This window comes from Bufo bufo, chromosome 11 (genome assembly GCF_905171765.1).
Source record: "Bufo bufo chromosome 11, aBufBuf1.1, whole genome shotgun sequence".
NCBI lineage: Eukaryota > Metazoa > Chordata > Amphibia > Anura > Bufonidae > Bufo > Bufo bufo.
The window spans coordinates 50666928-50739016 of record NC_053399.1 but is presented as its reverse complement, the minus strand read 5'-3'; the positions used below and the strand labels follow the sequence as shown (position 1 = coordinate 50739016).

The window sequence follows — 72089 nt, the reverse complement described above, 5'->3', positions numbered from 1 at the left end:
ACTAACTTGAAGCGTCCCCATCACTATGGGAACGACTCTGTGTTAAAATATACTGTCAGATATGAGTTTTCACGATCTAACTAAAATCTGATGGTATATTCTAACATAGAGGCGTTCCCATGGTGATGGGGACGCTTCAAGTTAAAATATACCATCGGATTGGAGAAAACTCTGATCCTATGGTATATTAACTCCTGACTTTACATTTAAAGTCAATGGGGGACGGATCCGTTTGCAATTGCACCATATTGTGTCAACGTCAAACGGATCTGTCCCCATTGACTTGCATTGTAAGTCAGGACGGATCCGTTTGGCTCCGCACAGCCAGGCGGACACCAAAATGAATTTTTTTTCATGTCCGTGGATCCTCCAAAAATCAAGGAAGACCCACGGAAGAAAAAACGGTCACGGATCACTGAACAACGGAAATCCGTTTTGCAGACCGCAAAAAAAAACGTCTGTGTGCATGAGGCCTTAAACTAATACTTTGTTCAAGCACCTTTTAATTTTATTACAGCACTCAGTCTTTTTGGGTATGAGTCTATAAGCATGGCACATTTTGACTTGGCAAGATTTGCCCACTCTTCTTTGCAAAAACACTCCAAATCTGTCAGATTGCGAGGGCATCTCCTGTGCACAGCCCTCTTCAGATCACCCCACAGATTTTCAATTGGATTCAGGTCTGGGCTCTGGCTGGGCCATTCCAGAACTTTAATCTTCTTCTGGTGAAGCCATTCCTTTGTTGATTTGGATGTATGCTTTGGGTCGTTGCCATGCTGAAAGATGAAGTTCCTCTTCATGTTCAGCTTTCTAGCAGAAGCCTGAAGGTTTTGTGCCAATATTGACTGGTATTTGGAACTGTTCATAATTCCCTCTAGCTTAACTAAGGCCCCAGTTCCAGCTGAAGCAAAACAGCCCCAAAGCATGATGCTGCCACCACCATGCTTCACTGTGGGTATGGTGTTCTTTTGCTGATGTGCAATGTTTTTGCGCCAAACATATCTTTTGGAATTATGGCCAAAAAGTTCAACCTTGGTTTCATCAGACCATAACACCTTTTCCCAAATGCTTTTGGGAGACTTCAGATGTGTTTTTGCAAAATGTAGCCTAGCTTGGATGTTTTTCTTCGTAAGAAAAGGCTTTCGTCTTGCCACTCTACCCCATAGCCCAGACATATGAAGAATATGGGAGATTGTTGTCACATGTACCACACAGCCAATACTTGCCAGATATTCCTGCAGCTCCTTTAATGTTGCTGTAGGCCCCTTGGTAGCCTCCCAGACCAGTTTTCTTCTCGTCTTTTCATCAATTTTGGAGGGACGTCCAGTTCTTGGTAATGTCACTGTTGTGCCATATTTTCTCCACTTGATGATGACTGTCTTCACTGTGTTCCATGGTATATCTAATGCCTTGGAAATTCTTTTGTACCCTTCTCCTGACTGATACCTTTTAACAATGAGATCCCTCTGATGCTTTGGAAGCTCTCTGTGGACCGTGGCTTTTGCTGTGGGATGCGACTAACAAAATTTTAGGAAAGACCAACTAGAGCAGCTGAACTTTATTTGGGGTTAATCAGAGGCACTTTAAATGATGGCAGGTGTATGCTGGCTCCTATTTAACATGATTTTGAATGTGATTGCTTAACTCTGAACACAGCTATATCCCAAAAGCATTTGGGAAAAGGTGTTATGGTCTGATGAAACCAAGGTTGAACTTTTTGGCCATAATTCCAAAAGATATGTTTGGCGCAAAAACATTGCACATCAGCACACTTATGCAACCACATTATTTTAGTTTATTTATTTTTTCTTCCCTCCACCTAAAAGATTTTAGTTTGTTTTCCAACTGAGTGGTACAGTTTATAGGTCACATTAAAGGTATAAAAAGTTCTGAAATGATTTATCTTTGTCTCATTTTTTTAAAGCACAGAAACCTGACATTTTAACAGGGGTGTGTAGACTTTTTATATTCACTGTATATACACTGTAGGAAGGCGCAAGGGTCCGTAGTTGACGGAAGGTATGTGTCACCGAGGTTCCTGGCCTCGGTGGAGTAAGAGCCAGTTTTCATGTGTCAGCAGCAGTTGCTGTTTGACACCTAGCTATTTAGTATAGCTGTATAGCTGATCCGGGACGGCTCTTACTGGGAGTAGTCAAAGTGCTGCGTGGGTGACTAGTCTACTCCCCATGTTCCACGCCGGGTCTTGACAGCAGTGTCAGCTGGGTTTGATTTCCTCTCTCTCTGACAGAGGAGCTCTGGCAATCGCTGGATTGGGATCTGAACCGTGTGCTAGGCTGGAGGCCTGAGTTTGGGAGGTCTGCTCTGTCCTGAGCAATGCCGAACGGGTGTGAACTAACACCTAGGATAACAGGTGACTGTGTTGCTGTATGTACTGTCTAGGTGTGAACGAACACCAAAACTGCAAATGGACTGTGGTACTGTTTTGTTGCCAGAAGTGTGAATAAAACACAACTTTTTTTTGAGTTACAAACTGGTCTTTGCCTCTATACTGCGTCCCCTTGTCCTGTCTACCAGAAAGAATAAGCCACATAAGGACCGACTGTCCCCATCGGGGCGAACCAATGGAGACTAACTATGGATACTGAAACTCGTACGCCAGGAAGCTGTGTGCATCAGGTATCCCAGAGACTATAGACAATAACCACCTGTGCCAGGTAGAAGAGACACTCTGGCAGTGGCTTTGTTGGACTCAGGGAGTCTGGTGGCCCTGGTAAGAGCTACCCTGGTGCAGCCCCGACAAGTATACTGGCCGAAAAATCGGGGTCGGGTGCATACATGGAGATTTAAAAGGACTTTCCCACCGTCCTGGTGTCTCTATGCACAGGAGGCGGCAGGTGGACCCATGAGGTGGCCATTGCCACCACTTTACCTTATGAACTAATAATAGGGAGAGACTTTCCGGGCTTCCCGGCCCTGTGGCCGGCTGTGAGAGTTGTTGATGCCCCTGATTCAGGGGTAACTCCAACAGAGTGGCCTGGCTCGAGCGGGAGGCCAGAACCCTGGGAACCCGAGGCCGAAGGGCCAGCGGTAAGGGTGATCACCACTTCGGTGGAAGAGGAGGAGACAACCCCGCTGAGTGTGTTGGTAGGAGACGTTGAGAACTTGCTGTCGGGTCCTGAATTGGCAGACCTTAATGTCTCCGGTGAAAATTTCGGAACCGCACAACGCCGGGACCCGACCTTATCCAGGGCCTGGGAGAATGTTGTAATAATTGATGGTGAACCACAAAAACCTGGGGCCAAGTCAATGTTTCCCCGTTTTGTCGTTCTCCAGGAAATTCTGTATCGGGTAAACCAACTACGGGTTGAGCATGTTGAACAGCTGGTGGTGCCCAAGGCGTATCGCAAACTCATATTGGAGCTTGCCCACCAACATGTTCTTGGGGGTCACTTGGGATGGCAGGAAACGAAGGACCGGATACTACTGTGGTTTTACTGGCCCAGTGTGTTCAGAGAGGTAGAAGAGTTTTGTAAATATTGCCCAACCTGCCAGATAAATAGCCCTCAGCCACATTTCCGGAGTCCCCTGGTAACTCTCCCGATTATCAAGGTCCCGTTCGAGTGAATTGCTATGGATCTTATAGGCCCAGTACCGACTGGGAAATTCATCTACCCAAAGTGCAGGCTGTAGTGGACTCCCTTAGGAAGGCTGGACTGACCGCTAACCCAAAGAAATGCGCAATGGGGTTAGAGGAGACTAAGTACCTGGAGTACGCCATTGGACGTGGAGTTATCAAACCCCAAGTGAATAAAATAGAGGCGATTCGGAATTGGCCCCAACCTGTCACCACTAGGCAAGTAAAGTCGTTTCTGGGAATGGTGGGCTATTATATGAGGTTCGTTCCCCATTTTTCCACTTTAGCGGCTCAGTTGACAGGGCTCTTGAAGGGACGGAAGTCCGAGATGGTCCGCTGGAATGACCAGGGGGAAGAGGCTTTTTCCGCGTTGAAGTAGGTCCTATGCGGGTCACCGGTTTTGGTGATGCCCAACTTCAAGAAGGAGTTTGTGGTACAGACCGATGCCTCTGAAGTAGGCCTCGGAGCTGTAGCTGTACTCTCTCAGGAAATCAATGGAGAGGAACATCCTGTTGTTTTCCTGAGCCGCAAACTCACCCCAGCCCAGACTAGGTACAGTATAGTGGAGAGAGAGTGCCTGGCCATCAAATGGGCACTCTAGTCTCTCCGCTATTATCTGTTGGGGAGAAAGTTCCATCTGGTGACTGACTACTCCCCTCTCAAGTGGATGAGCCAGGCCAAAGAGAGGAATGCTCGGGTCACCAGATGGTTCTTGTCATTAAAGAACTTCAAGTTCAGTGGAACACAGGGCAGGTCGCTTGCAGGGAAACGCGGATGCCCTGTCCCAGGTACACTGTCTGGCAAGTGTTCACCCCCTCAGGGTTGAACAAAGGGGGGAGGAACTAACGAGTGTGAACTAACAACTAGGATAACAGGTGACTAATTGCTGTATGAACTGTCTAGGTGTGAACGAACACCAAAACAGCAAATGGACTGTCGTACTGTTTTGTTGCCAGAAGTTTTTGTTTTGAGTTACAAACTGGTCTTTGCGTCCGCTTGTCCTGTCTACCAAAGCGAATCCCCACAACACATACGCAAATATATACACACACATATATACACATGATATCTCTTGAAGGCTAAAGGACCTTTGGAATGCAATAATGGTAGACTAAAGGACCTTCGGTCACGTGACATGACATCATCAAAGGTCCTTTAGCCTACTATTACTGCATTCCAAAGGTCCTTCATTCTGGTATGTACACCTTTGCTAGTACATTTCAGGCCAGGCCCAAGGTTGCCAACCTGAATTTTTCCTTTTTCTGTACAACTTATCCCAAAATCACAGACAGCCAATGTTTTTTACTGACAAATTGTATAACCATAATGAATGATAAAGATTATAAGTAATCCATGTCTGTACGTCAATATCCTGATAAGAACTCATTACCAGCACTTACTGTGAACTGCAAAATGATGAGAATTACCACCAAAATAAAAAAAAATCATGTCTATTTTTTTTCATTGACACAGTAAAAAAGCCACCTATTTTTACAGATTGTCCAGAAATTTCTGCCTTGTTGGCAACCCTGGCCGGGCCCCCTTTAGAAAAAGTCACACGGGGGGCCCTGCCTGGCCTGAATTGTACTAGAAAACACACTGCTCCCGGGCCCCTTCTCCACTCGGACCCCGGAGCAGCTGCTTCCCCTGTAGTTACCCCACTAGTTTAGGAGTAGCTCCAGCACCAGAACTACACACCTCTGTCCATTATGGTTACTGTTGTACTGCCCAATTAAAGGGGTATTCCCATCACAGGCAATGGGGGAATATTGTTAGGATATGCCCCCATTGTCTGGGACCCGCACCTACAATGAGAACGGAGCGGGTACATTTTTCACTTTCACAAGGTGTTAAAGGAGAAAATGCACCCCAGTATATGTTCCCCATTTTCTTCCCATTTTGCGAACACACCATATGTGCTCGTAGCCTGCTGTATTTTCGCACAGCAGGCCTCTAGAGGCAAAGTGCAAAATATGTTTTAGCAGGCCTGAATTGGCAGACATGGATTTTAGCTGCCATGTTGCATTTAGAAAATTTCCTGAGGTCCCCAGAAATGAAAAACCCCAAGAGTGACCCCATTTCAGAAAGAGCACCCCCGTACGAACATTTTAAGTGGTTGAAAGGGTACTTTGTAGCAGACAGGTGTCTCACAGAAAAGAATATGTAGTGGTTGTTGGAAAGTGGAAATCGGATATAAAATGGAAATATTACAGGGAGCATAAAGAATGAAACTAATTAATATTCCATGGAAGAATGGTAGATTCAAAAGCAGTCCTGCATGTACAGGACAGGTTTTTTAGGGCAGGTTTCGCATTGGTAAATGGTGTCTTTCCTTATCCCTCTTTTGTGACATACCCTACATCCACACCCACCTTTTTTGGGCCCTTCCCCTTCCTTTCTGTCTGGGGGACTTGACCTGGAAAATGTTGCCCTGGTACAACACGGGCACCATGACTTCCTGAAGTACTGGGACCCTCCCCTGCCTGGGTTTGATAAATTAGGGCCTTGATAACCACCTCTTGGAACTGAAGGAAAGTTCCTCTCTGGCCTGAAGATTGAAATAGCACGTACGCATTGCAGATTGCCATCTGTACAATGTGTACGCCAGCTTTTTGTACCACACTTTTGTTTTTCGTGTGGCACTGTAGGGCTTCAGAAGTTGATCTGAAAGATCCACCCATCCCATGTGCCTGTTGTAGTCCAGGATGCAAACTGGTTTGGGGGTAGTGGTTGTGGTACCTCGCACAGCAGCAGGGGAGCTGGCGCTAGTGAATGGTGGTAGGACGTCCCTCTTGTCCTTGTACTTAACCACCAGCATGTTCTCATTGTGGAGAGCCTACTTTCACCCATTCTCAGTGGTTGCACTACCAGGGATCTGGGAAGGCCTCTCTGATTTTTGCGCACTGTGCTGCAAGCCACAGTATCTCTGGCAGTTAGGGACCTGAATAGGGGTATGCTGGTATAATAGTTATCCACATAGAGGTGGTAACCCTTATCCAGCAGTGGGAGAAGTAAGTCCCACACAATCTTCCCACTAACTCCTAGGATGGCGGGGCATTCTGGGGGTTCTATCCTGGAATCTTTCCCTTCGTAAATGCGGAACCTGTGGGTGTACCCGGAGCTACTCTCACAAAGTTTGTATATTTATATACCTTGCCCGTTTGCTAGGCAGGGCATGGCGGAATCTAAACCTCCCTTTGAAAAGTAACAGGGACTCATCTACACTGACATTTTTCTCTGGGTTGTACACCTCAGCAAACTTGGTGCTGAAGTGGTCAATGACAGGCCTAACCTTGAACAGTCGGTCAAATGTTGGGTCATTTTGGGGTGGGCACTGCATTGTCATTGTAGTGTAGGAATTTCCGGATTGATTTAAATTGCTTCCGGGTCATGGTCTGAGTGTAAATTGGAGTCTGGTAGAAAATGTCCGAACTCCAATATTGCCTAACGTTTTTTTTTATTACGCCCATATGCAGCACGAGTCCCCAAAACTTAATCTCTGCTGCATCTACTGGGGTCCAACCTAGGTGGTCTAGCGTATGGCGAAGTAGGGTTCTGGGAAATAAATTGTTGGGCGTACAAATTGGCTTGGGCCACCATTAAATTTACAAAATCTTCAGAGAAGAAGATTTTGAAAAAATCTAGCTCAGTGAAGTCCGCATAATCTATCAGAATTCCTGAGTTGCCCATAAACTCAGGAATTTGGGGCTGATATTCGTCAGGGGGTGAGGTCCATATGGGGTCACTCTGGGGGCTACCTCCTCTGCTACCCTGGGGCGCCTTCTAGAGGGTCCCTCATCAGCAGATGATGATGATGAGGGGGGGTAGAGGAATAGAGGAAAGTGGCATCCTCTTCTCCCTCACTGGCAGACTCAGTATCGGAGGCAAGGATGGCATATGCCTCTTCAGCTGAGGATACACGTTGGGATGGACGGGCCATTTTTATTTTATTGGGGTGTTTTGTGTGAAATGTGTAAACCTTTATTTAGTGTGTGCGGTGTGTATGTAGTGTTTTCACACGTGAAGGGGCTTGTAGAAAATGTAAAATTTAATTTAGAGGAAAAGTTGTAATAAAAAAATATTCTGCAAAAAAAGTGTTTTCTGCACAAAAACAAACTTGCAGTGCAAACTGAGCAGACACAATCAGTAATGGACACTACTGATCGGTGCTCAGTGGTTGCAAAATACACGTACGCTGATGGTGCGTTCGTGCAAAAATCTAAAATGACACTAACTTAAATTGATACATATACAGTCAGGTCCATAAATATTGGGACATCAACACAATTCTAACATTTTTGTCTCTATACACCACCACAATGGATTTGAAATGAAACGCACAAGATGTGCTTTAACTGCAGACTGTCAGCTTTAATTTGAGGGTATTTACATCCAAATCAGGTGAACGGTGTAGGAACTACAACAGTTTGCATATGTGCCTCCCACTTGTTAAGGGACCAAAAGTAATAGGACAATTGGCTTCTCAGCTGTTCCATGGCCAGGTGTGTGTTATTTCCTCATGATCCCAATTACAATGAGCAGATAAAAGGTCCAGAGTTCCTTTCAAGAGTTCCTTTCAAGTGTGCTATTTGCATTTGGAATCTGTAATCTGTAATCCAAAGAGCTTTCACTATCAGTGAAGAAAACCATCATTAGGCTGAAAAAACAAAACCCATCAGAGAGATAGAAAAAACATTAGGCATGGCCAAAACAACTGTTTGGAACATTCTTAAAAAGAAGGAACACACCAGTGAGCTTAGCAACACCGGAAGACCACGGAAAACAACTGTGGTGGATGACCAAAGAATTTTTCCCTGGTGAAGAAAACACCCTTCACAACAGTTGGCCAGATCAAGAACACTCTCCAGGGGGAAGGTGTATGTGTGTCAAAGTCAACAATCAAGAGATTACTTCACCAGAGTGAATACAGAGGGTTCACCACAAGATGTAAACCATTGGTGAGCCTCAAAAACAGGAAGGCCAGATTAGAGTTTGCCAAACGACATCTAAAAAAGCCTTCACAGTTCTGGAACAACATCCTATGGACAGATGAGACCAAGATCAACTTGTACCAGAGTGATGGGAAGAGAAGAGTATGGAGAAGGAAAGGAACTGCTCATGATCCTAAGCATACCACCTCATCAGTGAAGCATGGTGGTGGTAGTCATGGCGTGGGCATGTATGGCTGCCAATGGAACTGGTTCTCTTGTATTTATTGATGTGACTGCTGACAAAAGCAGCAGGATGAATTCTGAAGTGTTTCGGGCAATATTATCTGCTCATATTGAGCCAAATGCTTCAGAACTCATTGGACGGCGCTTCACAGAGCAGATGGACCAAAGAGTTTTTTAAGGGAAAGAAGTGGAATGTTATGCAATGGCCAAGTCAATTACCTGACCTGAATCCGATTGAGCATGCATTTCACTTGCTGAAGACAAAACTGAAGGGAAAATGCCCCAAGAACAAGCAGGAACTGAAGACAGTTGCAGTAGAGGCCTGGCAGAGCATCTCCAGGGATGAAACCCAGCGTCTGGTGATGTCTATGTGTTCCAGACTTCAGGCTGTAATTGACTGCAAAGGATTTGCAGCCAAGTATTAAAAAGTGAAAGTTTGATTTATGATCATTATTCTGTCCCATTACTTTCGGTCCCGTAACAAGTGAGAGGCACATATGCAAACTGATGTAATTCCTACACCGTTCACCTGATTTGGATGTAAATACCCTCAAATTAAAGCTGACAGTCTGCAGGTAAAGCACATCTTGTTCGTTTGGAGCCATAAATGTTAGAATTGTGTCGCTCTCCCAATATTTATGGACCTGACTGTATATATATATATATATCTAACTACCACTAACTGCAGTTATTTTTTCACACACAAAAAAATGTGGAACCCCCCCCCCCCCCCCCCCCCCTCAAATGTACAGATGCTACTGATCAGTGCTCTGCAGCACGCACACACACAGATCGTGCGTGCAAAAACTGTAGTATTTACTACAGTGAACACTGGCTAAAAATGTAACTTATACCTATATATATATATATATATATATATATATACACTGCTCAAAAAAATAAAGGGAACACAAAAATAACACATCCTAGATCTGAATTAATTAAATATTCTTCTGAAATACTTTGTTCTTTACATAGTTGAATGTGCTGACAACAAAATCACACAAAAATAAAAAAATGGAAATCAAATTTTTCAACCCATGGAGGTCTGGATTTGGAGTCACCCTCAAAATTAAAGTGGAAAAACACACTACAGGCTGATCCAACTTTGATGTAATGTCCTTAAAACAAGTCAAAATGAGCCTCAGTAGTGTGTGGCCTCCACGTGCCTGTATGACCTCCCTACAACGCCTGTGCATGCTCCTGATGAGGTGGCGGACGGTCTCCTGAGGGATCTCTTCCCAGACCTGGACTAAAGCATCTGCCAACTCCTGGACAGTCTGTGGTGCAACGTGACGTTGGTGGATAGAGCGAGACATGATGTCCCAGATGTGCTCAATTGGATTGAGGTCTGGGGAATGGGCGGGCCAGTCCATAGCATCAATGCCTTCGTCTTGCAGGAACTGCTGACACACTCCAGCCACATGAGGTCTAGCATTGTCTTGCATTAGGAGGAACCCAGGGCCAACCGCACCAGCATATGGTCTCACAAGGGGTCTGAGGATCTCATCTCGGCACCTAATGGCAGTCAGGCTACCTCTGGCGAGCACATGGAGGGCTGTGCGGCCCTCCAAAGAAATGCCAACCCACACCATTACCGACCCAATGCCAAACCGGTCATGCTGGAGGATGTTGCAGGCAGCAGAACGTTCTCCACGGCGTCTCAAGACTCTGTCACGTCTGTCACATGTGCTCAGTGTGAACCTGCTTTCATCTGTGAAGAGCACAGGGCGCCAGTGGAGAATTTGCCAATCTTGGTGTTCTCTGGCAAATGCCAAACGTCCTGCACGGTGTTGGGCTGTAAGCACAACCCCCACCTGTGGACGTCGGGCCCTCATATCACCCTCATGGAGTCTGTTTCTGACCGTTTGAGCAGACACATGCACATTTGTGGCCTGCTGGAGGTCATTTTGCAGGGCTCTGGCAGTGCTCCTCCTGTTCCTCCTTGCACAAAGGCAGAGGTAGCGGTCCTGCTGCTGGGTTGTTGCCCTCCTACGGCCTCCTCCACGTCTCCTGATGTACTGGCCTGTCTCCTGGTAGTGCCTCCATGCTCTGGACACTACGCTGACAGACACAGCAAACCTTTTTGCCACAGCTCGCATTGATGTGCCATCCTGGATAAGCTGCACTACCTGAGCCACTTGTGTGGGTTGTAGACTCCGTCTCATGCTACCACTAGAGTGAAAGCACCACCAGCATTCAAAAGTGACCAAAACATCAGCCAGGAAGCATAGGAACTGAGAAGTGGTCTGTGGTCACCACCTGCAGAACCACTCCTTTATTGGGGGTGTCTTGCTAATTGCCTATAATTTCCACCTGTTGTCTATCCCAGTGTTTTTCAACCACTGTGCCGCGGCACACTAGTGTGCCGTGAGATATTGTCTGGTGTGCCGTGGGGAAAAATTCCAATTTGGTCTATTTGTGAGCTGAAGCCGCATGTTACGGACTATATAGCTCCGGTGTCACTGTCCTGTTACAGTCTGACAGGAGGAGACATTGCAGTAGATCACCGATGCGCAGAAGAGCACCGATGGATCTGATTATCGCGTCGCAGCGCAGAGGAGCGCTGAGTGATGGATCTGGAGGAGACATGAGCAGAAGAGTGCTGATTGATGGATCTGATGCGCAGAAGAGCGCCGATGGATCTGATTATCGCATCGCAGCGCAGAGGAGCGCTGAGTGATGGATCTGGAGGAGACATGAGCAGAAGAGCGCTGATTGATGGATCTGGATGGAGAAGAGCGCCTTAGGTGTGACGGACAGCGGCTATCTGGAGGAGACAAGCACAGTAAGTACTGAGTGACAGTGAGACAGGAGCAGATACAGTGATGGACAAGTTTTTGAAAAGGAAAGAACTGGACCCTGAACAAAATTCGGAGCCAGATGAGAGCCCAAGTATGAGTGGGGATCAAAAGAAAGCAAAGATGGTTAGCTCAAGCAAATTCTCTGGCACAAGGCAATATAGCAAAAGCTATATTTCATTTGGATTTACTTTCACCGGAGATGCAAAGAAACCAACTCCACTGTGCGTGGTGTGTGGTGAAAAGCTATCTAACAGTGCTATGGTCCCAAGTAAACTTAAACGCCATCTCCAAACGAAACACCCTTCGCTTCAAAACAAGAATGCGGACTATTTTGTTCGCCTGCGTGAAAACACGGAGAAACAGGCAACTTTCATGAGAAAAACCACAAAGGTAAATGAAAGAGCTCTTAAAGCTAGCTATCACGTTGCTGAACTTATAGCTAAGTCAAAAAAGTGGTGGTGTGCCTCGTGATTTTTTTCATGAAAAAAGTGTGCCTTTGCACAAAAAAGGTTGGAAAACACTGGTCTATCCCATTTGCACAACAGCATGTGAAATTGATTGTCACTCAGTGTTGCTTCCTAAGTGGACAGTTTGATTTCACAGAAGTGTGATTGACTTGGAGTTACATTGTGTTGTTTAAGTGTTCCCTTTATTTTTTTGAGCAGTGTATGTATAGAACTTCTCTGCATGCAGTCACCAGCTAGAATGGCTGCATGCAGGGAAGTTCAGCCCTTTCCTGAGCAGCTATAGCACTGCCATTGGCTGGAGCGTTGTTCCAGCCAATCGCAGCGCTGGCAGAGGTCCCAAAACACTGGTGTCCCCTGCTGCACCTCGGATGTGACCAGTGCTGACCAGTTCAGCACCGGCCACCGTCCCTTGACCTCCTCCCGCCCCGCAGCTCCTGACAACTTCCTGCGCTGCGATGTGCCGGTGTAACATTACATTACCCTAATTCGGGAGATTTCCCTACCTCCTAACTTCCAGTCGCACCGCTAATGACGTGAGGAGGCGTTCCTGAGTTTTGACGATCTGTGCGTGCGCAAACAGACAGTTTAGGGAAAATCTCACAGCGGAGTTCAGCTGCACACCGGGACACTGCGCATGCGCCGGAGAGCCTCAGTAGGGAAATATTACGGCCCAGTGCGCAAGCGCGGCTAACTCCAGAAGATCCATCCGATCTCTGCGCCTGCGCAGTGTGGGGGTAGGGAGATCTCATGGCCATATTTTCTGATAAATAAATATATACCGTATATTTATAAATCCATAATTATGGACCTCATGAAGTACATGTACGTCATGGGTCTTTAAGTCCCGTCCAGATATGACGTACATGCATGTCATGGGTCCTTAAGGGGTTAAATTCTCATCCGGTCTCAGCATTTTTGACCAAAAAAAGCTGTTAAACACCTGAGAAAATGCTGCAAAGCTGTATGTGACAATGACCAGCAACACAAGCTGGATTTTCCTCTTTCACTGCTGATTTCAAAAAGTTTTGTAAAAAAAAAAATATATGTTTTAATATATGCAAATGAGCCTCTAGGAGCAGCGGGGGCGTTACTGTTACACCTAGAGGCTCAGCTCTCTCTGCAACTGCCGAGTCCTCTGCACTTTGATTGACAGGGCCAGGTAGAGAAAAACGTCATCACGTCTGGTCCTGTCAGTTGGGCACAGAGCCCTTAGGGTCCATTCACACGTCCGCAATTTGCGATACGGAATTGCAGACCCATTCATTTCTATGGGGCCGCACAATGTGCGGCCCGGCTCTGGAAATGCGGACCTGCGCTTCCGTTCCCGAAAAAAATAGAACATGTCCTATTCTATTAGTGCCGGCGATGTGCGGTCTGCAAAATGCGGAACGCACATTGCCGGTGTCCGTGTTTTGCGGATCCACGGATCTGCAAAACACAGTACGGACGTGTGAATGGAGCCTTACGTTGGTGTGCTGCAATATTTCCGGAGAGTTACCAGAGTTTGCCTTTCTGCTATCACCCTGGAGATGTTCCGTGTTGGGGGTGTTCTCACTAGAAGGGCTAATGCACGTGACCGTATGTATTTTGCGGTCTGTAAAAAATGGATCTGCAAAAAAATATATACGGATGACGTCCGTGTGCATTCCGTATTTTGCGGAGCGGAACGTAACAGCTGACCCCTAATAGAACAGTCCTATCCTTGGCCGTAATGCGGACAATAATAGGACAAGTTCTATTCTTATGTGGAACGGACATACGGAAATGGGATAAACACGGAGAAACTTCCGTTTGTTTGCGGAGCCATTGAAATGAATGGTTCTGCATACGGTCCGCAAAAAAAACCGGAAAGAAAATATGTTCGTTTGCATCAGCCCTAAAAGGAAACGTTCCAGATCCCTAGGCAAGGGGCGGGAACTTTAGGCATGGCCCACTGGGATTTCCTGGAACATTTACTGCTGTGTTCACACACGCGCTCGCTCTGGGGAGAAAAAGTCTTTCCGGGACAGATATTGCGGATGTTTGCGTCCGCACATACAGCCCCTCCGGGTAAACTCCAGAAAATGTCTGGATACCACTGTGTGAATGGGGCTTACAATTCTCTAGGTTCTGCCATTCCTCTGTTATGTGCTTGCAGTAAAGGTACAGAGGGGTGTTACCAGTTGGGGGTGTTCCCCTGCACAGTCTGACAGCAGCAGCACTGATTGGCCAGAGTCGGACACACCATCTACCGGTAACGCCCAGCAGTACCCTTACTGCAGACTGCAAACTTCTAGCAGGAATGGCAGCACAGAGTCAAGAAACGCTGCTCCATGGGGGGTGCAAGTACTAAAACACACGTCAGGAGGGGTGACAGCTCCCCTTTAAATTGTGTCAAAATCTGCCATGGAGTCTGTGGCATAAAGCCCGGGCTGACCCTTGGGGTATGTTCACCATGGATTCTGGTGCAATTTCATGTTCGCCGTTTTAAAAAACTGCGGAGTGGAAAAGCAGGGATCTCAAGTCTCCCGGAGGTTCAGGGAGTCTCCCGCTATTAGATAGCGGCTCCCTGACACCCGCATGTGAGACAATATATCCCGGAAAGGTTTACTCGCAGTAAACCTTTCCGGCAACCTGTAGCAGTGTCCCCTTCTCGGCGCGTGCGCACAGTGCAAGAAGAAGCCGATGCCAGCAGTCCGCAACGGCGCATCAGGCTGAGCCTGTGCGCACGCGCGGGATCTCAAAGCGGGAGGAGGGGGAGAGAGGCGGCGCTGGGCACGAACGGCGATGCGTGCGGCCGGGCACCATGCATCCACAGACCTCCCCTGCTTGGGCACCTTAATTCAGTGATTGACAGGTTAGTAAAACCAGTTTTTCCGCAGAATAAAGCCACAAATAGCTTTTATAAGGCCACCTTAGAAATCCGAATGCCGCCCTGGACATGAGCAGATGTTCAGCTCACAGGGCTTCTAGGTGGTGACAGAATCCCTTTAATCATATACAGGGTAATGAGCCCCGTCCTCCACACCATAGAGCACAGTGTGCAGATACTGCAGATGTCTGGAAAATGTCATAAAAAGTTCGTGAAAGAAAAAAAAAAATAAGAAAACCTCCCTGAAATGAGTTTTTGCAGGTTTCGATGTCTGGAAAAGGGAAGTGAACTGTCCCCTCTTGGGCTATGTTCACATATGGTGCCCAGAAACCGCCTCCCACCGTTTTCATGGGGTTGATGCGGCACCGCGCCAGGAATACCGATGTGGATACCGCAAGGGTCTGAAGCAGGCCTGCAGGAAAACCCACTGCAGAAACCGCAACCAGGACAAGATCCTCAGTGTGAACCTACCCCTAGGAGAGGTCCGGGGCTAGCCCTTGGATTTCTGGGGTCTGCACACAGCATATCAGAGTGTGAAGGTGCGGAGATGTCCGCCTGTCGGGGGGAATATCGCAGCGCGGTGCTCGGCTGTCGGGACACGTGCACACAGTGCAGGAATGGCGTGTACAGCGCCGAGTGTACAGTGGGAGCAGCCCCCGTCTTCCCACCCCCTGTAGAAGGAGGGGAATGGCGGAGGGGAGTGCCCGAGCGGCGCGGGGAGGCGGAGGGCCCGCTCTGGATGCGCACTCTCACGGATGCTTGCTGCAGGATTGGCCCGGCGGCTCCGGAGCGCTTCCCGCTGTGTGCTCGGGTGGACGGGGCTTTTCTCGGCTGATTCTTCCATCTGGATCTGGAATCCAGCGCGGGTCACCATGCGGCTCTCCCGGGAGACTGCCCCGGCCGTGCCCAGGCAGCTTGTGATCGGTGCCCGGTGAGAGGAGGACAATGAGCGGCGAGCAGGAGCCAGAGTGAGTGTGCCACCTGTGCGGTGCCATGTACAGGACTGTGTGCCACCTGTGTGGTGCCATGTACAGGACTGTGTGCCACCTGTGTGGTGCCATGTACAGGACTGTGTGCCACCTGTGTGGTGCCATGTACAGGACTGTGTGCCACCTGTGTGGTGCCATGTACAGAACTGTGTGCCACCTGTGTGGTGCTATGTACAGGACTGTGTGCCACCTGTGTGGTGCTATGTACAGGACTGTGTGCCACCTGTGTGGTGCCATGTACAGGACTGTGTGCCACCTGTGTAGTGCCATGTACAGGACTGTGTGCCACCTGTGTAGTGCTATGTGCAGGAGAGTGTGCCACCTGTGTAGTGCTATGTGCAGGAGAGAGTGCCACCCTGTGTAGTGCTTTGTGCAGGAGCAAGAGTTACTGTGCCACCTGTGCAGTGCCATGTACAGGCCTGTGTGCCACCTGTGCAGTGCCATGTACAGGCCTGTGTGCCACATGTGCAGTGCCATGTACAGGCCTGTGTGCCACCTGTGCAGTGCCATGTACAGGCCTGTGTGCCACCATGTAGTGCTATGCACAGTACTTTGTGCCACCTGTGTAGTGCCATGTACAGAACTGTGTTACCACCTGTGTAGTACTTATGTGCAGGAGAGTGTGCCACCTGTGTAGTGCTATGTGCAGGAGCAAGAATGAGTGTGCCATCTGTGTAGAGCTATGTACATGACTGTGCGCCACCCTGTGTAGTGCTATGTGCAGGAGTGTGTGCCACCCTGTGTAGTGCTATGTGCAGGAGTGTGTGCCACCCTGTGTAGTGCTATGTACATGACTGTGTGCCACCCTGTGTAGTGCTATGTGCAGGAGTGTGTACCACCCTGTGTAGTGCTATGTGCAGGAGTGTGTGCCACCTGTATAATGCTTTGTGCAGGAGTGTGTGCCACCTGTATAATGCTTTGTGCAGGAGAGAGTGGGCCCTGTATACTTGTGTGTGCCCTCTGTCTAGTGCTATGGGCAGGAGTTTGTGCCACCCTGTGTAGTGCTATGTACAGGAGTTTTTGCCCATAGCATGTGTCATTACATGTCCCCATACACTTTTCTGCCCTGTGACGAGTGGATCATGTGTCATTATATTTCCCCATACACTATACTGCCCTGTGATATGTGCGTCATGTGCCATTACATATCCCCATACATTATACTGCCCTGTGGTGTGCCATTACATATCCCTATACATTATACTGCCCTGTGGTGTGCCATTACATATCCCCATACATTATACTGCCCTGTTGTGTGTCATTACATGTCCCCATACACTCACTATACTGCCCTGTTGTGTGCCATTACACTATACTGCCCTGTTGTGTGTCATTACATGTCCCCATACACTCACTATACTGCCCTGTTGTGTGCCATTACACTATACTGCCCTGTTGTGTGCCATTACACTATACTGCCCTGTGGTGTGTCATTACATGTCCCCATACACTCACTATACTGCCCTGTTGTGTGCCATTACACTATACTGCCCTGTTGTGTGCCATTACACTATACTGCCCTGTTGTGTGCCATTACATGTCCCCATACATTATACTGCCCTGTTGTGTGCCATTACATGTCCCCATACACTCACTATACTGCCCTGTTGTGTGCCATTACACTATACTGCCCTGTGGTGTGTCATTACATGTCCCCATACACTATACTGCCCTGTGGTGTGTCATTACATGTCCCCATACATTATACTGCCCTGTTGTGTGCCATTACATGTCCCCATACACTATACTGCCCTGTGGTGTGCCATTACACTATACTGCCCTGTGGTGTATGCATTATGTGTCATTGCATGCCCCACACAGGACCAAGGGTATCCTTATAAAGCCTCATTCATCCATATGTGTACAGTGGATTGGATATAGAGAATTTTGGTGGCATTTGGGCAGTATCCTACCTGATGTGACATCACATGACTTGTGGTGCCCATAGGCACAACGATTCGACTGCAAAGTTTGCAAACCTTCCGATATCAGAACATAATAAACGTCTAAACATGGCTTCCTTCCGATTTCACCTTTACTTTGCCCTAAATGGGAAGTGCAATGAAAACGCCCAGGAACAGGGGCAGACTGGCCATAGACTCTACAGGGTAATTTCCCAGGGGGCTGCCGGAGCCCTCCTTACATTTTCGGCCAGGTACATAACAATCTGATGCTCTCAGCAGTAATGAATGCTAGGAGCATCAGGTGCTTGGCTGGTGGCCACAGGTGCCCTCATGAATTCAAGTCTTCAGGATGGTGATAGAGTTGAACACTGCAGCATGGGAGGCAGTATATTGTGCTGCACTGTGGTATGTGGTTCTGCTGGGGCAGTATATTGTGCTGCACTGTGGTATGTGGTTCTGCTGGGGCAGTATATTGTGCTGCACTGTGGTATGCGGTTCTGCTGGGGCAGTATATTGTGCTGCACTGTGGTATGCGGTTCTGCTGGGGCAGTATATTGTGCTGCACTGTGGTATGCGGTTCTGCTGGGGCAGTATATTGTGCTGCACTGTGGTATGCGGTTCTGCTGGGGCAGTATATTGTGCTAAACTGTGGTATGCGGTTCTGCTGGGGCAGTATATTGTGCTGCACTGTGGTATGTGGTTCTGCCGGGGCAGTATATTGTGCTGCACTGTGGTATGCGGTTCTGCTGGGGCAGTATATTGTGCTGCACTGTGGTATGTGGTTCTGCTGGGGCAGTATATTGTGCTGCACTGTGGTATGCGGTTCTGCTGGGGCAGTATATTGTGCTGCACTGTGGTATGCGGTTCTGCTGGGGCAGTATATTGTGCTGCACTGTGGTATGTGGTTCTGCCGGGGCAGTATATTGTGCTGCACTGTGGTATGTGGTTCTGCTGGGGCAGTATATTGTGCTGCACTGTGGTATGTGGTTCTGCTGGGGCAGTATATTGTGCTGCACTGTGGTATGTGGTTCTGCTGGGGCAGTATATTGTGCTGCACTGTGGTATGCGGTTCTGCTGGGGCAGTATATTGTGCTGCACTGTGGTATGCGGTTCTGCTGGGGCAGTATATTGTGCTGCACTGTGGTATGCGGTTCTGCTGGGGCAGTATATTGTGCTGCACTGTGGTATGCGGTTCTGCTGGGGCAGTATATTGTGCTAAACTGTGGTATGCGGTTCTGCTGGGGCAGTATATTGTGCTGCACTGTGGTATGTGGTTCTGCCGGGGCAGTATATTGTGCTGCACTGTGGTATGTGGTTCTGCTGGGGCAGTATATTGTGCTGCACTGTGGTATGCGGTTCTGCTGGGGCAGTATATTGTGCTGCACTGTGGTATGCGGTTCTGCTGGGGCAGTATATTGTGCTGCACTGTGGTATGCGGTTCTGCTGGGGCAGTATATTGTGCTGCACTGTGGTATGCGGTTCTGCTGGGGCAGTATATTGTGCTGCACTGTGGTATGCGGTTCTGCTGGGGCAGTATATTGTGCTGCACTGTGGTATGTGGTTCTGCTGGGGCAGTATATTGTGCTGCACTGTGGTATGTGGTTCTGCTGGGGCAGTATATTGTGCTGCACTGTGGTATGCGGTTCTGCTGGGGCAGTATATTGTGCTGCACTGTGGTATGCGGTTCTGCTGGGGCAGTATATTGTGCTGCACTGTGGTATGCGGTTCTGCTGGGGCAGTATATTGTGCTGCACTGTGGTATGTGGTTCTGCTGGGGCAGTATATTGTGCTGCACTGTGGTATGTGGTTCTGCTGGGGCAGTATATTGTGCTGCACTGTGGTATGTGGTTCTGCTGGGGCAGTATATTGTGCTGCACTGTGGTATGCGGTTCTGCTGGGGCAGTATATTGTGCTGCACTGTGGTATGCGGTTCTGCTGGGGCAGTATATTGTGCTGCACTGTGGTATGCGGTTCTGCTGGGGCAGTATATTGTGCTGCACTGTGGTATGCGGTTCTGCTGGGGCAGTATATTGTGCTAAACTGTGGTATGCGGTTCTGCTGGGGCAGTATATTGTGCTGCACTGTGGTATGCGGTTCTGCTGGGGCAGTATATTGTGCTGCACTGTGGTATGCGGTTCTGCTGGGGCAGTATATTGTGCTGCACTGTGGTATGCGGTTCTGCTGGGGCAGTATATTGTGCTGCACTGTGGTATGCGGTTCTGCTGGGGCAGTATATTGTGCTGCACTGTGGTATGTGGTTCTGCTGGGGCAGTATATTGTGCTGCACTGTGGTATGCGGTTCTGCTGGGGCAGTATATTGTGCTGCACTGTGGTATGCGGTTCTGCTGGGGCAGTATATTGTGCTAAACTGTGGTATGCGGTTCTGCTGGGGCAGTATATTGTGCTGCACTGTGGTATGCGGTTCTGCTGGGGCAGTATATTGTGCTGCACTGTGGTATGCGGTTCTGCTGGGGCAGTATATTGTGCTGCACTGTGGTATGCGGTTCTGCTGGGGCAGTATATTGTGCTGCACTGTGGTATGCGGTTCTGCTGGGGCAGTATATTGTGCTGCACTGTGGTATGTGGTTCTGCTGGGGCAGTATATTGTGCTGCACTGTGGTATGTGGTTCTGCTGGGGCAGTATTTTGTGCTGCACTGTAATGTTTGGTTCTGCTGGGGCAGTATATTGTGCTGCACTGTAGTGTTTGGTCCTGCTGGGGTGTGTGTGTGTGTGTGTATATATATAATTTGAGTGCTTCCTTTTTATTTCCATATATTGCAGATATATCGTTTTACCTTCCTTGTTTTCTGTGTGTATATATAGATTTTACAAGTGTAACCCTATGACTGTCCTCCATCTACTGGACTCTCATTACTTACTAATGTCTGTCTATCTGCCAGAGATTATTTCGGTACATGCAGGATATTCATAAGATTATACTTTCTTTTGTATTTTCCTGCACATTTCTACTTCTATGGTATGTTATAGATATGCACTATGTGTGACCCAGCAGGTGATGATGAATGTGCCTCTGAGGTCTTCATTCATGTACATGGCTGCATACATGTTCTCTGTGGCGTGTTGCTGGGTGACTCATCCAGTCCTTTCTCATGCGGAGTAGTGATTGGTCCCGCTGCTAATGCCAGGGGCCCATCTGCCTCCTGTCTCTTTCATATTCTGTGCTGTTCTCATACATATGATGCGCTGACCTGTAGCCCGCGGTGACGCCTCCATGTACATGTGCTACTTGTGAGGAGACGGCTTCTATTATATAATGACAGGAGTAACGTGTAATAATACTTCAGGTGTGTTGCACGGATCCGTATGTACGTGCTCCTCCAGCTCCGTGTGGCATTGTGGGGACAGATTTACAACGCAGAGCGTCGGTCGTGACTTTCCAGTTTTAGGCATAATGCGTACGTTGGAGGCTTCCTTCATGTGCCCTGGTCCATGGCGGCTTCCTATATGTGGCGTGTGTATTTCCTCTCCCCCTGTGGTGACACCTCTCTCCACCGTCTCTGTGTATTCAGTTCCTTCAGCCGCCATGTTGTGCTACTGTTTTGTGAATTGCCCTCATTTGCATAGCAGGATCTCATTCATAAAATGCTTGGTGACAGTGTCACCTTTACTCGCTCTGCCTGGGCGAAGGGGCGCCGCGACAGACAATTAAGAAGCAAGATGAGGCCTATTTAAAAAGTGAAAAAACAGGGAAGCGTGCAAACGTGTGTGGGGGAGGCGAGGGGGAAGTGTGAGCCCTGAATAGATGTGGGAAGCACTGCTGTGCTGGACTACTTCAGCACACGTACACTCTCTGCTCTGCCGTGTGCGGTGTAGTCGGTGACTACTTGCCACATTGGTAATCTCCATCGCTAGAAGGACTGGAAGAAAATAACTTCATATATTTATTTTTTTTATCAATCACTCCTTCCCTCTCCTTGTTCCTTTCTTTTTTTTTTTACTTTTCTCCCCCACCGCCTCCTCCTTCCTCTTGTCTTCTCCTCCTTCCTGGCCTCTCCCTCCGCACTCCCCTCCCTGTCTTGTTGACACAGCTATGTGGGAAATAATATCCGAGCAGAGGGAGGCTGTGGCATCACGTGATGTCCTCCTCCTCCTCATCCTCCATTCATAAAATACCTGTGTCCATTCACACTGCGGTAGCCGTGTCACATAGGTTGTGCCATGATGAGACACCTGCAGGAGGGTAGTCTTGCGTGTACGTGTTCCTGGGTGTGTTTCCCGTATTTACGTTCACTTGTATTAGGTGGCGGAGGAGGCCATGACAAATATATGGGCTTGTTCTCTATTTTCCAGGACAGATGCATGTAAACACAGGCCGTGTACTCAGGCTGGGTGTACAGCCATCGTCTCATTATTTTATTTTTTTATTGTATATGATGGTGTGTGAAATGTTTTGTGGTAGATTTTTGTGTGTGATACATGTCCGTTATAAGGGAGCATTCCCATGACCGTATCCGTTTTGCAGTCCGCAAATTGCACGTCCCTCCCTTTCTTAGAAATGTCTATTCTTGGCCGCAAAGTGGACAAAAATAGGACATGTTCTATTTTTTTTATTTTGTGGAGGCGCAGCGCAACTGACGTACGGATGCAGACTTTTGCGGCCACATTGAAATGTGCATCGGATGCAGACCAAAAATACAATTGTGTGAATGGGGCCTAAAATTGATGGGCGTGTAAGAACCATGACAAGAGAAACCATGTCAGATTATTTCCGGTCATAAGTATTGGCAATTGAATACCGTCCCTACCAGGCATTTTACATGTTGCTATATATGACCAAGGCGGTAAGATTGCACAAAAATCTCATGTAAGCCACATCGCAAAGGTCTTATTCATGTTTGTTCAGGAGCCATTTTCTTCTCTATATAGAATACCTACTCTTTTGGGCCGCTTCTAGCCTGGATACAAGATGAGATACAGTTGAGCATGGAGACATATAGGTTCTGTATGGTATCCTGCGGCACATTGCCCCTCAGATGTTTCAGCTGGGCCTGTATATTATAAATGGTCACTTGGCGATAAATCTGGCAACCGGGCACGCCAGGGGAATTGATGTAATCTGGCAGTGACATTCCTGGGAAACCCTTGCTGTGTGTGGTCAGTTGGAAGCCCTGCCATGAGAGGCAACACATGTGGCCGAACGATGTCCTGCACGTATAGCTGAGCTGTTAGTGTCCCTCATATCACTACTAGGGGTGACCGACTGTTGTATGTGATGGCTCCCCTGATCCTCACACCAGAAGTTGGTCAGTGTGTCCCTCCTTAGCAAAGGTAGGATTGAAGAGCTCACCACGAGGCCTCCATACTCCATGCAGACAGTCGTCAGATCCCAAACAGAATTTGGACTCATCGCTAAAGGTGATATGGTTCCAGTCCATAGCAGTCCAGGTTTCTTGTTCACAACACCACTGCAAATGGAGGTGACGGTGGAAGGCTGTCAATGGCAGGACACGTAATGGGCGCCGTGACACCAAATTTCCTTGTGCTAAACGCCTAGAAATGGTCTGGGCAGTGATGAGTCTGTAATGGAGTGCTTGTTTTTGTTGGCAGATCAGTCAATCCTCTCTACTGGTGGTCTGTCTGGACCGTCCAGAGCCTGTTCGTTGTGACCTGACCACTGTTCCTAATAGTTAGATAGTAACAGCCTACAGATGGTGGGCCATTCGTCGAAACGAGCATCGTTCTTCTCTCAGTCAATTGATTGATCCGCTCTCAAGCTGGGCAAATGTCTGAGTTCATCACAAAGGCATATCTAGCAGTCAACAGTACCCAAAAGTAGTAGGATTTTTTGGCAGCAGGGGAAGTACTTTTTCGCCTTCTTGTGGCAAGACCCAGTGTCTAATCAGACCACGCCTGTAATCATGTACATATCTGCCTGAGACATAACTGCATGCCGAGTTTTGCAGCAATCTGATATAAAACAGATAAGTTTCTGAGGTATACATCTAACAGGCACATGGTTATATTGACCAGACCTACGCCAAAATAGTAGAAATTGCATATATATCCATACTCTAATATACCATGTGACTGTGACAAAATGTCTTACATGAAGCTGTTGCCGTTGTAATGTTATTATTATGGGTGATGGATTCACTTTTTCCCTCCTTCAAAGGGCTTCTGTCAACCCACTAAACAGTTTTTTTTTTTTTTTCGTTACTTATAATCCCTATACTGCGATTTATGCATACCCACTGTAAATAATCATTTTGGTTCAGCAGATTATGTTAAAAACGTACTTTTAAAATATCCAAATTACCTTGCTACCAGCAAGTAGTGCGGCTACTTGCTGGTAGCAGCCGCATCCTCCTATCCTAAAGACGCCCCCTCCGCATGTTGATTGACAGGGCCAGCGGACGGGATCTTTCTCTGCTGGCCCTGTTTGCATTCAAAATCTGGCGCCTGCGCCGTACCTGTCTTCAGTCGGCGCAGGCGCACTGAGAGGCGGACACTCGCTCGGCCGCTCCATCCTCAATGCGCCCGCGCCTATGACGTCACATCTACACCCGGCGCAGGCGCATTGAGGATGGAGCGGCCGAGCGAGCGTCCGCCTCTCAGTGCGCCTGCGCCGACTGAAGACAGGTACGGCACAGGCGCCAGATTTTGAATGCAAACAAGGCCAGCAGAGAAAGATCCCGTCCGCTGGCCCTGTCAATCAACATGCGCAGGGGGCGTCTTTAGGAAAGGAGGATGCGGCTGCTACCAGCAAGTAGCCGCCCTACTTGCTGGTAGACAGGTAATTTGCATATTATAAAAGTACGTTTTTAACATAATCTGCTGAACCAAAATGATTAATTACAGTATGTATGCATAAATCGCAGTATAGGGATTATAAGTAACCCAAAAAAAAACAAAACTGTTTAGTGGGGTGACAGAAGCCCTTTAATTGATACCCACCCACTAAACCTATATGTTTAATTTACTAAACTCTGGAGCGGGTGGCCTCAGGCTGCTTGGAGTCTTAGGCTGGGTTCACACTTGAGCGTTTTACAGCGAGTTTGAACGCGCTGTAAAACGCTCAACACATGAAAACCAATGCTTCCCTATGGCCCTGGTTCTCACTTGAGCGTTTTACAGCGCGTTTGAACGCGCTGAAAAACGCCCTACGCTCAAACAAGTTCTTGAGCTTCTTTGGGGCGTTTTGACGCGCGTTTGTGGCCATAGGACACTGCAGTCAATCACACAAACGCGCGTTTACTATTGCAAAAAACGCGCATAAAAACGCGCGACAAAAACGCGCGTTAAACGCGCATATCAAATACGCTCAGGTCTGAACCCAGCCTTAAGGTGGCCGTAGACTTTAGTCTAAAGTGGATCCAAAGAAGTTGGCCGAGTTTAATATTTTTGCCCAATAGTCGGACAAAAGATATTTCTTTGGAAGCGCTATACACATTTTAGTCCATATTGGCCGTTACAGTTGTTCATACTGACCATACATGTTCAAGGAAAATGGACCATGGATGAAAGATCTTTCCGGGAACGTTCTTTCAAATAAGGATCTTTCGTCTAGTTGTCTGGCAGAAATCTGCCAATTTCTTTTCAGACAATTCTAGTCATCGGTCGGGTAAAATAATCGCTCATAGTTTAATTTCTCTTGATGAATAATTATTTTGCTTGAGATCATCCATCCAACTTTAGACTAATGTTTATGGCCACCCTTTACAGCAGCTGAAGAATCACAGGTTGCAATGTAGAGAGAACCCCAGCACTCTCTTAAATCTTTTTCAAATCGCCGTACACAATTTTGTGTGTTTCCTGCCTATAAGGAAGCGTTGAACGGGATTATGTGAGTGTTGGGGTTCTCTCTATATTCTTAGGTGTGCAAATTCCTTTCCACATGGACTACGGCTTGGACTGCTGACCACATTGTGGACTGTGAAGTCACAGGTTGCAGACAACTGCTCTAGAGCTCTGTAGGTTTTCAAGTTATAATTTTGCTAGTTCCGGAACACGTTGAAAATGACCAATTAATAATTTACCAGCATTTTCGCCATTATTTAACCTCGTTGTATGTTATGGCCAAGGGGGTTGAAAGATAAAACCATGTTTTATGTAAGGGGGATCAAAGGTTCTGAAGAAAAAATTACTTTTCAATGTAAAGCTTTATCCTTCTCCCCTCTGTTAACCCAACCTTCAAAGAAGAGTCTACTCTTGTTGTTTTTAGGTGATTCTGGACAGTTGACAATTCCGGAAAATGTTAGGTTTGTGCAAGGAAGCTGGTCGTCCTCTGATATTTAATCATATTTCATCAAGTTGGTTAGGTTGGTTGTCTTTTCCAGCCTGTATCTTTGGACACATCTGGAGACTTTGGCTGTGAGATGTCTGGGCCGTTTATGCCATCTGGCAAACCACATGTGTTCTCTGGTTTCCTGGGCCAAACATTCAGTACTTTTGTTTGACTTGTTTTACTACTACTCCACACAAATGCGTGATTACACCATTTATGAGCTTTAAAGAGCAGTGAACTTCTAGCCATGATGGAGATACTGGTTGGAGGCACTGGTTTTCCTGCCACTATCGGATCCTTGTAACCAGTAACTTAATCTTGCGTCTTAGGCATATATATATATATTTTTTTTTTTGCTTGAACACATGGGAAATGGAGCTTGAAGAATTCCAGGAACTGAGGAGAGGGGCTGTCAAAATCCTAACCTTTAAAATTACAAAGTGGCTTTTGAATTTGTTTGACTGACTCCTAACTTGATCATAATTGTTTCCACCCCGTTGCAAAAATGGCCGCCTCTAATCACGAATGACCCCGTAATGAGTAAAGGTGAGGCAGCTGTCTTAAGCAGTGCGATCTGGAGGCTAAGCAAAATATTTTGTCATTTACTTAAAGACCATTTCCCAACAAAAAGTCCTATACATGGATATAGTCAGAACCCATGTACAGCGCTAGGGGTTGCAAGTATTAGGAGAGGTGACTGGTCTTCTTCAAGCTAGCCATTCTGGTTAGATGTTTGTCGGTCAAACCCACTGACCGTCTTAAGTGTATGGGGAGATATCAGGGTAGATAAGGACCGGATGTTGGATTTTAACTGTCCGATCCTTTTGTTCTCTGGTAGATAAGCTGGCAGAGTAGTCTGGCAACATCTTCCTCCCATTTTCCTACTGAGAACATAGGGATGCTTTGCCAATTCGAGCATGCATGTGTTTGGTGAGATCAAGAGTGTCTGACAGCTCCTCTGCCCTCAGCTGGTGGGTTACCATTGTGAGCACTCGAAAATAGTACCCTTTATAGCATGTGATTGTAAGGGCCGCATTCACTCTGGGAGGATTTGCTGTGTTTATGACTCACTCCAGCCATATGTGCAGTGTTGGCGCGTGGGAATGTATGAATTACATTAGTGTTTTTTTTTTCCTTTTTACATGACAAAATGCTTTATTGTGGGTGTTTTTCTGAGGCCCACACTAGTTTTCTTTAGTATGTCTCTCTTCTTGATTTGCCCACAAAAATGCACCCTAAACCCAGCCGTGCACCCATAATATTATTCTGTGGAGGAAAGGGACTTAGGAGCTGGCGCCTGTGGCAGTGGCTTATCTCGAATATAACCAAAAGATTGGGTATGTTAAAATACAACATGTCCAACCTTTCCCTTGCCATCAGGTACAGTCGAGAGGCCCACATGCCCACCATATGGCGTGTACACAGACACGCAAAGGCTGCTGGGACATGTAGTGAGAAGGGCATGGGTGCTGCATGCTTGAGGGCAACCATACCACCTATCTTCCAGGAAAGAGCGGATTCTAAATAATAAATGAAATTGTTGATACCAGATATTGACTATAATGAGAAACCATGGAGGAGTTTTATCAAAACTGGCTTAGTTGCCCATAGCAACCAATGAGATTTCACCTTTCATTTTCCAAAGGAGCTCTGAAAAATGAAAGGTCGAATCTGATTGGTTGTCATGAGAAACTAAGTCAGTTCTCCTGTACGCCAGTTTTTCTATGTCGCAGTGCCCATGCCATGTGGATGTATAATATGGCAGTGTGGTTGAACTCTAGATGATAGCAGTCATGTTTGTTACCCCCGCCCATTGCTTATAGTGCTTTAATAAAAGTAACTCCGCTTCTGTCTCACTCTTGTTTGCGGCCAGACTGGTGTTTCAAGGCCCTGGGGAAATGGAGTATGCGTTTCAGCATTGTTTTGCAGGAAATGTGTTTTTCTCCATATTTGGTGATTATTTTCAGCTTTGGTTTGAATGTCTTGCATATCATGGTTTGTAGAAGACATTGACGTGATCCCTCAGAGAAACCATCTGAAGAGAATCTCCTTTCACCTCCTCACAATTCCGGCTGCCATTTTGGCGGCCGAGCGTGTAAACACACAGGTGTTCTTACCCCCTGATTGTGTAAATTTCTGATGACAATAAATGGCCGCCATGACAGTCAGTGGTCACCCAGCTTTCCCATCATGACCAATCGGCCTACTTATGAAAACTATATATGTCTGCCAGTATGGACCACTATGGGAGCTGGAGACTGTATGGGACGTAGGGGCGTTACTTCCCATTTAAATCTATCTACCAGTTAAAGGGATGTTGCTGAAAAAGCACTCCCACCTCTTCCTTTCTGGGTGTACACCGTAAAAAGTTGACATAAGACGACAACTCAAAGTGGGAGATTTATCAAAACTGGTGTAAAGGAAAACTGGCTTAGTTGCCCATAGCAACCAGATTCCACCTTTCATTTTTCAGAGCTCCTTTGGAAAATGAAAGGTGGAATCTGGTTGCTATAGGCAACTAAGCCAGTTTTCCTTTTGCACCAGTTTTTATAAATCCCCCTCCCCTAAGTCTTCTATTTACTGGAGATGATTTGGTTCAGTGGAAAAGCCCTTTAAAGCCATTCTGAGAATGTCAGCCTAGGCCGAAGTCTGGAGAGATTTCATTTCCTGTTTTCTTTCCCGTGGGTTTGCTGGTTGCACGACTTCCACCCTTGGGAAGTGCTGAGGGCTGGCTGAATGATGGCGGAGAGAGGAGGCAGCGAGCGCTGTGACTCAGTCGTCTCAGCCTGTGAGACATCCAGTTCCTGAAGACATAGCAGCTGCTGTGAGCGCGGCCTGGCTGCACGTGTGGGTGGATGTTCTCCCCATCTCATTACCGCTTCATATGTTACTGCTTGTGGGTCAGTCTTGATTCATCTAGATTTGCTCAGTTAACCCTACTGTTTCCAGATTGCTGGTCCTATGGCGGGCCTCGCAGCACAATGACAAGACAGTATAGCTGGTAAATACTATAAATGCTGTATGATTTGCTTTGATCCCGCACACAGCCGAGCTGTCCTGGTTTCCATTACCATGCAGACACTCATATCGTAATATCTCCATATGGATGGGGGAAACAACAGAATGGCATGTGATCAATTCATCCAGTTGGATCCTTGTCCCCCAGACCCAACAGAGGTTTGATCGTTAGAGGGGGGTCCCCTAACAGAAGTCTCCGGCCATTGTAAAAACACACGGATACGTTGACATATTTTATTTGTCGCTCTCTTTTTGCCCTGGACAAATCCTAGGAAGCCATTGTCCTTCATTCTCTTTTCAGCGTTGGTTTTCAGAGGAGTCCTCTGATATTGGTAGAAATGTTCATTTTAGCAGCTGGAGTATTCTGGTTAAGGGTACGTCTACACAGCAATTTTTGGGCACGGCATGTGTTGCGCCCGAGTATTGCAGTGTGGCAGGACTGCTATAGGAATGAATGGGGTTGCAGCATGACTCGCATGCCTGCTGAATTGTATTTACCATTCAAGTGATGCGGTCGCAGCAAACGTGCGAGTCACACGACATATGTCGCACCTAAAATTCGGTGTAGATGTACCCTTACGGTGCGACACTGGCACACAACATATATCGCACCTAAAATCCCATGCAGATGTACCCTTATGGAGCCTAAAACGTGCGAGTCATGCTGCGACCCCTTTCATTCCTATGGCTATACTGCTAATCTTTCGGTGCGACACTGACTGGCAACATGTCACGCCAAAAATCGCCATCCAGCTGTACCCTTAGGGTGCGACACTGGAAAAATGTCACGCCCAAAATCTCCATGTAGATGTACCCTTAGGGTGCGACACTGACGCACAACATAAATCGCACCTATAATCCCATGTAGATGTACATTTAGGGTGCGACACTGACGGAAAACATATATCGCACCTATAATCCCATGTAGATGTACCTTTAGGGTGCGACACTGACGCACAGCATATATCGCACCTATAATCCCATGTAGATGTACATTTAGGGTGCGACACTGACGGAAAACATATATCGCACCTATAATCCCATGTAGATGTACCTTTAGGGTGCGACACTGACGGAAAACATATCGCACCTATAAACCCTTGTAGATGTACCTTTAGGGTGCGTCACTGACGCACAACATATATCTCACCTATAAACCCTTGTAGATGTACCTTTAGGGTACGACACTAGCAGACAACATTTGTCGCACCTAAAATCCTGTGTAGATGTACCCTTACAGGGAGCCCAAAACGTGCGAGTCATGCTGCGACACTGACACGCAACATATGTCATGCCGAAAATCGTGATGTAGATGTATCCTTAGGGTGCCTTCACACATTGCGGAATGTTCTACAACAAAATCAGGATTTTTCAAAGTTGCGGATTTTGCGTGTGAATAATGTTGCTAATTTCCATTGAAATGAACGGATTATATTCAACTAAAGGAAATCCACAGCAAAACTTTACTTAACATTCTACAGCGGAACAGACTGGAGGTATTGACACTTTTCGACCCCCATAGGCCAACATGGGGGATGCCTTTATGGTGCGGATTTTGTTGCAGAAAATTCCGTAACATGTGAAGGCACCTTTTAGATGTAGGGAAATAGTTTTGCCCCACCACCTTTAGAGTACAGACTACTGATTCTGGCACCCTGTCGTCTGCAATCGGTGTAGTAAAACAGCCGGTTATTACAGACTAGTGAAACTTTGAAGCATGTCTGAATATTGAACCTCGTGGAAGAGATTTCGATCAGCCAGAAGTGATCAGTTGTGGCGATGGCAGGTCAGCCGTGGATTTTTCACATGCAGAACCCTAGGCATCGGTTCTGTTTCCTGCAGACATGGGCCCTCTATGTGCCACTGGTGCTTCAGTATAGCAATATACAGTATTTTATTACCTCCTAGAGACTATGCTTGTAGGCTCAAGGATCTTTGTAATGCAGCATCCTTTTATAAATGTCACATTGCTGTGAGTGCCGTTCTACATGCTTCTTCCAAGCCATGATCTGCCCATGTGCACGAAGCCTTCTTACAATCCATACATTGTGCCTGAGGAATGCAATCCCAGCAAACTACATATGGCACAGCTGCCATACAGGTCATAGTATGATGTGATCCGTGCTGTGTTTTGGTAACAGTGCCACATGTCAAGCATCTACACACACCCAGGTGTGCCACCTGCATGGACCGTCCATTATTACTATTGGGCTTTTATCGTTGTGTCCCTCATGTAGGATATCTCCAGGATATCTGATGGCTGGTGGCAGAGATTATTTTCCAGGCCGCTCTTTCGCCTGGATTTGCAGTGTATTGTTGGGAGCTCACTGATACAGTCAGAAGGATTTGCTGACATGGGTCTCCAGGATTTCATGATCTGGTTAGTCTTGCTGCCCCCACGCAGTTCAGCTCACAGTCTGCTTCCTAACTTGGCAGGGCGTTTGCAAATGTTATCTGCTTGATAAATTTCTGCAGGAAAGGATGAATGATTAACCATTGGACAGAGGGAGCGGCCTGGACAGGAAATGACTGATAAGCAGTTCATTGAGGGCTGCGCAGATTAACTCCCTCATTGCTATGAATACCGTTCATTTTTACACTGCTTTGATTCTTCCGTCTAAATATGTGAATATGTGGTCATGAAAAAAGTATTAATAAAAACTCCTGGCCTCCTCTGAAAATATAGAATTTGTGGATAGAACCTACTTTACAACAAGGAAGCAGCCAAAATCTGCCCCCCCTCTGGCAGCCACCGCCAAAACGGTCAGGGGCAAGTACCGATGCTTATCGGGGGCCCTTGATATTTACTTATGTGAAGCAGGAACAATGTCTGTGAAGGCCCCTCAACAATTTGTGTGTGTGGGTGGGGGCCTCTTTCACTACCTGAGGGCCGAACTGCGTCAGTCCTGTGCAAATATGTGACCTAATTAAATACCACAAAACAGTACCATGCAGTGTCCACATAACTGGTCCAGCTAGTGCTGCTGCCATGATCTGCACTCCAGGTGACCTAGAGGACATTTAGAGCCGCCCATGTGTCCAGGCCGGTTGATTAAACCCCCTTTTGCCCATGTAGTTATTCAGCTCTGCCAACCATGGCCCAAATAGCCCATAAATCGGGAAAAATATTAATTTTATAACCTTGTAAGAGGTTGTAAGGACATCCATCCTCCCAGTTCAGTGTTGATCCAGAGAAAGGTGATAACTTCATGGCACCAAAGCCAATGTTCCTCATCTTAAGAAAAAATATTCCTTCACGACTCCAAATCAGAATAATTCCTCGGATCATTTGCCCATTTACAGTAATCTAGTAACCATAACCTCATACACTCAACCATTGCATCCAGGCCCTTTTTGAACCCATTTAGGGCACGAACACACCGTCAGGTTTCCTGATGCAGTTTTGGAGGAGTGGGGAAAAAAAAAAGAGTAGAAGTTGTATCCATCCTTTTATACCTTCTCTCCGTCTACGATCCACTCCTGATTTTGGTTTCCAAAACTGCTTGCAGAAACCTGACTGTGTGGCCCTACCCTTAATGATGTCACCATCACATCCTAGGCACCCATGCACAATAAAGTAATTTCTGCCTAAAATCCACTGTTTACCGCGGGGCCGAACAACAATGTAATGTATTCTGACTCCCCCCCCCCCCCCCCCCCACAGATAATTTGGGTTCAGAAATGGTGTAGGTGCTATGTATTATGCCTAATACTTTTCTTCTGCTTGATGTTGAGTCCAGTGTTTTTCTTCTCTGTCCCCATTAACAACACGTTGCCAAGCATGTAGTTTGACGGAAGAGAGAGGTTTATTGGCGCTTTCCTGAGGACAGGCCATCAATATCAAAATTCTTTGAAACTGACTGCCTATCCTGCGAATAGGTCATCGATATCTGATCGGTGGAGGTCCAACTCCCTGCACCCCCTTCTGTACGAAGAGGTCAAAGTACGCCAGCGAGCACTTAGGCCTCTTCCTAGGCCATGTGACATTACATTGAAAGTGGTTTAGATTTTCTGAATTGCGTTATAAATGTGCTTTAGTACCACTTTTCAGAAATGTTCTTGGTTACTGAAGGTGGCTCATACCACTTTGAGCAAAACTTGATGAGTCCCAAGAGCCAAGTACCTAATAAAAAAGTGTCTTGATTATTTTGTGGCAGTGTACCTATCCTCTCCCTGGACCGGTCTTCTTAAGTAAATACTTCACCGATAATTTGCAGTTATGGCAATCTCCCATGTATCTGTCTTATTATTGTGTAATAATGTGTATTGCTATCTGACTGTGTAGAGTTCTCTCCCCCAAGAGGGGGGGGGGGGGGCGGCAATGTGTTAAATGATTACAGTAGGTGATGCATGTAGGTTGTATGTTGTTTATGATAATTAGTTGGCTTTTTATACCACACTTGATTATATTAATTACATTCTAGGCATTTTCTACTCATGCTTGACTGCACATGGTGCAATAGTATTGCTCATCCCCAAACATAAAAGCTTGGGTTGGCCATTCTCCAGCTGTTTGAATAGGGACAGCAGCCAGACCTAGTTTGCTGTGTCCGGGGCCAGCTAGATTGTTTGGTTGATGACTCCGCAAACTGATAGAGGTCACCAGATTTCCTCTGTCATGCTGGTTTCTAAATATCTGATTAATATCAGGCATGAAGGGTATTTTAAAGGCACAGTCGCCTAGTATCTGCAGTATCCGCATATAACATAGATGATACAATGGTTGGGACTGGGTGACTTACATATTTTGTTGAGCTCGTTTTTATCCCACACAATGAGTCCCTTTGGCACCGAATACACTACACATTCCACTGTCAAAATACTGTGTTTGAATGGCCCCTTAAAATGGGCGTCTCTTGAAGGCAAACTATTTAAATGATCCAGCTACACGTCGCGCAACACAAGGGGGTATGGCTACATGGGGACTTGTCATAATGTATTTCAATGGTGTTGCATTGCAACAGTTGCACCCTGGATGGATTTTTTTGCAACTGTCGCAGGATTTAGCATGTTGCATTGCGACACCATTGTAATGCATTACATGAAATGACGTGCACCACATGTCGCCGGACCCTAATAGGTCATGGAGACATCTGGTTCCTCTCTGCTCTTATTGACATGGGCCACCCAACCAAGTGTTTAAAAGGGTTGTCCGGTGGGTTTAATAAAAAGTAAATAAAAGCATTACTCATCCTTATCAATGCCCCACCACTGCCATTTTGCAGCTTACCTATCCATGCTGCCCTCTTCTTCATAATTCCGGCTCGACACTCAGGAAATGCCTGGAGGTTTCTACTTAGCCAATTGCTGGCTGCAGAGGTGCACTGCCTCAGCTAGTGATTGGATGTGTAGGCATTTCCTGTGCGTCGAGCCCGGACCAGGAAGTGGAGGGCAGAAGGGATCGGTAAACGCAAAACGGCAGTGGCAGGTTATCGGTGAGGAGGAGTATGGCTTTATATATACACACTACTCACAAAAAGTTAGGGGTATTTGGCTTCTGGGTGAAACTTCAGGATAAACCTAAAATGCACACTAATCTTTACAGGTGAACTTAATGTGACCTTCTCTAAACTTTTAAATACACATGTCCAACTCTTCAATGTTTCAGTACTATTTGCACAACTTGCTGTTCTCTAACAAGGAGCTTTACGGCAAAATACACAACAGGTGTTTGATCCATGAATCGCCCAATAAACTTCCTGGTTCAATTAGAATTGGTATTTAAACAGTCCTCCTCATCATGCTGTTCAAATTTTGACATCATGAGACCAAGACGACACCTAACAATTGATCAGCAGTACCTCGCCAAGCAGGATGTTCTCAGACGGAAGTGGCCACTGAGCTTAGAGTGTCATCAGCAGGTTGTAACAGAGATAAAGAGAGACTGGAAGAGTCACAGAAAGGCATAGAAGTGGACGTCCTTTAGCCACATCCCACATTGGTGACCGCTTCATTGTGAACAATGCCCTGCGGAACTTAATGATGAATGCCATACAACTCCAGGCGCATTTAAGGGAGGTGAGATGCACCCAAGTCTCACATCAGACCATTTAAAACCATTTACATCAGCATGGTCTGCGTCGTTGTCTTGCATGGGCCAGGGAGCATCTACGCTGGACGAGGGACCAGTGGGCCTCAGTGCTGTTCACTGATGAAAGTTAATTCAGGCTGAGCAGAAATGATGTCCGCCAGCGATGTTGGAGAGCGCTATGCATCAGCCACTGTTTGCTTTTGGTGGTGGTGTTAGTGTGGGCAGGTGTGTCTAATCAATACAGGACTGCCCTACACTTTGTGAATGGTACAGTGACTAGCCCATACTACTTGTATGACATTATTAATCCAGTCATTGTGCATGAACAACACAGGCCTTACTTTATCTTCATGGACGACAATGCACCAGCTCATTGAGGTCGCATCATTTAGGAACGGCTGCTGGAGACTGGGGTACCTCAAATGGAGTGAGTGGCCTGCACTTTCTCCAGACCGGAGCCCCTTTGGAAACCTGTGGGATCAGCTGAGTCAACGTATAGAGGCTTGTAACTATGTACCCCAGAACCTCAAAGACCTGGGGGCCGCCCTTCAAGAAGACTGGGATGCCATGTCTCCGCAGACAATAAGTCGACTTGTGAACAGCATGAGACGTCGTCGTCAAGCTGTAATTGATGCTCAAGGCCACATGACAAGTTATTGAGACATTGACATTTTTATGGTATACCCAGCACTGGTGTTGGTTTTAGATTCAATAAATAGTTTGAGATGAGGAAATCACCATTGCTGCTTCTACTTAAATGCCCTACTTTCATGATGTAATATAACTGTAGCGTGAACTTTTTACTTTTTACATAAATTTCACCCAGAAGCCAGATATCCTTAACTTTTTGTGAGTAGTGTATGTGTGTGTGTGTGTGTGTGTGTGTGTATGTGTGTGTCTATATATATATATATGTGTGTGTGTGTGTGTGTGTATATATATATAAAAATAAAGGGAACACTTAAACAACACAATGTAACTCCAAGTCAATCACACTTCTGTGAAATCAAACTGTCCACTTAGGAAGCAACACTGAGTGACAATCAATTTCACATGCTGTTGTGAAAATGGGATAGACAACAGGTGGAAATTATAGGCAATTAGCAAGACACCCCCAATAAAGAAGTGGTTCTGCAGGTGGTGATCACAGACCACTTCTCAGTTCCTATGCTTCCTGGCTGATGTTTTGGTCACTTTTGAATGCTGGCGGTGCTTTCACTCTAGTGGTAGCATGAGACAGCGTCTACTACCCACACAAGTGGCTCAGGTAGTGCAGCTTATCCAGGATGGCACATTCGAGCTGTGGCAAGAAGGTTTGCTGTGTCTGTCAGCGTAGTGTCCAGAGCATGGAGGCGCTACCAGGAGACAGGCCAGTACATCAGGAGACGTGGAGGAGGCTGTAGGAGGGCAACAACCCAGCAGCAGGACCGCTACCTCCGCCTTTGTGCAAGGAGGAACAGGAGGAGCACTGCCAGAGCCCTGCAAAATGACCTCCAGCAGGCCACAAATGTGCATGTGTCTGCTCAAACGGTCAGAAACAGACTCCATGAGGGTGATATGAGGGCCCGACGTCCACAGGTGGGGGTTGTGCTTACAGCCCAACACCGTGCAGGACGTTTGGCATTTGCCAGAGAACACCAAGATTGCCAAATTCGCCACTGGTGCCCTGTGCTCTTCACAGATGAAAGCAGGTTCACACTGAGCACATGTGACAGACGTGACAGAGTCTGGAGATGCCGTGGAGAACGTTCTGCTGCCTGCAACATCCTCCAGCATGACCGGTTTGGCATTGGGTCAGTAATGGTGTGTTGTGGCATTTCTTTGGAGGGCCGCACAGCCCTCCATGTGCTCGCCAGAGGTAGCCTGACTGCCATTAGGTACCGAGATGAGATCCTCAGACCGCTTGTGAGACCATATGCTGGTGCGGTTGGCCCTGGGTTCCTCCTAATGCAAGACAATGCTAGACCTGATGTGGCTGGAGTGTGTCAGCAGTTCCTGTAAGACGAAGGCATTGATGCTATGGACTAGCCCGCCCATTCCCCAGACCTGAATCCAATTGAGCACATCTGGGACATTATGTCTCGCTCTATCCACCAACGTCACATTGCACCACAGACTGTCCAGGAGTTGGCAGATGCTTTAGTCCAGGTCTGGGAGGAGATCCCTCAGGAGACCGTCCGCCACCTCATCAGGAGCATGCACAGGCGTTGTAGGGAGGTCATACAGGCACGTGGAGGCCACACACACTACTGAGCCTCATTTTGACTTGTTTTAAGGACATTACATCAAAGTTGGATCAGCCTGTAGTGTGTTTTTCCACTTTAATTTTGAGTGTGACTCCAAATCCAGACCTCCATGGGTTAAAAAATTTGATTTCCATTTTTAAATTTTTGTGTGATTTTTGTTGTCAGCACATTCAACTATGTAAAGAACAAAGTATTTCAGAAGAATATTATTTAATTAATTCAGATCTAGGATGTGTTATTTTGTGTTCCCTTTATTTTTTTGAGCAGTGTATATACAGTCCTGGTGGGCAACCCCTGCTGGCATGAAATTCTGTATCAGAGATGTATGGCCAGATGCCAATTGAGATTGTACGTTGAGTGTTTTTTTTTTTTCTGTTTTCTTTTTTTCTTTTACGTGTGTTTGTTTGATATAGTATTCTTCACTATACATGTAATGGATACAATTGATTCTAAACCGCAGCCAGTAGAAGTATGCTGTGATGTATTAAGAAAAAAAAACAACGCAGCAAACCCGAAGAAACTTGTGGTATTTTGTGATTTTCGTAGGCAAAATGTGAATGACCTAATAAATGGCATATGTGTTACATCATGTGTGAACTCTGCTAGCAGTTCAATCATGTAGCCATGACTTTATCCTTTATTTCCTGAGTGATGGTGTAATTTGACCTTGGGGTGGGGGGTTGTTTCCACTCTTTCCAGGAGATCTGGTATTACCAAAGTATTGAATGCAAACAGAAGTTCAGGAGCGGATGTGACTCGGGTGACACAGTGTGTATTAGAAGCGATTACAGGACTATTTTGGATAAAGAAAGTTGCTGTTTGTTCTTCCCGGATGTGTCTCCCGCATGTTACACATCGCTTAGTCTTCATACCTAACATATTTTTGACGTGTTATGGCTTCCCAGCAGATTTGCTTTCTCGTTACTCTGTGTTCGGCCTCCTCTTTCTTCTTCCTCTGCTCTCATCCTCGCATTTTTTTTTTTTTTTTTCACCGTCCGGTTTGCACCCTCCACCCCCACCCCAGCTTTTACGCTCCTTTGCCATGAAAGAACTCCCTGGTGTTGATAGCTGGTGTTCGGCGGGAGCTGGTTATGAAGAAATAGGTTAGCCATTTGCCTGAGGGGTTTGAAAACAGACGGAAGAAAGTAAATGGGAGAAAAAACTTCCTGTTTGTTTTATGTAATAGAAGTAAGGCATGCAGCTTTAAAGGCCGCCTTAACCCCTTCGCTGCTCGGAGTCCTGGCATAGATGTTTTACTCTTCCTTCTTAAACATTTTTATCTTGTTTTCATCCTGATGGATCGGTGAATTTTTTTTAAAATCATTTTTGCTGTTCATCTATAGCCCATGGGATATCTAAAAGCCAACTTTGAAAGTTCAGAGGTGGTAATGACCCTGTAAGGCTGGTCGCACACTGTGAACCAGGCCTTATATGTCCCTGTATATCTACCATGCCGTTGCCAGATGCTGTCTTTAGCTTCCTTCCCCCAGGAGGAGATATCTGTGACTACTTTAGCTGGGGGAGATGAAGCAGGATGCAGACCACATTAGCTCCATGCAATCATCGTTGGGTGCACACAGCACCCTGCAGGCCAAACGTCTATTTTATTTACATGGGCGACCCTGTTATCTCCACTAAGTCCTGCCTTATCTCTACTATTATGACTTGTATCCTGCATTACTGCAGTTTGAGGGTTGGTACCATTTACATACCAGATATTAGGGGCTGTTCACGTCACGTTTCAGTTAGCGTGTACGTCAGGAAAAGCCCCAGGCAATACATTAAAGGGGTTATCCCATGATTAATGTTAAAAAATTCAAATCCAATATCGTATAGCAGATGAAAACGTCTTTCTTAGAACCAGCCCTGTACCTCAAATGGATCCAAAGATCTGCCCTATCATTGCTCCAATTGCTCTGCTAGATTTAGTTCAAGCTGGCAGCTTAGGGAGCATGCACTTTCTGAAGCGGTGTGTCCTGTCTGCTGCAGCTGGTGGCCGTTGAAGGATGGAACTGAGCATGTATGTCCATCTCGGTGAGCAGGACAGAGAAATTAGAAAAAGGGCAAACAGCAGGTGGCGCTATAAAGATAGATTTCAGCGAATAACTCAGTGGCTATACTAAAATTTTTACAAAACTATTCAGAGCCAGGTGCTGGTTTGAAAAAATGTAGAATATTTTTTGTTGGAGAACCCCTTTAAACAGACAAGAGCACGGGAATTTGATGGACACAGTATGTTTCATTCAGATTTAGACTTGTTTTCTAGGCGGAAAGCCTTGTGTTTTCAGAGCCCCGTTGAGTTTGTTGGGAATTTTTCCCACCGGGGATTTGTCCACATTGCAGGAAGAAGTTGACAGGACGCTTCTTGAATATCCGCATGGGAAACCACACACTGCCCATTGAATGGGGCTTATCTGTGGCAGAAATCCAGGGCCATCCTCCGATTTCTGCTACGGATTCCACTGCAAATGAGAGCTAAACCGAGAATGGGACCGCAGTATTTTAGATGAAATACTACCCTACGTAACCATTAGGGTGCATTTAAAAATAGTTTTTTGTTTTGTTTTTTTGGATAAAGATGGTGGAGTTCTTGATGCGGTTTTTGAGCCAAAGCCAGAAGTGGATCCAAGAAGAAGGAGAAAGATATGTTCTTGCCTTTATATTTCTCCTTCTGGCGTTGGCTCAAATGTTTGCATGACAAACTATCTAAAAAAACTGTGGTCTTAAAAAAAATGAAAATAAACTGTGTGACACCACCATAAGGTATACCGTAATGATTGTGTCATGATTGTGTGGAGATTTCCTGGAAGCAGTAGGTCTCCAGATGATTATGGTCCTAGTGGTGGGACTGGGCTACAATAAAGCACCATATATGAAAACCTAAGAAAATTCTGTTTCTATATGATGAAGAAAGAAATGTAGCTGTACTGGAGCAAGAATGTTTAGTTTATAGTAAAGTGTCCTCTAGAAAGATATATGTCCTAGCATTATAGACTCCAGCAAGTATGGCCAGAAATTAGGATAAGACCTCATGCACACCAGCGTATTTATTTTGTGGTCCATAAAATACAGATGCCAACCATGCGCATGCCACATTTTCTAAATAGAACTGCCTATTCTTGTGCACAAAACGGGCAAGAATAGGGCATGTTGTATAATTTGTGGGACAACCGCACAGATGGGGACTGCGTGTTTTTAGAAATGAATGGGTCACAAACCCAAACAACGGTTATGGGCATCAGGCCTGAGAGACATGATTTGAGATTAATGTCATCAGTCGGGACTGTCTAGAGGCCTGCACTGGTGATGATTGTATACAGGGGGAAGTCCTGCCGTAGTCTGGGCAGAAAATTACATGGTGGCTTTAAGGTGGCCACTACCTGGGTTCATGTAATGGATCTAGGTATTTTGAACTTATCTAGAGGTGTACATACGGTATGTAAGGCCCCATGCACTCAGCTATGCCGCATACAGAGTCGATGCGGCTCTGTACAGCATGTTACGTAGGTTTTCGTCACTTGCTTAAAGTTGCTTTGTAACATGGCATCTGATGGAACAATTTTTTTTGTTGCTCCCCCAATTGAATGGAGTAGCGGTCAAGCCTGCATATCTGCTATTCTCTTCCGCTCTATGGGACTGCTCGAGATAGCCCAGTACAAGCTTTCAGCTATCTCCGCAGCCTCATGGAGCAGCAGCACATATGCGTGACCACCGCTTCTTTTAGGGTGAGGCCCCCCTGTTCTCGTGATGGGTGTACCTCCGCAAACTAGACACTTATCCCCTATCTTGAGGACAGGGGATAAGTTGTCTTAATGGGACAAACCCTTTAAGCATTTTTTTATGCATAAAAGTGCTTAAAGTGTCCTATTTTATTTTAATTTTACTTGTATTGTCACCAGAAATGAGACCGGATCTTCTCATTTGGAAATATTTCCCTCAGCTTCCTCTTCTAGATTCCGTTCCTGTTCTTGATGGAAAAAAAATAAAATAAAATCATGGAAGGGAGAATTGTACTCCTAAGGCCACTTTCACACTGTCAGTATTTGTAAGCCAAGACCAGGAGTGGCTCCAAAACACAGAAGAGGCACACATCTTTCCATGAAACGTTTTCTCTGTAGGTTCCATTCCTGGTCTTGGGTTATAAATACTGATGACCAAATACCGACCATGCCAAAGTCCTAACTGAGAACGGTGAACAATTTGGCTCCTAAATTTTTCATTTGAAAAGCTAATCGTCTGGATTCCTGTAGTTGGTAATGTCCGCTTTGTAGTAATGTTCATGCTCAGTTGTACTCGTCTCGGCTAAGCAGATGTTATGGAGAGGTATCGGTGGCCCTTTAAGCGTGGTTATGTAACCGTTTCCTAGCTCCAGGCTGTGAGTGAGTGAGACGAGGATGCACAGAGCTTGCCATTCAGCCGTCCTGTGAGAAAACTGCACGCAGCATAATTGAAGGAAATAGACTGTCAAACACTGGCACCGCTCAAAATATTGAAGCAAAGCTATGGTCATTAACACGACTTAGGATGTGAGACATCCCTGCTGCCGTATGCCAACAGACAGCTGCCACAATATACTCTACGTATTGAACGTGTGTTCCTGAGGGTCACATACTAAAATGTATGTTCTGGGCATCCAGTCTGTGTTGCAGGTGTTCCTATTTCATTTTTGTTTTTCCTTGGTACATTAATTCTGGATTCTTCTTAACCCGGATATACCTTGGTGAATGAATGAAAAAGAGATCTTAACCGGAGATTCTCACAGTATCCTCAGACAGGGTCCAGGAGCTTGGACCACCACCGATGTTTTGAACAATTGGCTTTCTGTCCTTGTTTTCTCAAGTTTGAAGTAGTTTAACTAAGGGTACTTTCACACTTGCGTTGTGAGGATCCGGCAGGCAGTTGCGTTGCCGGAACTGCCTGCCGGATCCGGAAATCCTTATGCAAACGGATATCATTTGTAGATGGATTGGGATGCGGATCCGTCTGAAAAATGCATTGAAATTCCAGATCCGTCTCTCCGGTATCATCCAGAAAAACGAATCTGGTATTATTATTATTTTTTTGCATTGTTAAAGGTATGCCCATGCACAGACCTGGAAACCGGATCCGGTTTTCTGGAACACTTGGTACCGGATCCGGCATTAATACATTTCAATGGAAATTAATGCCGAATCCGGCAAGTGTTCCGGAATTTAGGCCGAAGAAAATTATGCTACCTGCATTGCTCACTATAATAACTGAATTAAAGGGGTTGTCCTGGGTTAGAAAAAGAGGGTAATCTTTTCTTCCAGAGACAGTGGCACTCTTGTCCTTTTGGGGGTTTCTGCACAATTCACTTCAATAGGGATGAGGTACAGCCATGAATAGGTGTGGTGCGTGTGTGTGTGTGTGTGTGTATATATATATATATATATATATATATATATATATATATATATATATATATATATATATATAAAATTATTATTATTTTTTTAATCCAAGGCAACCCCCTTCTCCGGCCAAATACCGTAAGAGGGACTGAACTGAAGACATCCTGATGTATACTGAACGGAATTCTTTCCATTCAGAATGCATTAGGATAAAACTGAAGCGTTTTTTCCCAGTATTGAGCCCCTGTAACGGAACTCAATACCGGAAAAGAATAAGGCTAGTGTGAAAGTATCCTTAATCTTGGATGCAGCATGATCTTCTGAGGAGTCAACAACTATGATTACCATTTTCTTTAACAGTACTAGACCGAATCTGGGATTTGTGTCCTTTAATGTCTTTTTACCCATGTGGGCCTAATTTACCGTACCACATTATACCATAAGATCATGGCCATGGAACCACACTACTGGACAGGTTTAGCGGGTGCTCTTTTGAAGAATATCCACTTTGCTTTTGTCTTCCTCTAAAAATTCCACTAGCCATTTGTGACTTCAAGAACCATCTTGGTCATCTTACAATGAAATACTATGTGTGTGCTTGGTCCAGTATATCTTGAGTCTGATCTTCAACTACCCCCAATAAGTTCTGTTTTGAGGGTCTCTTTAGGGTTGTGCAGATGATTTGATTAGTGTGACTCCATCAGTTGTTGCCACTGCTGTTTATTTCCCATGTAAAAGGCCCTTAAGTTTCTCGATAACCTTTTATTATCAGAAGATATGACAACACAAAGAGAATTTAGTAGAATTATTTTTGGCTCCTTATTTGGTTTCTTGCAATCCTGTACTATGGAAGTTGCACAAGTCTTGATTGGTGTCACGGAGGATGTGAAGTGCACCCATAAAGTGGTTTATTGGACATATAAATGGTATTCTTGGTAGCAGCATATCTGTTGTTTTTTTTTTTAGGTGTCAAATGAGTGCATGTATTTCCCGGAAATATTCAGAGTGACTAGAATTTTGAATTGATTTTGTAGCTTAGAAGTAGAATAAAATATTTCTTACTTGTCTGGAAAGTCGTCGGTGGAAGGTTACAACATTATTGTCTTATTGAGGCAATGGGGATTACTTTTCATGGATGACTGTGCAGCATATACTGAGATGCATGGGAGATGCTGGGTATAGAGCCCCCGACAGACTGCAGATCATCAATTATCTCAATATCTATGTGATGTTCAGGTTTTTATTACGTATTTTTATATGCAGTAACTAAGTTCTTGGATGGGTTCGTAATATGTTACAAATATCAGAGTGTCAAACCTGGTCTATATGGCCTTGTCCGCCCCAGTGCCTGACCGATCTGTGTATTATATAGATTTGCCATCCTCTGGCCGCAGGGAAAATTTCCAGCTTCCTGTGTTCAAATCTGCAGAAGGATGCCATATTTAGCTAACCTCTTTACTATTAATGCTTGGTCAGTAATCTTAAAGGGGTTGTCCAGCATTATACTCGGGATAAGCCATCAATATCATATTGGAAGGGGGTCCAATAGCTCGCATTCACTGCAATTAATTTATTCAGGGTAGCTCCAGCACCAGAACTACACAACTGTGTTCATTGTGTAGTGGACCGAGCTATTTACTGCAGCACTGTTCCCATTCCCTTCAGTGGGAGCAGTACTGCAGTAACCACCTCCATATGCTACACATAATGGGCAGAGGTGCACTCACTGCTCCGGAGCTGCAGGATATCTGATTGGAGTTGGTGTAGGACCCCCACCGTTCATATATTGAATGTCTCTCCCAAGGATAGGCTATCAGTAGTAAAAATCCTGGTCATCCCCTTTAATGCTATTTACAGACTGCTTTGAGGTTCGGTGCACACAGACGTTTTAGAATGTGATGGTACATGGCCATGTGCATGATGTTCATCCGTTTCTCTTATTGCTCGTTTATACCAGTCACCAGCTCTTATGCGTGTTTGATTGCGTGTTCTCTATCTCTTTCAGTGACAGTTATGCACGGGTGCGAGCTGTGGTGATGACCCGGGATGACTCGAGTGGCGGGTGGTTACCGCTTGCAGGAGGGGGACTCAGCTGTGTCACCGTGTATAAAACGTCCCACCCCGAGGAGAACAGGAGTGCGGACTTTCTTGTCCATGGAGAGAGACTCCGAGACAAAACGGTGAGAGAAGACGTACAATGTGCCACACCATGTGACACTTTCTCATGTTACTTATGCTACCTGCATTGCTCACTATAATAACTGAATTAAAGGGGTTGTCCTGGGTTAGAAAAAAAGGGTAATCTATTCTTCCAGAGACAGTGGCACTCTTCTCTTTTTGGGGGTGTCTGCACCCTTCACATCAGTAGGGATGAGGTACAGCCATGGATAGATGTGGTGCTGTTTCTGGGGGAAAAAAAATTGAACTTATTTATTTTTATTTTTTATTCAAGGCAACCCCTTTAATATAGGTGAAGTCCTTCTAATGAACGGCGTTTTAAGTGGACCACAGATAAAATTTATTTTAATTCTTTATGCATTTGAGATACAGAACATTGCCTGAGGAGCAAAAGAAAGCCCTCGCCCTGACTTTTTGCCTCTTTCTACCTGGCTGGGTGATTTGGGCGATGCAGTCTACTGGCATCCAGAATAAGGCGCCCGCAGGGTTTTAGACTGCACCTTCTCTCTATGGCTGTTGTGGGGCATTGTTAAAGGGGTTTTCTGAGATATATATATATATTTTTTTTTACTGATGACCTATCCTCGGCTGATCAGTGGGGGGTCTGACACCCAGGATCCCCTCGGTCAGCTGTTTGAGAAGGCACCGTTGTATAGCAGCTCAGCCCCAGTCAAGTGACTGATGAATGTGTCATCACATGGTCTAGGCAAAGCTGCGAGAAGGCTGGGGTGCTCCTGTTGATCGGACCCCCACCGATCAGATACTGATGACCTATCCTTGTAATATAAAAATAAAAAAAGAAGATATTATCCGAAAAACCCCTTTATGGGGTTTGAGAAGAAACTGCTCTGCTAACCAAGTGGTTCATGTCACAAGAGTGGAAGCCGTCCTGTGACAACCTAGAGGTGCAACTAGTCATTACGTTACAGGGACGGTTGTCAGTGCACGGGATAGCTTCTGGTGTCATGCCTTTCACTTTAGCTCCAGGAAGCGCGTGCTTGTGGTCCTTGGTCACCGTGCCTGTTGCTGAGCGCTTGTCTCCATGGCAACGGAGCACTGTCTCCGGCAGAGGATAATAAGTCTGTAGACTGCCAGTGGAGGGAAGCTACCGGATCCTGCATGTCTGATCCAGGGTGCTGCTGGCAAATCTAGGCGCGCGGCCAAAGGGCTCTGATGGTCACTTTTAGGATGTGGGGCCTGGTGTGCAGGGATGAAACTCACATCCAAGACAATGCCCCAACCTACCAACTCTTAACCCTCTTGCATCTACAAATTCCTTATATTCGGGGGGCAAAGGGTCATTGGAAAAGGGAAATTTGCCAGAGATCACCCAGATTTACAAATAATTACGTATACTGTATGTATGGGGAATCTTGGACTATTATCTGCGGCAATACAGTCAGTTCACACGACTCTTACGATTCTGCCCCAAGATAGGGCATACTGCTTCTTTTTTCCACGTAAAAAAAATATAAATATTGGAAATGAATGAGAGGCTGTTTTGAGGAGATTTTGGAGCTGATTTTGAGGCAGAAACGCTCCAAAATCAGCGCCAAAAAACTCCATGTAAACTGGCGCTAAGGAGTCCAGATCACTTTTTTTTTTCTTTTTTTTTTTTTCTTACTGCTCCCCATTCTTCTGCTTTCAGCAGTCAAAGCTGAGAGCAGTCCGGACTACTGTGCTGTGCTTACATGACGGACAGGGACTCCTGTGCGCATGCGCAGCAGTCCTGACAATGTATTTCAGCGCAGGAACAGGGAAATAAAAAGTAGAAATCTGGACTCCTTATGTGGAGTACTGCCCATGTATTACTGCAGATGCTGGTGACAGATTCCCCTTAAAGGGCTTGGCCACTATATATTACTGGCTACACGTGCTGGGGACAGCTCATACATGCAGCTACAGTACCAATGATTTAATATTTCTAATTCATCTTTATTAGCCCAATATGGCTCTTGCTCTTGTGTCGTATTCACAGTAACTGAAATCTCTGAGCAGTACCAAAGGGGGATTTCAGCGCTCCGTAATCAGGGCTGCTCCGTGATCATTGCTGATATTAGATCAGTTTAATAGGATTTCTCCTTCATTGCTGTAAATAGGGTTCTGCTTTATTTGAATAATTGTGATTGCAAAGTGCAGAATTTCGAATTGACGTTTCCACCAAGAAGGTGTTTAGTTCCCATGCACCTTCCACCAAGAAGGTGCACTTAAAAAAAAAAAAAAAAAGAGGTACGGTACTCAAGTGCTGGGCCCGAACCATTCTATCAAGAGATGATGGGTATGTGCAGGATGCCATCGCTTTGCGATCACGGAGGGTCAGACCCCTGGGATATCACATTCCTGAGAATGAATGTGTTGGGGTCCCTTTACATAAGGCAGGCTCAGCCCTAAGTGAGCGCGGCTGACGCTATACAAGTCGATCAGCAGACATATTTACAGGGCCCAATGCAAACTGAATGGTTGACGTACGATTGTTACAAAAAAAATTCAGTTTGGTTAGGGCTGCAGCTATCGACTATTTTTGTAATCGAGTATTCTATCGATTAATCCAATGATTAATCGAGTACTCTAATAACAAAATTCTAATTAAAAGAACGTTTTTCTGTATAAAAACTCATCCGCTGCCCCCTCAGTGCCACCAGCTGCCCCCTCAGTGCCACCATCTTCCCCTCCTAGCCATGTCCCCAGCACCAGTACTTACCTTTTCGGTAGGGGCGCCACTCCACAGCTATTCCATCTTCTTCTTTGTGCGCTGATGTCACACAGCGTTGGGTTGTGTCAGGATACAGTGCAGCGCGGTACGGGCTGGCGGGTGACCACGGAGCGGTGAGTAATAGCAAGTGCTTCACTCCCGCTTCGTGGTCACATGGCAGAAACGAATCCTCGATGCAAAAAGTTTTCATCAAGGATTTTTTTGTGTAGAATTACTCGATTCAATTGAGTAATCGTTTCAGCCCTAGTTTGCATAGTGGCACGTTTTCCGGTTTACACGAGGAGATGGGCTGCTGTAAAAGATCCGATCGGCTGTTCATTGATCAAGAACGAACATAGCTTTCAGCCCATCACCTTAATGCTGCGTCCACATCACTCTCTTTCCTTCAGAGCAGCGCTCCCGATCACGCGTTAAGCTGGAAACTGCAGCACTGCTGCCCTAAACCCACGCTGTGGCTTTTTCATTTTCAAGGTATGTTCGCATGGCATAAATCTGCCACCTAAAAACAGCGGCAGATCGGCCTCTGTAAGCAGCATGTTTTTGGTGGCGGAAGCTTCCTTGCTATTTTAGCCCTTCCCCATTTTCGTCAATGGGGAATGCAGCTAAAGGCTGCTTTATAGAAGTAAAATGCCACTTCTGAAGTGGACTGCAAATCAGCGGTAGAAAAAGAAGCCGCCATATGTACGTGGTGGCCTTCCACCTTTAAAGTAAATGGGGAGCGGCTGTTGGCATTTTGCTCGCGGATTACGCCGCAGAAAAAGGAATTTTCCGCCAGGGTCATCTACAGTTGTTGATATTTTCCAGTTCACTTGGGAATAAAATCGGCACTCTGTGTGAGGTATTGGCTCGGCTCTTATGTACAGATACAAGGAGATCTGGAGCTGATGGGCCGTTTTATGACATCTTTTCAGGCGGTTGCAGGAATTCTAGGAGACGCCTGTTCCTCACAGTTCTGCTCTCTGCAGATTCACAGTGGACATATTGATTATCAGCATAGTCTGCGGGAGAGCAGCCGTTTATGGCCGGAGAGACGGCTTTTACCAGCTGGGTCCCGCTGTGGATTTCCCATCAGTAAATGCACTCATCTGGTTAATCCAAGAAGCAGGTTTCACTTACTTTGGCCTCTTCTAGAAGTCTCTCCCCAACCCCCCACACTCCCCAGACTCCCTCCGAGTACACGAGGCTGAATAAATCCCTGAAATCTTCAGTCCCATCGGATGAAGTCATGCTCCTAGATTTGGTAGTAATTATTGATTTGGCACTTGTGATGTGACAGATGATCAGAAGTTGATAAATGATCACGATACAGCAAAGCACATTAAAGGTCTTGGGTAGTCCTATCCTTGAGGTCACCCTAAATATCTGTCATCTGAAAGATTGTTCGGTCGATAACTTTTTCTCCCATTTCCCCACACACATGCATGCTTGGTTCCGCAGAGCGTGTATGTGTTTTCAATGGGAAGAGACTTAAAGGACATCTGTCAGCAGTTTTGTACCTATGAAACTGGCTGACCTGTTACATGTGCGCTTGGCAGCTGAAGACATCTGTGTTGTTCCCATGTTCATATGTGTGGCTGCATTGCTGAGAAAAATGAGGATTTAATATATGCAAAAGAGCCCATGTAACAGGTCAGCCAGTGTCATAGGTACAGATCTGCTGTCAGACACCTCTGGTGGTGGCTTATGTCCTGCCAGAACAAACGGATCAGGCGTGCAAATTGAATTTGCCCGATCCTTCCTTCCCTGTTGCAGGAGAGTCTGAAGGTCCACATTAGATTATCTTATGTGTATAGGATCCTTTTAAAGAGATTCTCCCATCTGGTACATTTATGGCAGGATATTCCATAAATGTCTAACAGATGCAGGTGGCACCTTTTAAGACTTCTATCTTCATAAAGAGGCCCTGTCAAGCTTGGCCAGAGAATAGCGAGGTCACCGCACGTGCATGCCTCTCTCCAGTCACTTCATTAGCACTTCCAAATATAGCCAACATGTATGGCCACCTCTCCATTCTTACCTGGGTATGACGGGGCCCATTTATGGAGACCGGAACAGGTCTCAAAGGTGGGACCTGCACCTCGTGGAATTTTATGGCATTTTTAGTGAATATGCACTAAATTTCACAGATGGAAATATCCATTTAAGTTGACTTATCAGTTGTATCTTGACTTATATTTTTCTGAAAAAGTTGTGTCAACCAAGATGGCTTCTCATTTTGCTGTTCTGGGTTATTTATCACAGTGTAACCCCAGCCTTAGGTTGGTCATACGCATAAAAGTTGGCTGAACCCCAATATTTTGCTGGGATCGCGTGAAGATCCTATGTTTGTTGGCCTTATGACATGACCATACCTTTTGAGGAAATGGGGATAGGGCATGTTGGATCTCCAAATTCTCTGTTTCTCTGGGTGCTGGGTCTGGGGTGCCTTATTGCCCTCTACCCATTAAAATAAACATGCACTCTTGGCTGAAACAAGCATGCATGTTTGTGGTGGAGTCAGGAGAAATGGCTCACAGCTAGAGCGTGTGTATGGCCAGTTTTAATTACTGCCATACCTGCTTCAGCTAGCATGGCCAACCATTATTCATACAGTTCCAGCATCACTTCTGGGGGTCTCCTGACTCTCCCCTAATGACAGAAGGATCAAGCTGTTGGGAGATGCCATACCTTCTCCACTTTGATTGACAGGGTCAGGCAGTGATGACGTATTCACTGTCTGGCCCTGTCCATTAAAGTGCAGATAGAGCAGAACTGTTAGGTGTAACAGCAACGCCCCCGTTGCTCCTAGAGGCTCATTTGCATATATTAAAACTTCATTTTTCCCTATGCGGGCACATATGAACATGGGGGGGGGTCATTTATTAAGACTAGATTTGTAAACGTCTATAGCTAGATTTGTAAACGCCTATTTATGAAGAGGTGCTTAAAACAGGTGTAGAATACGATGAATGAGACGGATCTGTCGGCCCTTCCCTGCCCATGCCATGCCCACTCTCTTAGACCTGGCTTGAGCTGGGGAAAGTCGCAGATTGAGGCGCAAATAACCTTTTCGCCTGCAATCTGTGCCAGAAATAGGCCTAATGTAGGCCTATGGCCTATTTCTAGATAGTAAATGCCCCCCCCATGGGACCTACACAGATGTCTTCAGTTGCCAAGTGCGCATGTAACAGGCCAGCCAGTTTCATAGGTACTAATCTGCTGACAGATGCCCTTTGCACTATATAAATAGTGGTTTACAGTAAAGTTGGTCATTGGACTTTACCATGAGTTCTGAACTAGTATCTCAGTTGGACGTCATATGGAAATTTAGATAATTTCAGCCGTTGACTGTGAGGGGGGTGACAGCACAAGTATTATATGGGATGCAGAGCTGATAAACTGATGCAGGGGATGGAGGATCTGAGCGGTAATGTGAGAGACAGCCTCCTGATTGTATTCTCCGGCAGTACAGAGAGGAATGTGACCTCCAGAGGCAGCAGGGGTATCGATTCTTGAGAGCAGCAAAGAGGCCTCCTCCTGGGAGCAGCTGCAGCCCCGTGTATGCAGGAGGCCAGCGAGAGTCAGGTCAGGCCTCCTGTAGCTTCCACACATCCTGCATTATTACTGTCACCTTCCGGCTCTGGGCTCCAGCCAGTCTACAGGAAGCCTAGCAAGGCCTCCATCTGATCTCTAGATCACCCAGGAATAAATCCACATGGCATCCTGCTGCCGATGCAGCTCCAAGCGAACAAATACACCCAGACTACCTATTAGTGTGAATTATAGGTCTGTCTGGTGGAATCATTTGGTTGCGGTATGTTACTGTCTGATTCTCTCTTTAGATCAGTCTTTTCCCATACATCCTGGAGTTAACGACCCCCCTCCCCCCAAACATGAATATAGTTATAGGAACAAAAGAAAAGGCATGACGCTATGGGGCTTCCATACATTTCACCGCAAGATCATCACTGGATGCTGTCATTCCAAATAATCATCAGAATAAGTTTCCATGTGTTCCCCTGACTTTAGACATCTCCTGAAATTATTATTTTACTCATTTATATAGCACTGACATATTCCGCAGCGCTGTACAGACATTTTCATCCCTCGCTGTACCCGATGGAGCTCACAATCTAAGGTCCCTATCAGTATGTCTTTGGAGTGTGGGAGGAAACTGAAGAACCCGGAGGAGAACATACAAACTCCATGCAGATGTTGTCCTTGGTCGGATTCGGATCTAGGACCCCAGCGCTGCAAGGCACCAGTGCTAACCACTGAGCCACTGCCTAAATTGGGCATGCATGTATATTTCTGTTGCTTTGTCCCTGGCATGTTGAAATCTATTATTCTACTGCGTATAGCCGAAATCTGTATATACAGTCAGGTCCATAAATATTGGGACATCGACACAATTCTAACATTTTTGGCTCTATACACCACCACAATGGATTTGAAATGAAACGAACAAGATGTGCTTTACCTGCAGACTGTCAGCTTTAATTTGAGGGTATTTACATCCAAATCAGGTGAACGGTGTAGGAATTACAACATTTTTGCATATGTGCCTGGGAAAAACTTTCACTTTTTAATACTTGGTTGCAAATCCTTTGCAGTCAATTATAGCCTGAAGTCTGGAACGCATAGACATCCCCAGACGCTGGGTTTCATCCCTGGTGATGCTCTGCCAGGCCTCTACTGCAACTGTCTTCAGTTCCTGCTGGTTCTTGGGGCATTGTCCCTTCAGTTTTGTCTTCAGCAAGTGAAATGCATGCTCAATCAGATTCAGGTCAGGTGATTGACTTGGCCATTGCATAACATTCCACTTCTTTCCCTTAAAAAACTCTTTGGTTGGTTTTGCAGTATGCTTTGGGTCATTGTCCATCTGCACTGTAAAGCGCCGTCCAATGAGTTCTGAAGCATTTGGCTGAATATGAGCAGATAATATTGCCCGAAACACTTCAGAATTCATCCTGCTGCTTTTGTCAGCAGTCACATCATCAATAAATTCAAGAGAACCAGTTCCATTGGCAGCCATACATGCCCACGCCATGACACTACCACCACCATGCTTCACTGATGAGGTGGTATGCTTAGGATCAGCAGGTCCTTTCCTTCTCCATACTCTTCTCTTCCCATCACTCTGGTACAAGTTGATCTTGGTCTCATCTGTCCATAGGATGTTGTTCCAGAACTGTGAAGGCTTTTTTAGATGACGTTTGGCAAACTCTAATCTGGCCTTCCTGTTTTTGAGGCTCACCAATGGTTTACATCTTGTGGTGAACCCTCTGTATTTACTCTGGTGAAGTCATCTCTGGATTGTTGACTTTGACACACATACACCTACCTCCTGGAGAGTGTTCTTGATCTGTCCAACTGTTGTAAAGGTTGTTTTCTTCACCAGGAAAAGAATTCTTCGGTCATCCACCACAGTTGTTTTCCGTGGTCTTCCGGGTCTTTTGGTGTTGCTGAGCTCACCGGTGCGTTCCTTCTTTTTAAGAATGTTCCAAACAGTTGTTTTGGCCACTCCTAATGTTTTTGCTATCTCTCTGATGGGTTTGTTGTGGTTTTTTTTTAGCCTAATGATGGCTTGCTTCACTCATAGTGACAGCTCTTTGGATCTCATCTTGAGAGTTGACAGCAACAGATTCCAAATGCAAATAACACACTTGAAATTAACTCTGGACCTTTTATCTGCTCGTTGTAATTGGGATAATGAGGGAATAACACACACCTGGCCATGGATCAGCTGAGAAGCCAATTGTCCCATTACTTTTGGTCCCTTAACAAGTGGGAGGCACATATGCAAACTGTTGTAATTCCTACACCGTTCACCTGATTTGGATGTAAATACCCTCAAATTAAAGCTGACAGTCTGCAGTTAAAGCACATCTTGTTCGTTTCATTTCTAATCCATTGTGGTGGTGTATAGAGCCAAAAATGTTACAATTGTGTCGATGTCCCAATATTTATGGACCTGACTGTAGGAGTGTGAATGAAACTTTAGACTTCCCAGTGTGCACTGACACAGACTGTGGCCTATCTTCTATTGTATAGATGCAGGAGACATGGTGAGCAGGCAGTTACAAATGTATGTCATTCATAGAGAGGACCTCCTCCAACTGCTGCCTCTGAGGTCAGGACATGTTCTCTGTTCTATGATCCCGTAGAAACTCTTCTCAATGGAAGGGAAACAAGTGGATTGGCCAAAAGATTCAACGTGGCCGGTTTAACTTACCCCTAAAAATGGGCACTTGAGAGGTCCTCTCATCCCTCACACGTGTCAGATCTTCAGCAAATCTCATCCTTTTACAGATTGTAATCAGATACTAATTTTCCATGTAGAATTGCATTGAAATGTAACATTAAAGGAAATTTTTCACGCCCCCCAATTTCAGCGGGATCGGCTCACCATCTAATGTGGGCATCACAGGAAAGAGAGATCAAGCATGTTGGTGTTCAACATGCCTGATCGTGTCGTTCACCTTCGGCACTCCAGGTGTGGTGAAACTATGACTCCCAGCATGCACACTTGCTTGGCTTTTCTCAGAACTCCCATAGAAGTGAATGGAGCATGCTGAGAGTTGTAGTTTCACAACAGCTGAGTGGCAGAGGTTGCTAACCCCTGTCATAGAACATACGCCATCACCATATTGGGCAGTGGTTTTCTGACACATGCCCTCTCGGCTGAGCCAAGTGTGTATGTGGGGCTGGCAGTTCTCTAAAGTGTATGACAAGCTTAGGGTTGGAAAAACCCCGGTGCTGAGTTTGTGTTAGTCTCAAGTCGTCGGCTGCATGACTTTTGGCCGTTTTGTTCAAGATTGGGACAGCCGGTAAGTGGAATGTTGTGTTATGGTTTATAGGACTTTTTAGCTTCTTTTGTTGTCTATAATTACTTGTCTCCTTTCTCTAGGTGGTCCTGGAGTGTGTTCTGAAGAGGGAACTGGTCTATAATAAAGTCACCCCTACTTTCCACCACTGGAGGATTGGAGACAAGAAGTTTGGCCTCACATTCCAGAGTCCAGCAGATGCAAGAGCCTTTGATAGGGGAATACGCCGTGCCATTGAAGACCTCACTCAAGGTATCCCCGTGTTACTGACAATCCTGTTGGCTTTGCTTTTTCTTACTATACAGATGGGCAGCGGATACATCCTTATTCTCAAAGACGGGGCGTCCAACTGCAGTAGTCGGTAAATACCTTAAAGGTGTCGTCTCACTTCAGCAAATGGCATTTATCACGTAGAGGAAGTTAATACAAGGCACTTACTAATGTATTGTGATTGTCCATACTGCAGCCTCTGCTGGCTGGATTCATTTTCCATCACATTATACACAGATTTTTTTTCAGGTATCGCGTCCACCGCTTTAGCGCCAATATGAGGTGGTCGGGCCGGAGTTGCTGCGCATGCGTGTCTGTGCACGGTCCCAGCCTCCAGACAGGCCAGTGCTTTTTTCCTATAGTGTGGAAGCACGGCCACCACTGCTGGATTACAGGGTGGCCATAACCTCTGGAAACGAGTGGTGTATAATGTGATGGAAGAATGAATGAAGCCAGCAAAGGAGGCAATATGGACAGTCACAATACATTAGTAAGTGCCTTGTTTTAACTTTCTCTACATGATAAATGCAACTTACTGAAGTGAGAGAATTCGTTTAAAGAGGACCTGCCACCACAAATGTAGATGAAGTACATTGACATATAGTCCAGGGCCCCAAAATTTCTATCCTTGGAAAAACAGAATCTTTTGCTGCTTTGCCAAAGTGGCGGCTACCAGGTTGAATGATTGTCGTCCCCTTGATGCTGTCTAATCACTGTGACTCAACTCCGACACTGTCCGTGATGGACTGAAGGCTCCCGGTAGACCCCCCCCCCCCCCCCCTCGGCAAAGCAGTAATGGACTGAGGGATAACATAGAACTATTAGGACTCCAGCTTGGGAACGGGGGGTGCTAGGAAGAAAACAAAAATCGGTGCACTCAGCAGGCCGCCAGCATTTGGAAAATGCACTTAATAATAGACATTTATTAAAGTAGTGGCAGGTCCTTTTTAAAAGCCGCTCATGATAATGAACAAGCCCTAACAATCCTCTACATTATATTGCTGGAGCTTAGGAGTCCTCTCTGTGCATTACAATGCAGGTATTGTGTTGTACACAGGGGAATGCAAGTGAGTAGTATTACCAGCTGATTAGGTCTGGAGCCACCTTTACTGTTCAGTGTGCTAAAAGGGGCCTCTGTTACGTCTCTAAAGGTGCAGACTTTAAAAGGGCTACCCTTAGATTGTACGCTCCACCTGCTGATAAAGTGCAATACCACGCACAGCCTATGGACAAGAGTGGCGCAATTTTTGTAAAGACCTTTTGGTTTTCTAAACCCAGTTATGATGCCACTCACACAGCTTTTCCCCGCTTAAATCATGCTCCAATCACTGAATATTATATACAGTTTAAACATATGATGGAATATCAGAATTCCTGGAATTTCAGATGCCATATTAGAGGAATTTCGTTGTACGTGCCATTGTAGTTTAAAAGCTATGGACACCTTTAGAGACATATTTTTAATGGATTCATTTTGGGCTAGAACTCTTTGTCATGGGTTTTTATTAATAATTATACTTTGTTCGGTCTCTGCAGCTTTTGAGTTTCACAATACATAGCAAACTGCAGAACACTGTTCACAGTGAAGTCCCTCAGACTTTGATTGGATCATAAATTTGCTTAGAAGATTGTTTTGGAGGGAGAGGCTGTCCACTGAGTCATTAGACAAGCCAGTCTGGTGGTTTTATCACAGAACAGCATTCTGCAGCTGCTTTGTATTGTGAAACGCAAAAGCCGCTAAAGCCAAACTAAGTTTTTAATAAAAACCTATTGCAAAATGTTTTTTTTTACCGTAAAATACATCTGAGGCTACTTTCACACCTGCGTTCAGGTGTCCGCTCGTGAGCTCCGTTTGAAGGGGCTCACAAGCGGCCCCGAACGCATCCGTCTGGCCCTAATGCATTCTCAGTGGAGGCGGATCCGCTGAGAATGCATCCGCCTGCCAGCGTTCAGCCTCCGCTCCGCTCAGTGAGCGGACACCTGAACGCTGCTTGCAGCGTTCGGGTGTCCGCCTGGCCGTGCGGAGGCGAGCAGATCCGTCCAGACTTATAATGGAAGTCAATGGGGACGGATCCGCTTGAAGATGACACAATATGGCTCAATCTTCAAACGGATCCGTCCCCATTGACTTTCAATGTAAAGTCTGGACGGATCCGTTCAGGCTACTTTCACACTTAGAAATTTTTCTAAGTTATAATGCAGACGGATCCGTTCTGAACGGATGCAAACGTCTGCATTATAGGAGCGGATCCGTCTGATGAAACATCAGACGGACCCGCTCCGAACGCTAGTGTGAAAGTAGCCTAAATCAATTGAAAGATGGCTGAAAGTGTGCCCATAGCCTTTAATTTCCAGGGCCAGAGATGCATTCGTCTGTTATATATATTTTTTTTCAAGATTATACTTTAAGACTATATATTTCCAGTGCTTAACTACGTAAGTCTTTTTTTTTATTTTTTTGGTGTGTGCAGGTTTTCCCACATCTCATGGGGAATCAGATGTTGGATCAGAGGAAGGATCTCAGGTATGTAATGATTCTAATTATTGCTGCCAGAAATAAAGGTGGGGGAGGGGTTCTGGCGATAATCTCTGGAAGATAAATGGACAATTATCATCAGTGTTTGAAGTTTAGCTTTAGCCTTGTCTGGAGTCTGTATGAGTGATTGGACTTCATTTATTGCAATTATCTAATTGCTCGGTGAACTTTCCAAAATCCGAACTTTTCTTGCTGTTTGGAGGCAAATGGACACTTGACGTATGTCTTACATGGAAAAACAAAACAAAAAACAAAACCTCAAAACTTTTGCGTTTCATCGGAACAATACTGCAGTATGAATGACTGACACGGCAAGTCTTTTCAAAGAGATTCCAGGCTAATATTTGGTGCCGGGGATTTAATTAGTGTCTTGTGATGGAGTCGCTAATGTTTCTGGCGTGACAAATACCAAATGAATGTAGAAGAAGCCAGTCTGAGTTTTAAAAAAAAAAAATAATAATAATTTGTCGGAGTTCCTGGCTATAAGAAGCAGATTAGAGTGTGTAAAATACCAACCAGATCTAAAAATAATTTCTGTGTTTCTGAATTTTGTATTTGTTTTTCCCTTGTTTGCAACTTTGTTTTCTATCGTCTTATTTACATCTTCCTTCCAGCTCTGTCCTCACTTTCTTCTCTTCCTTCCCGAATTGTTTTCCCTTCCTTTGTTTTTTTTCCCCTTCAAGTTCATGGATTCCTGTGTCCCCGGGCCAGTGTTCTGCGAGCAGAGATTAAGTTTTAAAGTCTCGGCAATATACTGTAATCTCCCAATCTCCCACTTCCTGCTGGCCTGGGTGCAGCCATAGTAAATATAGCCTCCTGGCTGCCTGCAGGATGCTGAAGGGTGACGGGAGAAAAGTTCTGTGCGCTGGGAGTGGGCGGAGGGGGGGAGGGAATGCTTCCATGTCCTTCCCTTCCCCCACTCCAGCTTCCTTGCTCATCTGGCTGCCATTTCTGCAGCTGGAGACACTTTTATAGCTCCTCCACAGACTTGTCAGCCCCTGCACAGAACTGCGGCTTCAGAGGGGGGAAGCTGGGGAGAAATCGCACAGATCTCATAGCAACCACAGTACCATAATTGTTCTACCAGCAGCTGGGAGAAAGCAGATTTCCGAAGTGCATTAAAAGCTGGCAGTGAGCAAGGTGCAGGCTCTTTCCCCCCAACTAGTATTCCGTACTTGGTTTACAGGTCCTATGGAAGTGTGAAAGAAGTCTGCAGGATCCGGACATCTGCACTTTACCATAGATGAAATATCGATGTCCTATTCTCAGCATCAGATCGGGTGGGGGCCGTCTCCCGACATCCCCACCAATCAGCTATTTGAAAGGGTCCCAGCACTCGGTGCGGCCGTACATTCATAGTATTGCAGCCCAGGCCCATTCACTTGAATGGGAGTGAGCCATACGTAGGCCATGTGATGGATGAACGTGACATCGCCGGCCTAGGAAGAGGCCAGAGCCCTATGGCCTCTTCAAACAGCTGATTTGTGGGGGTGCTGGGAGTCGGACCCCCACTGATTTGATATTGCTGACCTGTCCTGAGGGTAGGTCATGAGTATTTTACTCCCAGAAAACCCCTTTAACTAGCACCAACATAATTCACAATGCTGGACACAAAAATACCAACTTGTACCCCAGGAGCGCAGAGATAGACATATAGAAGTCCAGTTTCATAGGAATCCAGTAAATGTATCTGTATGTTTTTTGAAGTGTGGTAGAAAATACAAAATCCATGCAGATGTTACTTCTGGTTGGATTCAGACCTAAGACCCCCGGCCTGATGGACAGGCCAGACCCCATGCTTGTATATTCTGTCGTGACAGTACATGTGCTAGGAAACGTCAGACATCCCTCCTCAATACAGCAAGGAAACCAATGGATCCAAATCCATATTGTACAGTGGAGTTTTATAAAGCAATAGGCTGTTCAATTACAAAGCAGTGATACTAACATAGGGAAATGCAGGGAAGACCAACATGGACTGTCTTCCTTGTTTCACTGAAGCTCACTGATGTGTCACTGCCAAAGAAGATATTCATCTCATAGGTTCCCATGACAAGCTATGGCTCCGTTATCCTATATACCAGGGATCAGCAACCTCTGGCACTCCAGGTGTTGTGAAACGACATCTCCCATCATACACACTTGCTTGGCTGTTCTCTGAACTCCGACAGAAGTGAAAGGAGCATGCTGGGAGTTGTTGTTTCACTGCGGATCCCTGATATATACTGTATGTATGACATGGAACTGAATACTTCAGTTACCTTCTACATTACTGCAGCTAAAATCCCACCAGCACACCTCAATCTAGATGTTAAGCACCTTTATGATATGTTTATGACCATATATTTTGGGGGATCACGGCTACAAGACTCCCCTGGGTTGATTAACATGAGGCATATCCTTCTAAAGGGAGATTGTACATTGAACCCTATCTACACCTTCTGTGTTGAGTACCACATGAAGTATGGTTGTCAGCCAGCTGTAGTGACACCAGAGATGCCTGAATGGTCCAGAAATGGTTTTTATCCATTGGCATCTGTGTAAATGACTTACAAATAGGACCCAGGTCTAGGAAGGTACTGGTTCTCTTTGTGCAGGGTGCAAGTTCTCTTTGAGGAGATCCAGCTGCTCTCGGGAATCTTACCTGCAATGATCCCTGGGAAGTAGTATGCAAATTGTCTCTCTGGTGCTACCTGTAGGTGTCTACATTGACATACAAGATTGCTACCTACCAATTGCAATAGAGGGACAGTTTTCTTCCTAATGGAGGAGAGCTAATTTGTATACAAATAGGTGTCTTGAACCAAAGTGTATGGGGGCCTCTCAACCTTTAGATGGTATGGGCTTCCAGGTCGATCGATTGTGCGGCCTATGCAATATTGCTCACTGTCATACTGTACATATAAAGTAAATAAGAACACCCAACCTGATTAGACCGGGCGTTTGCTAGGGAAAGACAATATGAAGAAAATGAGAGTTAAAAGAGAAGAAGAGAAAAGAGGGGGTGGATTCAAGGGAGGCGAGGGAAAAGAGCAACTGGGGGGATAGAGAGACACTGCCTCTCTGAAGTCAGCAGTAACCTGTATTCAAGAGAACCTTAGAAAAGGATCCAATAGCGCCATGATTTGTGAAACCTGACGTGTGTACCCCTAATTGATGCTTGATCCTTTTGTTGTCCGGGGAGATAGGAGTCTGACAAAGGCTTATTCCCCTCTCTCGATTTGACAACACATGCGCACTTAATGGAGCGGCATGTGTCAGGGGTTCACAGGAGAGAATGCTGTTGGCCAAATGAGAGTACTTTGTCGACACCTGTCTAATATGTATGGCTAGCCTTAGGCACAGTAGGTTTCTGAGTTGTGAGACCAGTAGAAGTAAGATTTGTTAACATCCATAGTATTTTCACTGGTAGCCCCCATCTGTGAGGGCCATAGTTATGGTTTGTGGAAGCATGGTGTTATCTGGCTATAAATCCTGCACAGAGCCTTAAAGTCCCCATCTGCATTAGACTATTGTGATCTAAGCCCTGCGGGAGCATCTGATACTCCAGTGTGTATGGGGAGATAGTGGATGTTTAGAGAGAGAAGGATCCGGTGTGTTGAATTTCAAGGCTTGAGCCGTTTGTTCTTTTGATATGGAGCCACCAGACATGTCTGGCAGCGGCTTTCTGCTCCCTTCCCATTGAAAACACATGCTCAGCCGGGCAGGTATGTGCATGGTTGACTTGAGAGATAGCGTTCAGCCGAATGAGCTATTGAAGTTGTATGGGCACTTTTAGGCCTTATTCAGACTTGGACAATTTTTAATACAGCAGTAGATCTGTATGCCAGCATAGGACATGGACCTGGTTACCGCTGGGAGACGGTTCATTTTCCTTGAGACATGGACCAGAATAGATAAAGCTAAAGAGAAATTCATAACGTAGACCTAGAGTGATACCCAACAGAGACGGAGTTAGAACAGGTTGCTCACCTACTGATGTTGTCAGTGCTCACAACAACCAAAATGCATATATGCTTGTTGGCATGGAATAGGAGGCTAGCTGGCTGGACCTGGTCTTCCACGCCAGGATGGTGTTGTTAAAGGTCCAAGGATGGAGAATATGTCGGGTACAGGATGATAAAAAAAAAAAAGACCTTTGTCCAGTGCCTCCTCCAAAAAAATTGGATTTAAAATCACAATGGTGAAAGTAAAATAAAAACAACCAGTAGGGTCCAAATAACACGTTTCGGGGCTTTGCCCCTTCCTCAGATTCTGGACTAAGGAAGTCCAGTACCTGAGGAAGGAGCTCATCCTTGAAACACATTATTTGTATCCTACCGGTTATTTTTATGTTCTTTTACTTTCACCATTGTGATTTTAAATCCAGTATTTTTAGAGCAGGGTTCAGCAACCTTTGGCACTCCAGCTGTTGTGAAACTACAACTCCCAGCATGCTCCTTTCACTTCTGTGGTAGTTCAGAGAACAACCAAGCAAGTGTGCATGATGGGAGATGTAGTTTCATAACACCTGGAGTGCCGGAGGTTGCTGATCCCTGTTTTAGAGAAACCACTGGACAGAGGTCTTTTTCTCATTCATCCTGCGCCATGGACCAGAATAGGACATGCTCTGTAGATATGGACAGCTCAAGGATGTAAAGCCTTCAGTTAGATTGCTGCTCCTAGATCCCCTCTGCCGTCTCCTTCTTGCTCAAAATGGGTGCTTAGCATAGAGAGAACAAATTGGCAACGCTGACAAAGATGAGTCAGAAACTCATCTGTGTAGATGTAGAGAAACACCAGGATTAGATTTCTGAGTTATTTGTGAAATGTGAGACCTTCTTGTAAGTCTGTTATCTCTCATTTTTGTATGTCTTTGTAACACTGTCTAGTCAATTCAAGAAAACCTTGTTTAATTGCCACCACACACGCTATAAATCTGCTGTGTTATTAAAGGGGTTGTCTGACAAAGATGACCCCTTTCTTTTTAATAAACAGGCTTGGTTATCAGCTGATCATTACAGGTCTAGCTTCTGACTTGGGCCTTCAGTTGTGATCATTGGGTGGAGTTTCCATAAGCCATACATTTAGCAAAATGGCGGGCCAAGATGACCAGCTCTTTGCTCTAGTTCATAGAGACCACCTCCAACCCCCCATGATGTCACCATGCCTTAATAGATCGTATGGAAAGGGGATGCGATAGGGTGATACAATCCCTTTAAGTAGCAATGATATTAAAAAGGCTAAACCGTCATCTTAGCACGCTTCTTGCCATGTTATATTACATCTTGTCCAAGTCCGTAGCGTAATGGAAACAGTTGAGCACTTTTCTGTCTCATTCTTTCTCCTGTGTTTTTCTCTTTTTTTCTTGTCTTTTGCTGTGTCGCCATGGAGTGTTTCCATGGTAACGTCGCCTTGTTTATAAAGTGGGTCTTCATTGGCATGCTGCTGCCCACTCATTTGCAGCTCCATACTTTGCCTGTGACTACATAGAACTGTGTCTGTTCATCTCGTTTCTCGCAGTGTTCAGCTCTTTGGTGGGACCGGATGCAGTAACGTTCAGCGCCTCAGCATCTGCCCCTCAATTCTGCAGCAAATGGTCCGTTTTTCAGACATCATATCTCGGAGCATTGGAGCAAGCAGTCTCTGAGCTTATCAATCACAGTAAAACTGAGGATATTAAAGAGACAGTTGCCTATTTTTTTTTTTTTTTTATATATACAGATGGAAATTTTGTTAAAGGGGTCTTCCTACAGTTTTTTTTTTTTTTTTTACTGATGACATACACTCGATTGGTCATCATTATCTGACACCCGGGACACCCACCGATCAGTTGTTTGAGAAGTCACTTGTGCCCGCAGTAGTGCCGCGGCCTTCTCTCAGCTCACCAAGCACAGCGCCATCCATTTGATATTGTCTCTTCTTGGTATCGCACCTCAGTTTCATCCACTTCAATGGGGCTGAACTGTGCCTAGCGCCACTGCCTTCTCACATCTCTCCCTAGGCCATGTGATGTCACGGTCATCCATCACATGGCCTAGGCGCAGCTCAGCCCTATTTGAAATGAATGAGACTGAGGTGCGATACCAAGAAGAGCCAATATCAAATGGATGGCGCTGTGCATGGTGAACTGAGAGAAGGTCGTGGCACTACTGAGACCGCCAGTGCCTTCTATAAACAGCTGATCGGCGGGAGTCCCGGGTGATGGACCCCCACCGATCAGATACTGATGACCTATCCAGAGGATAGGTCATCAGTATAAAGATCTTGGAAAAATAAAAATAAAATAAAAGCCACCATTAGCAGGTCCTCTCTGGTTCTTCGTGATCCAACACCCAAGTCTTTACATTATGTTTGTAATAGGCAATATAACATATAAATGATCTCTCTGCTATATTGTCTTCAGATAACAGGCTGCTGTTTATGGCAGTCTGTATTCTGTCATTAAACTATAGGATTCAAAACGCAGCAGCTGCATTGATGTTCCACATTGCTGAAATACCCTAGCTACCACAGTGAGCTATTCTAATTTAACACTACTGAATATACCAGAATGGCTATTTAAGCACTTCCTGATATATTTGTGTAAGTGCTCCGACGAGGAATCTCCTTGACCATATCCTAATTCTTTAGTTTGCTTTTACAGAGTATGTATGCAGCAATATCTAATGGTTTATTTTAGGCTTTGTTTATCTCTTACTGAAGTAGAAAAGTGATGTAAAGTCTAGATGCTGTTTGTGGTACATGTTATAGGTTCTGGAGTCGCATCCTGGTTCGTTCCTATGCTGTGCATACACATTATTGGACACCCAATGGTTCAACCAACAGCTAACTTCCCTGACTTCCTCAAAAACATGAGCTGAGTAGGCATGTTCTATGGCAGACACCTTTGCTGTCAAACCTTGATGACTGTATAGCTCAAGGGAAGATATCAGGAATTAGTTGGGTTGCTCCCATGAAATAGTCATCTTTGTGAGATCTTAGAAGTTTCATGGACCACTTTAGTATGGTGCTATTGCACCGAGGGATACATGTCGTTCCTGATGTCATTATTTGTGGATCAATGTCCTGCAGTATTGTTTTATTTTTGCCATATGACTATAGAGGTTACTCAGATCCAAAGAATTTAGTTTTTAGGGAATGTGTCAGTTATTGACCATCTATAGTTCATGAAGACGATAGTTAGAGGGCTCTACACAGTCTCTAGGTGATTTGGGCGTACACAGTCTCTAGGTGATTTGGGCGTACACAGTCTCTAGGTGATTTGGGCGTACACAGTCTCTAGGTGATTTGGGCGTACACAGTCTCTAGGTGATTTGGGCGTACACAGTCTCTAGGTGATTTGGGCGTACACAGTCTCTAGGTGATTTGGGCGTACACAGTCTCTAGGTGATTTGGGCGTACACAGTCTCTAGGTGATTTGGGCGTACACAGTCTCTAGGTGATTTGGGCGTACACAGTCTCTAGGTGATTTGGGCGTACACAGTCTCTAGGTGATTTTGCCATATCCCCAAGATCACAGAATGCTTACATGCCCCAGATTTGTAATAGCTTTCATATATAGTCCTGTTCAACCATATTTAAGGAAACTTCAGAGGACTCTCTGAAGGAATCCTAAATGAATGTTACTGTAGTCTGTTACATGTAGAATGCCATGACCATGATTGTCAGTGACTGAATACCTACAGCCCAAAGAAGCCAGTCCTTTCATAGCGCCCAGCAGATCAAATTATTTTTATTCCGAAACAGCCTCGAGCTAAAGGCTCTTTATGGTCCAAAATTGCCTTGATATATTGGCTTTTGGAAGAAAAGGTAAATCTTGGTTTAAAATAAATACATTATCCTCAGCCAAACCAACCATTCTGCATATGTCAACACAGGACTGAAAAATCCATGGCTAACTTGCAGCAAAATTTTTCTGCACAGAAATGTCCACAGCACATGAATAAGATTTGTTCAAATTTCAGCCACTTTGCTGCTACTGTTTTCTGCACGGTGTATTCTCTGCAGACAGACCTGGAAAAATCTGCAGTACTTCTGTCCCTTGTGGGCGTTCCCCTCAATTTGAATCCCCACCTCTAACACCATGTGATGTTTTTTTTTTTTTTTTAGGTCTAGAATAGTGGTACTTTTCAAATATGCGACTCTGCAGAGGATTTGGAGCTCTGTACAAGATAAACTAGAGATGCATCTACTACAAAGATATATTAAAGGGAGTCTGACAGCAGTTTTGGCTATGTTAAACTGCTGGCAGTAGTAGGCAGGGGCATGTAAGTGCAGGACAAACATAACTTTTGTGGAGATTTTATTATAAGGAGTAGAGTGACTATGCAGTTTTATTGTGTCTGATTCTGCTCATGCACGTGTCTTGGGGGCAGAGCTTCATCACAGAGTGCTTTCTGCTATTAGTATTGAGCAGGAACACCCCTGCCTCTGATCTGAGTGATAGCAGTAGCCTCCAGCCAGGAGACCACTACTACCACCACTCAGAGGAGAGGAGCTGTGAAGCAGCTCAGTGCAGAGAGCACCTCGCAGTGAAGCTCCACCTTGGTCACTAGCAGGAGCAGAATAACACTTCATATTCACACTACTCCTGATAATAAAAGGTAAGTTTGCACTGCTCTCTCCCGCCTCTACCTAGTGCTGTCAGAAGTTTAGCACGGTCAAATCTGTGGACAGTTTAGATTAAAATTGCCAGCATGGATATGGATGGCAACTACAGTCTTTCAGTTCACGTGGTTTCCTGTGTTCTCAGCAACGCATTCTCATACGGTAGCATAGAATATAGGTCACACTTTTATAGTAATGAGCATTTTCCAAAAAATGGAAATATTAATATCTGCAAATAGGTCCTGTTCAGAAGTAGCCCACGTAAAGGAATGAACGAACAGAATCATTTTTCACAATGATCACCTTGCAGCATGTAATTCAGCTAACGTGTCCTAGGATCATGGGCATGCTTCACGGTTAGTTTATGGAATGGCTTAGAGCACGCATGGCATACAAGCGCATGTGGTATCCGTTATTGCTTATCCTGTAATGTATGGGTTATTATTTTCAGCAGTTATTTTCTTGTGGTGTTTTATGGTCACCTTTACCAAAGAGTGAATATGGCTATCGGGATTTATCTTATTCTGTCCTCTCCATAGATGAACAAAGAAGAACATTGCAGCACTCAGACCATCGACTCCTTTTTCCATCGTGACTCCATTCCAACGGATGAACTATATCGCAGCTCTGCCATAAGACCTTCTCCATTTGAGAACCTTAATCCCAGAAGAGCCTATATGCACACCCAGGTGAGACAGCTAGCTTACCAAAGCCTTGGGTGGATGAAGCCATGTAGGCCATCTCTAGGACTGCTAGCTTTATCAACGGCATCATTCTGCCTCCACAGTGAGCAGTGAAGACAGTAAACAAGCTATTATCAGCTCTGGAGACTTCCTCCAATACCCACAGGGTTTAGATACTTAAGTTTCACACGGCCAAAAAACACACATTTTAACGTCCACTCTAAGTGTCTGCGGTTATTCAGAAATGAACATTGGTCTTCCAAGTCCAGCTCGTTAGAGCTGCGGGCTGCTGGGTCTTTTGGCTGCAGTACAGATGTTGAAGGGGTGGGTATGTGGTATACGTTTTTGTTTTTTAGATATGGGGCATTACTCACCAGTGCCCCATCACTGCTCGGACTATAACTGGTCCGGAAACAATTTGCTGCGCAGAAACGATGATTGAGGTGTCTGCATGAACCATTGTTTTAAGGGATTGTCTGGTTTGGGAAACTCGTGTTCAAATACCCTATGATGGTTTTCTCTGTCAGGACCTCCTCTGTTAGCAGGACTGGTCACAAGAGTGGCTCTTGCTCTGGAGAACCTGATTTCAATGAGCATCGTGTAATGTTTTGTTCTCCCTTGTGGTAGCCCTGCAGGGAACTAGGATATGCCCCCATTGTCTGATAGCTGTGGGTCCCACTGCTGGGACCCACACCTATATCGAGCACAGAGCCCCGAAAGGCGTGTAGGGAGCACTGCGCATGCGCAACCACCCTACATTAATTTTCTACGGGGCTGCCGAAAATAGCTCGGCTATTTCCGGTGGGCCCATAGAAGTGAATGGGAGCGTTGGCCGGTCATGCGTGGTGTGCACCCATTCACTTCTATCGGGAGACCGCTTGGTGGTGACCAGACCAGAGTCCTCCAGCCACCACTTTGCAAGACTCCGTTCCCGATATAGGTGGGACCTGCTCCTATAAGACAATGGGGGCATATCCTAGCGATGAGAGGTGAGACAATCCCTTTAACTTTACGTAAATGAGGAATTGTTTTACTCAGCAGGATCAACCCTTTGCCTGGTTTAATGGGATTCATCCTGCTAACAGATGGTCAGATAACAACTACTGGCTACATCACTTCACCTCTGTAGCACTGGATTGTGATCCAAGGGTGAAGTTTAAGTCTTCTATAGTCTTGTCTCACTAGTTCTCCGAGTCACTGTAAGCAACCTAATTGAGTTATGATGTCAACTTTAATCATTTACCTTGGACACCATCTTTTGCAGGTTCCTCTAAAGCCCCTCCGCCACGTCAGCTTCCAGGATGAAGATGAGATTGTGCGCATCAACCCTCGTGACATCATCATTCGACGCTACGCGGACTATCGCCACCCTGACATATGGAAGAGTGACGCCGAGCACGAGGAACATGAGATAAGTGCTCCTTTTACCAAGGCGGATAATAAAAAAAACAACTATCTTTATTCTCCTGCTAACGGCAGAGACTCGCTTAAGGAGCAAAAAACATCTGGCGTTTTTAAGACTCAGCCAACATCCTCTCTGAAAAAGCGGAGGAAAGAGGATGGAGAACGCTCCCGGTGTGTGTACTGCCAGGAGCGCTTCAACCATGAAGAGAATGGGAGGGGAAAGTGCCAGGATGCTCCGGATCCTATCCGGAGGTGCATCTATCAGGTCAGCTGCATGCTGTGTGCCGAGAGCATGCTCTACCACTGCATGTCAGATTCGGAAGGAGACTTCTCTGACCCCTGTTCTTGTGATGCCTCTGATGAGAACTTGTGCCTGCGCTGGCTGGCTCTAATCACTCTATCCTTCATCGCCCCCTGTATGTGCTGCTACCTCCCTCTACGAGCCTGTCACCACTGTGGGGAGATGTGCGGCTGCTGCGGGGGTAAGCACAAAGCAGCTGGATGACACGGCGACTCCGCAAACCCCAGGAAGAATTCCTTCATTTGCCAGGTGGCTGCTGGAACCGACATGAGCCGTTTTCGGTGATACCGTTAAGTGGATCATATGAGGTGGACTGAACCCCCGTGGGGGACTATCTGCGTTCAGATAGGACCAGCGAGAATATGTAACAGTGCCAGTCTTGCATTAGATATATATAAATATATAAATATATATAAATATTATTTTATTTTTTTCCTTTTTGTAATTAATATTATTTTATTTTTTATTTGCCATTCCGGTATGAATGCAGATTATTCAATCATCTTGTAACCTATGACCTACAAGACGTCCCACGAGATAAGAGTGTTTGTGGAATGGAGGGAAACTGAATGTTTATTGGGAGAGAGCGGAGGTGTGGGGAATTCTAGAACAAAGATGGAGAAATCTATAGATCTGTATGTATACTGTTCCACGCCCCCATCTGCTCTCCTCGCAGGTTAATAATAATTCTGGGACTGAACTAACAGTGTGGATTGGATGACCTACAAATACACAGTATCTGAATGAATTTTTAGTGGAACGAAATAATTTCTAGTTTTATTCAAGTGATTTTATGTATAAATAACAAATGTCTATATTTAACTAAATGTACGGTACAAGAAAATTTTATGAATTTTTGGGAGAAAAGTTTCTTACCCAGCTTCCCTTTTGTTTGCCTTTTGACATTTGGGACATTCCGGTTTTAGGGCTGAGTCTTGCTGCTGTGTAGGGTGACCAGTAGTGTCTCCGGCAGCTGAATGGTTAAACCAAGCTGTTTATCAATGTATTGGTTTTTATTTTTTCCTGATGGTTTATTGTTTATTCCGCTTTTTATCTGTTTCTCCAATCTACCTGTGTTATGTCACATTATTTATACACTCTGGTACATAGAATATAACACAAGTGTCGGATAATTCTTTGTGTCTCGTTATTCTTCTGGGATGTGGCGATGACCAGAATCTATTATTTGAATCGGGTTTGCTAGGTCGTATTCACACAAGGCAGGCAGGTGTTCACTCCGTTCCGAGCATAGTATTGAGACCCGCAGTCATAGTCTGTCTTATCTAGCAACCCCTCCTTGCCGCCCCATTATTGTCCCCCTTGGCTTAACTCTTAAAGGGGTGTCGCACTTCAGCACAATACATAATAAATGCCATTTGCTGAAGTGAGACAACCCCTTTAAGGTGGCCTTACAAATTAGATAAACGTTGGTTGAACTATATTGGCTTTAAGGCTACATGCACACGACCGTATGTCCGCCCCCCAAAAAACGGATGATATCCGTATGCCATCCATTTTTTAAATATTTTCTTTGCGGATCCATTGTAACAATGCCTATAACGGACAAGAATAGGACATACGGATGCGGTTAGCACATGGTGTGCTGTCCTCATATTTTGCGGACTCATTGAAATGAATGGGTCCGCATCCTATCCGCAAAAAAACAGAACAGACAAAATACGTTTGTGTGCATGAGGCCTTAGTCATTGGCTGTAGATGTTGACTGACACTGAGTGAAAGATGAGAGAAACTTTCAGGCAAGGCTCATTTGTGTCCTAGCCGCTATCAGCCGACTTAATTTCACATTAATTTCACATTGATGATGGTGTCATCGGTCTACTAAGGCCAGTTTCACACGAGCATGTGTGGTCTGGGACATAAGATCCGTGTGACAGGCACATTTTCCGGACCGACCACTCCACAATTGACCTAACATTATACTATGAATTCCAGTCCAACCAGGGGTCTACAAGTCCCGTACTCGAATGATGCCGCAAGTAAGGGACGGTGGATCTGCATTCAGGCTGGAGCTCGGCGTGATGCAGTGAATTTGGGTCCGCTGAGGCACAGCCGTCATAACGATCTTATTTTCCAGACCACACATGCTCTTGTGACGCTGGCCTAAAATGATCATTCGTTTTTACATTTCACCCAATGAACAGTATTTTTGGTTGAAATAGTCCATTTTGATCAACTTTAGACCAAGGTGTATGGCCAACTTTAAAGGGGGTATTCTGGTTTGTGAAGTGGGGCTTCCACCAATCACAAGAAAGAGACCCCGTCCCCCATGGAGCCCTCTGAGCATGCACGCAGCCGCTCCAGATATTTCTGTGGGAGTTCTGGTGATAGCCGAGCACTGTACTCAGCTGTCTCTGAAACCCCCATAGAAATGAATAAAGGGGCTCCGTGTATGCCTAACCAGCCACTTTGTTTATTGTGGGGGGGCTGTTCTCATGATTGTTGAGGTAGGACATCCACCTATCTAATAGTTATCCTCTATCCTGTGAAAACAGGATTCCATGGGTGGCAGTCGTTTTACCAACCCTGATCCATTAGTAATCACTAGTATATGATCTGTTAGACCAATTAGTATTGTGTTCATCATTGTGCAATTAACTTATTGGATTGCAGTAATGGAACGGACAGGATGACCTGGATAACAATTCTAGTAATCCCTACATTTTACACTCCTGACCTCTCCTACCGTAACAGTGATATTGGGGCTTGAAGGAAATTATTTTGCATATTAGACCCCATATTAGACCCCATATTTTTACCACCCAGAGAGGAGTTTTTATCTTGAAATCCGTCTCTGTGCAGAATAAGGTACTTGGCCTCTAACTGTTTTCTGGCTTTGAAAAAAAAAATTGGTTGAATATTAAATGTTTAATTGGTGATGTAGAAGTTTTACAAGACTGCATTGTTGGTTGCAATGTCCTTAAGTTGTCCCACCACGATTGTCCAGGCCTCTCAGTAAATGGCTGTCCCAGGCAAAGAGCAAGTTTTAGCCTATGCTTGGCAAATGTGGGCAGCTGAGCCGGCCTGCTGCATTTACCGTGGACGGAAAGCTATACAAATCAAGGAAGTCCATGCTGTTTGTTGGGGTGACCTGTGATTGCATCTTGGCGACTGCAGCCATTATTCCACTGTAAACCCTGAAGATGCAATAAAATATTGCTGGTCTATTGGAAGTCTGCATTACAACCCCCATTTACGGGCCTTTTGAGGTTTTTTTTTTTGTTTTTTTTCCAACAACAGCGAGTAGAAGACACCTGCTGATATTTGTATCTGCAACCCTCAGGTAAGCTGAGCACCCTCATGGTGCTGGGTCATGCCAGTTTGGACGAAGGGCCCGCCACACGTTTGCCAGCTCTTCATTCCCTAGTGGTGATTCTCTCCCACCACTTGCTACCAATGCAATGAATGCCCAATAGCAAAGGGCCTGCTACCAACCTTGACTGGGTCTTCCTTGCTCCAGGGGTTCCCTAATAGCTCCATCTATGGTGATGCTGTTGTAGATCGATCAATCTAAATAGTCCGAACCCACCACAACAGGTTGTTATGCTGGTGCTATAAAGTTTACAACACAATATTTGGACATATCACCTGAAGCCGATCTTTTACAGAACACACGCCCCATACCACTACTGTTTCCACTACATACCAGGCTAGCCTTATCCTAGTACTTACAGTTTTGGTATGTACATGTGGGGGGGAAAACGCTGTAAAGTAAGAATGCTTTCAAAAATTGACGTGTTAATAGTTTATTTTTATCAATTCACAAAATGCAAATTGAATTAACAAATCCAATCAATATTGCCTTCAGAACAGCCTCAGTTGTACAGTTTTTGAAGGACCACGGCAGGGAGATTGTTCCTCACATCTTGGAGAACTAACTGCAGATCTTCTGTG

At 45.6% G+C, this 72089-nt stretch overlaps 1 protein-coding gene across 1 annotated transcript; it reads left to right on the top strand.

The window, feature by feature from the left end:
• The first annotated feature begins 15596 nt into the window (after positions 1–15596).
• Positions 15597–69304, top strand: SPRED1 (sprouty related EVH1 domain containing 1). The gene is made up of 6 exons (XM_040412147.1): positions 15597–15859; positions 44703–44877; positions 54478–54646; positions 57136–57188; positions 66329–66478; positions 67737–69304. Exons 1-6 carry the CDS (start codon positions 15837–15839, stop codon positions 68379–68381), a joined length of 1215 nt encoding a protein of 404 aa, XP_040268081.1. The 5' UTR covers positions 15597–15836; the 3' UTR covers positions 68382–69304.
• The last annotated feature ends 2785 nt before the right edge of the window (positions 69305–72089 follow it).

What these genes read in the sequence shown, in the direction of transcription:
- SPRED1 (XM_040412147.1), top strand. Translation starts at nt 15,837, where the DNA reads ATGAGCGGCGAGCAGGAGCCAGA. An exon ending in AGAGACTCCGAGACAAAACG is followed by an intron (nt 44,878 to 54,477) that starts GTGAGAGAAGAC and finishes TCCTTTCTCTAG; the next exon opens with GTGGTCCTGGAGTGTGTTCT. An exon ending in GAGCCTATATGCACACCCAG is followed by an intron (nt 66,479 to 67,736) that starts GTGAGACAGCTA and finishes CATCTTTTGCAG; the next exon opens with GTTCCTCTAAAGCCCCTCCG.